Below are 72,089 nucleotides of genomic sequence, written 5' to 3'. Positions count from 1 at the left end.
TGACAGGGCATTGTGTGATTACGCTCAGGCATTTCTCAATTTCCCAGAGCAAACCTGTCTATTTTCACCACTGACCTGGTCCATGGTCCATTCAGCAGGGTGCGTGAGGACAGGCAGGTCTGGGAGGAAGCCATCTCCGTTGCCCTCCATGGCTGGGGAGTCCCCACTCTCAGAGCTGTCTGTATCCAACATCCCTGTCATGGGCTCGTCTGAGAGATGCAGGTTTGGAAAGGGACACAGGTTGCACATCAATCAACAACACAACATCAAAAAGGGTTGAGGGTAATTATTAGCTTTGGCTTACAGTAAAGTGTTTTAGAATCGGGAATGGATCCAGACAATATTGACATAACTGGGTTATTGTGGGTTCTTTGGGCATATCTACTAATGCACGAAAAAAAACCTTAACAAAGGTTTGACATTCAATCAAATCTGTATGGCTGATACAAAATGTGCCCACATATCCAGATATGGCTAGATAGGTAACGTTAAACTAAATGTATTTATCATACGTGCTCCAGATATTAACCTAAACCATTCAAATCAAACTCAACTGGGATTATTCAAATAACCTTGAGCCAAAGAATCCTCACTCTGACCGCATCTGTTGACTTGTTAAGAGATACACTGAGCAGTGAGTTGTATAGCATGCTAACTAGCTGACTACAGGTGCGCATGCTGGTGATAGTAGCACGTTATGTATCTAGTTAAACAACATTTAATCCGGTCAATCAACTAGTTAGCTAGTTATTTCAGTAGCTATCTAGTTAGACAATTTTTTGTAATAGTTAGCTCGAGCTTTTGGTCATCATTCAAGAACGGCACACAGTTGTAAAATTGGTTTAGCAACCTACTGCAGTCAGCATTTAACTAGCTAGCTACATCATTGGTCAGTACACACTCAATGACGTTAGCTAGCTAGCGTAGTTAGATGTTTGAATTACCAAACTAGATACACACTCTGTAGGTATCCTCGAAAATAAAACTTTAGTAACGTTACTGCGTGTTGTGATAACGATTGTAACTAGGGAAAGGCGACAGTTTCATTCTAATCCCAAATAATGGTCTTAAAGTTGAGGCTTCAACCTTGCCTCGGTTTGGGCCTAGTTAGCTAGCCAGCCAGACCGCGCACGTCCACCATCTTCACGTCGTTACAGCAACCGAACTTGTAAATTCGCAAAATTAAATACAACATTTGCGCAAAGAGGTTTGCGACAACTTACCAGTATCTTCCATGGAAATTAGATGAGACAAATGCGTATTTCAGATACTTCAAACTAATCTAACCAACAACATGTAGCCGCGTTTCTACTCTCATTCTCCAGCGACAACTTCGAGGAAAGGCACAGTAGACGCACATGCGTACTGTAGTGTCATGCGGGTGGGTCCACTTCAACGTAACCAAGAATGGTATAAACTTGGTTCGAGCCCTGAATGCCGATTGGCTGAAAGCTGTGGTATATTTAAGCAATAAGGCCCGCGGAAGTGTGGTATATGGACAATATACCACTGCTACGGGCTGTTTTTAAGCACAACGCAACGCGGAGTGCCTGGACACAGCCCTTAGCCTTGGTATATTGGCCACATACCACAAACCCCCCAGGTGCCTTATTGCTTAAATATACCATGGCTTACCAACGTAGTATATTGGTTACCGACATAATTCGAGCAGTAAAAATACATGTTTTGTTAAACCCATGGTATACAGTCTGATATACCACAGCTGTCAGCCAATCAGCATTAGGGCTCGAACCACCAGTTTATTGCAGACTGTATACCATAGGTATGACAAAACATGTATTTTTACTGCTCTATTTATGTTGGTAACCAGTTTATAATAGCAATAAGGCACCTTGGGGGTTTGTGGTATATGGCCAATATACCTTGGCTATAAAGGCTGTGTCCAGGCACTCCGCATTGCATTGTGTCGTGCCTAAGAACAGCCTTTAGCTGTGGTATATTGGCCATATACCACACCCCCTCTGGCCTTATTTCTTAAATATATCCAGCTACTTGTGTCTGTCTGTAATGAATCCAACATCTGTAGCCAGTAGAGGCTGCAGTCACTGATTTACACAAAAGGTGAAAGTTACCATTGCCATTCAGAATAAGAGGATAGGAGAATAACATTCCTGTAAATAGTTTGACACTATTTTACATCATCATTTAGCATTGAATTTAACAATGAAGTGTAGAATAATATAAATGTAGGCAACATATAAATCCATCAATAGCCTATGTGTGATTGGAAGCATTCTGTCTGGCTGCATCACCACCTGGTATGGCAGCTGCACCGCCCTCAAATGAATGGCTCTCCAGAGGGTGGTGCGGTAAGCCCAACGCATCACCAGGGGCATGCTGCCTGCCTTCCAGGACATTTACAGCACTCAGTGTCAAAGGAAGGAGAAGAAAAGCATCAAGGACCTCAGCCACCCGAGTCACGGTCTGTTCACTCTTCTACCACCTAGCAGACAGAGAAGGTACAAGTGCATCAAAGCCGGGACCAAAAGACTGAAAAACAGCTTCTATCTCCAGACCATCAGCCTGTTGAACAGCCATCACACAATCTCCTGTAGTAAGAGACAAAGATAGACTCCCTCACACAAAACAGATACACAAGCTCTCTCTCACACACACACACACACACACACACACACACACAGACATTATAGAGACATTAAGCACTGGACCGTTTCTTTATATTGTTCTTCACACTGTAAACCACTGTACATTTACAATATGTTTTTACAGTAAGAAAAATAGTACTAAAGCAAAATGACATCATTAAGCTGGCACCACTGGCGCCAATCTCTGGTGCCACTATAATGTGGTACATTTACAGTGAAATGTTTTACTGTGTATACTGTATTTTTCACATACCTCATTCCAATATATTACATTTTTGTTACACTGTTTATACACATTGCATATTTAAATACTGGATTCTTGACATAGCTCACTGTTATATATCTGCTGCTGTACATAGCATTCTTAGTATATATTTTTGGTGTATATATGCATGTATATATGCAAGGATATTGTTTGTGGACTTTAGCTGTAGAGAGGGTCATCGGCTGCCATCTTCTCTCCATCGAGGTCCTGCACAACTCCAGGACAAGGAAGCGTGCAGGAAAGATCACTGCCGGCCCATCCCACACCAGTCACCCCCTCCTGCAAAAATTCCCCTCTGGCAGGCGGTTCAGGTCACCCATGACCAAAACCTCCCGCCACCTGAAAAGTTTCTTCCCCCGGGCTATACTTCAATTGCACTCTGTTAATCTCTCTGCATTTAGATATATTCATACCACAGGAGGTTGGTGGCACCTTCATTGGGGGGATGGGCTCATGGTAATGGCCATCCTCCCCTCAGCAGCCTCCACTGATTCATACTGATACTGTAAATTTGTACATCCACTGTATATCAACTGTATACCCACTGTATATTTGTATATCTGCTAATTATTATAGCACTATGCTCACTGTAGCTAGTTGTTTATAATGTATATAAACTTTGTTTAACCTCCGCTGTCTGTATTCTGTCTCTTAATCTATCACTAGCAGCACCATATCACTAAGTACAATTCTGAGTATGTGTGTGTGAATGTACTTGGTGAATAAAATGGATTCTGACTCTGATCATGATTTCAAAAAAATTCCAAAGGCTTTATGAACCAAATACTAAATGTATCTCATATCCACAAGTTGTCTGTTTGTACTGTAATGTTAAGAAAATTCGAATTCACAGGAGGCTGGTGAGGGGAGGATGGCTAATAATGGCTGGAATGGAGTGAATGGAATCGTTTTAAATACATGGAACCATGTGTTTAATGTGGTTGATACCATTCCATTCCTGCCATTACTAGGAGCCCATCCTCCCCAATTAAGTTGCCACCAGCCGCCCGTGATATATATGGCATACTATTGTGCTTATTGTTGCCTTATTATTGATGCCGTTGCTGTTGTAAAAGGAAGAGCTCAAATACAGCATTTAAAAACAAGTTTACAGATGGAAAAATTACCTGCATTCTCTCAATCTGAACATTGCAAATTCTCACGTTTACAGCCAATGAACAATCACGACGTCATATAATGAGCAGACGATGAAAATGACGTAAACAATAGGGAGATCAGTTTCTCGATGTATAAAATCACAAGACAAATTTAAAACGTGTTGTTTTCTATCATTACACACGAGATATTCTTTAATAATACCAAAGAAACTACAGCATTTTTAAAATAGAGTTTCGAGACAGACAAAACGCGGAGCGACACAGAGCTGAAATGGCGTCCATTTCAACTATCATATGATCGGTTTGCTGCTGAGTCTCTCTGTGTGCGCATGCCAAATGGCGTAGTGCATCTGTGCATGAGCAATCGAGAGGAAGTGGCGGGTGATCTGGGTCCGCACCTTTTCCGGTAACACAGCACTGCCAACGCTGTAACTGAACGACTGTAGAGAGGTAGAGAGGCAAGAGCAGGGATAACTAACCTGGGGGACCGGGGGGTTGCCGCAGTTGCAGGTACCTATCACATTTTCCAACGTGGCTCTTTTTGTGAAAGCTTTTGATTTATATTACGCGCTATTTTCAGCCTTGAATAATGCGCTTTAGACAGAACGGTAGCCGATTAAAGTTGTGCTCTGTCTGTCTGACACCCCTCCCTTTTCTGAAGCGCTCCGCTCCTGTGTTATAGGGAGAGAGGAAGAGCTGAAAGTCGGAGGAATCAATGACCTTTTGAGCATTCTAGACCTGGATGTCCTGGCGAAGATACGGCCGGGGGTGATCTTATCTGTCTCTGTTACAATGAACTACTGAATAGAATCGTTCTTTTGAATCCGCCGATTGGAATACGGGCAAGTGGACAGCCGGCAGACAAGGAGGAAGTCGGATTTACCACGGGCTTTTGAGAGGGCCTAATTTCATAAACGCAACTATTGGGCTATATATATTTTTGTATTTCTCTCTCTACATTATTAAAAACACAAAGGTAGGCCTACGCACCGGGAACTGAAATTGGGATTTAAAGATGACTGTGCGCTAATCGTTTTAATCAAAGAGAAAGTGTTTGAATCGGAGTGTTGTAGATTATGAAAATATTTCCCCACCCTCTCCCGTGCACTGAGACGCCCAATTTTCGAGCACTTCAATTTCCCTTTGAATCCTCTCGAATAGGCTAGCACCCAGCTATTTTTGACAGCTGTTAGTGTAACCGGATATTTGTATCTTTCAGTGGATCATTTTCCATAGATTGACCGTCGTTCTAGACACAAGTGAAACGTTATCTGGAACTAACTTTTGTAACTGCTACCTTAATTTATATTTGTCAATCCACCACTGATAGACTGTCACGTGGATTTATGCTGTCGGGCAATTTATGCTGTCGGCCAAAATCTGTTTTATTTTTAAGAACCATTGCTGCTCTCTTGAAATCATAGGGAAGTAATTTACTTTTTTCCCCCCAAGGAAGTAATATTTATGCACAGCCTACAAGATGGGGAAAATGCTCTCGAAGATCTTTGGCAACAAGGAGATGAGGATATTGATGCTTGGACTTGATGCTGCTGGCAAGACCACCATCCTCTACAAACTGAAGCTGGGCCAGTCTGTCACCACCATCCCAACAGTCGGCTTCAACGTCGAGACAGTCACCTACAAGAACGTGAAGTTCAACGTGTGGGACGTGGGGGGCCAGGACAAGATCCGGCCGCTGTGGAGGCACTACTACACTGGCACTCAGGGCCTCATCTTTGTGGTGGACTGCGCCGACAGGGACCGGATAGACGAGGCCCGCCAGGAGCTCCACCGAATCATCAATGACCGGGAGATGCGGGATGCCATCATCCTGATCTTTGCCAATAAGCAGGACCTGCCTGACGCCATGAAGCCCCACGAGATCCAGGAGAAGCTGGGCCTGACCCGGATCAGAGATAGGAATTGGTACGTTCAGCCCTCGTGTGCTTCCACCGGTGATGGACTATACGAGGGTCTCACCTGGCTCACCTCAAATTACAAATCTTAATGTTCATCACTTCTATGCTCAGCCTGGACTGTTTAGTTACAATAACAAGCAAAAAAGCAAAAAGAGAAGAAGTGAAATTAACAACAGATGGGAAAAAAATGACAACCTGAGGCAATGAATGAATAACGTGACTTCTCAGATGAGTAGGCCTATATAAAAGAGAAGTTTGATTATAATCCTCCATTTTTTTTCTTTTGATAATGGTGAATGATGCCCCTCTATAACCCATGTTTTTTATAAACAAAATGCAATTATTTTTGGCTGGCTTTTCTTTCTTTTTTTTTCACTTTGACTCTAGTATACTGAATTCACAGTCTAATCACTCAATAATTCACAAAATATTATTTTCAGAAGCTCTGAAAGATGCAGATTAAATGTTGTTTTTTTCTCTTGTATGATTTATTTCTGCGGTGGCAGGGTTCAGGGTTAGGGTGTGCTATTTTTTTCTCCCTCAGTTATAGATACATTACAGACAGCCTTCTATTCCGTTTTCATACAGTATTCTCATGACCCAATTTCCACCCAAAGGATGGGAAAGGCCAATGCCCCTGTGTGGACGTTACCAGCTCATATCTGCGCCGGAAACCAAGGGACAGATTCAGCATATCAGTTCTCATGGTTCCAAACTGCCACCATGGTTTTTAAAGAGTTAAGAATATGTATTACAGACATGTAAGGACCTCATGAAGAAGTACTGTTTTCACTTTTGATTGATTGTACAAAATGGTGGAGATGATTGAGGGAAATGTGTTTAGTACTTAATTCCTTAAACAGTGATTCCATCCCATGTCTGCTAGGGAGGTTTTCTGAGAAGACACCATGGACACTGCGACATGGATGGATATATCATTGTATTTTTGTTCTGTTTCGGGTCAGAATCTGTTACCACTGATCTCTTTTTGCCTCTAATCTTCTAAGAGCTTCCATTTCCAGTTGAGTATTTGTAGTTCCGGCTGCCTTTTGGGAAGCCCTGAGTTACAGGTGCACCAACAGAAAGACAGACAGTGTGGTGGAAAGCACCCTCATAGCTAAGTCTTCACTAGGGGTGGGAATGACTACCCTATCCACAAGGGGGTGGGGGGGAAACACAATACTATAGGGCCCCTTGACTAAAAGTGCACACTGACTCTTTCTGACTGACTCTTGGGCCCAAGTAAGCAAGTGTTTACTTTTCAATCCAGCACCACTTCCATGGTGCTCTGCTCTCCAGTAAATGGGGCCTCCTGCTCAGTTCGTTTAATCCATTCACATCAGTTGTACAGCTCTTCATGCAGTCAGACAAGACTACATGTTCTGTTCATAAGTTATAGATATGAAAATGCTTTGTTTAATTATTTTTGTTCCATTTGCTATGCTGATGAAATAATAAAAATATGTATCCAGATCAACATGGAAGTGGAGCTTTTTCAATATGAACCCTGCAACATTTCACATTATCAATGAGCATGTACTTGCCTAAAGGATTTAAAATGTCACGAAAGAGGAAGTGAAATTTGGCTGTTTATAAGAGTTAGAAGGGGGAAAAAAGTTGATGTGTGAACTGTGAAGTCAGTTTGGTGTGTTTCCGTTGTGCTCGTGAGTCACCGGCTGTGAATAAGTGATGATAAGATCTCTGGTTTCGGGGTAGTGATTGGTAGGTAGCTTAGGTCCAACTTTCCAGGCCTACCTCAAGACTGTATTTCTTAGTCCATCATTAGAATACTGTACTAGGAGTCTCTGGTGTATTCGACCCAAAGTGCTTTTTGGACATTTAGGGACGTGTTCTTTTGTGAATTTGTAAGGGGTTCTGTTTTGGAACTCTGTTTCTTCATCCTTAGTCAAACTTGAAGCTTTAAGCAAAGTTAGTCCTAAAGTTGGTGTTGGTTTGAGAACATAGGAGACTGCTGGAAGATTGATATATTGATCCCCACCACTTAGGTGATTCCCTTCAAATGGCCACAGTTGAAAGACTTTGACTATGAAACTGACTGACACTTGTGTACATAGCGAATAGATCATCTGATTGATGTGGGTCATTCAAACTAGGCTTTGTCCTCAAGAACAAACAACTCAGTGTGTTTGAGTATGTATGTTGACCTGTATAACTATATAGATCCACAGATTTAAATAATACATAAGGCAAGGGGGGGTCAGTTACATTTGATCATTCTCATAGTTGCTCAAAGTAAGTTACTGTATTGGCAAATCTTTTGGCAAGTGTACTGTAATGCATTTCAGTTCACACCAATGAGAACTTGCTTGGCGACTGGGCTGGAGAGTGACGTCATCCTTCATGCTTGTGTGACCTGTATAGGGAATAGGGTGTCAACCACACAAAAGGCCCCAACCAGCCTGGCTGGCAGCTCGCCCTGATCTAGTATCAGTTATTCTTATTCTTATTGTGTTACTTTTTATTATTACTTTATGTTTTAGTCTACTTGGTAAATATTTTCTTCTTCTTGAACTGCACAGTTCGTTAAGGGCTTGTAAGTAAGCATTTCACAAAGTCTACACTTGTATTCGGCTCATGTGGCAAATAAAGTTTGATTTGATTTGAGTTTACCTGCTCCTTAACCTTAACCATTAGAGTGGGGGACTGCAAAACTGATCTTAGATCAGTGTCTATGGGCAAGTTAATATTTTGACAGATGGAGAGGCAGGGTGAATTATTGGTGTGACATCAGCGACTGAAATCAGAAAATGCTAGAAGAAGACAGAGGGAAGATCTCAATTGCATATTCCTCGTGTCGGCTCTCCTCGTCTCCATCTGAAAACCCATTGGACGAGAAAGCCAGAGGTCCCCCCTCTGACGACCTACTCCAATGGGTTTTGAGAAGGAGACGAGGAGTATGAAATTGCGATTCTCCCATGCACGTCAGTGTGATTGTTGTTTGGGGTGTGGCCCGGCCGTCCACGAGTGCTAAGACAGCCAGCCAGCCAAGTGTGACACTTCACTTTTGCTTTTAGATGAGGTTCAGTGTGACCTTTCTGATAAAGAAAAAAACAAGGAGCGGTTTATGGTATTGGATATATTTGTAGTATTCTACTCTACAGTTTGTGGCAGTTTGTATTACCCACTCAAATTAATCAGGCAGCAAGTGCCCACCCTTGAGTCTGTGAAGGAATGTCAGTCCTGCTCTTGTCTCTCACTCCCTTCCCTGATTAAATGGAGGCATGGCTGCAGTGTTTGCTGTGTTGTTTGTTCTGCGTCTGTTGGTTTGGAGTTTGACCTGGGTGTCGCTGTGTTGAAAGGATTGAGTGACTCAGGTTGTCTGGACCAAGGACGTGTAGTTCAAGTCCACACCAGGGAGATCAAATGCAGCCACCTGCTGTCTCGTCCAAATCAACCAGCTTTCACCGCTGATGCTTTTGCAACTGTCTGTAAGCTTAACTACATTGTAGAAAGACAAAAGTAAAACTTCCCCCTGCTGTCCCTCTCTCGCTAGCTGAATGGCGAATGTTTGAATAAGCAGCGTCTCCATTTGCCTGGTATGCACACTAGAGATCCCAGAATACATGGTGAGGGGAGTTGAACTCTGACTGTGTCACAGTCGACTGTTGTGGCTCTCTTTGTATCCTCTCCTCTATCATCTTTCATCTTCAATTATCTGACAACATATGAGATGCGAAAGCACCGTGTTGGTATTTGCTTTTACCAGTCCACTTCTCTCCAAATTAGTTCAGACGAAAGAGAGGACCTAAGGACAGGAAGGCATTTTAGACTGTTGAGGCTCAGCCCTATAGTGTTTGATTAGAGAGGCTCAGAAGCACACGTGTCAGAGGCTTTTCTACAGCTGTCACTGCACTCTGTGCCGGATGTACAATAGACAATAGCTAACATCCTCTGCTGTCTGTCTCACCTGTGGCTACATGTTAAAGAGTTTGTGTTCTGCAGTGTTCAGTAAAGCCTCTGAACTTTATCATGAAGGTCTGTCTGAAAGACTTCTTTTTAAAGTTAGTAGACACATGTAGGTCTGCAATACACACACATTGAAGTTGTATTCCCTGCTTTTCTGGTTCTAATATTTTTACATCAAGATTAGGGGAACTACTTTTGAATTGCTCACTTTCCTCTCATTTCTTGAGTGACTCAGAAGGGTTTAGAATTGAAAGTTATTAGAGGCACATATAGTTAGTATGATTCATGGAAAGGCAAATAGAACCTGCTTGGGTTTTGCTGGGTGGATTTAGCCTTCAGCCAGACCATTGTCTGCTGCAGGGTGGGGGTGGACCGATCTATTGTGTTCGTTTTGGAGGCGTGAACTAAACCAAAAATGTTTAATGAACCTTGTTGCCAGTTCCCTGTAATTTAGTTTACTCAGGCGTCCCTCCCTGCTTTTAATCTTATTAATGCTGTGTTGAACCACACACATAAACGACAATTCTTTCTTGAACAAAACATAACTATCTATAAACACCACAACCAAATGCAATGCTACTTTGGTTATTAATGGACTGTACATTTACAATCACACAATATTGGTAAAGGGGATGTTTGTTGTGTTCACTGGGGTGACTAATAAAAGTGTTAATGATGTTCATCACATGACAGCTTCATTCAAGCCTACCTATGAAACAGCTATACACACACACACACATTAACCCAACTCCAACACTAACATCAACATAGCATCAGTTGTTACAAGACACACCTTATTTTTTATTTTATTTGTGTATTTATATATTTATTTCTTACCCCTTTTTCTCCCCAATTTCATGGTATCTAACTGGTAGTTGGTCTTGTCTCATCGCTGCATCTCCCGTATGGACTCAGGAGAGGCAAAGGTCGAGAGCCGTGCGTCCTCCGAAACACAACCCAACCAAGCCACACTGCTTCTTGACACAATTCCCAATTAACCTGGAAGCCAGCCTCACCAATGTGTCGGAGGAAACACAGTCCACATGGCAACCGTGTCAGTGTGCACTGCGCCCGGCCCACCACAGGAGTCACTAGTGTGCGATAGCACAAGGACATACCTGCCGGCCAAACCCTCCCCTAACCCGGACGACACTGGGCCAATTGTGCGCCGCACCATGGGTCTCCCGGTCACGGCCGGCTGCAACAGAGCCTGGATTCAAACCCAGAATCTCTAGTGGCACAGCTAGCACTGAAATGCAGTGCATTAGACCGCTGCGCCTCTCTGGAGGCCACAAGACACACCGCTATGGAATTCTGGTTAATAAAAAATATTTTATTTTCTGAATCTCTAACCCCCCTTCAAGGTTGTATTTGTATACCTCTAGTTTGTGTCTTTGTATAGAATAAGGAACTGGCATGCTGAACTCAGTGAAAGGATAACTGTTTTCAGTGTTGGGTCCTTGAATCTAGTCTTTTATTAGATCCCCATTAGCTGTTCCAAAAGTAGCAGCTACTCTTCCTGGGGTCCAGACAACATGACATAATACCAAACATTAATAGATCAGAACAGCTCAAGGACCGAACTACATAAAGTTAAAACGTCACACATAGCTTACATATCAGTACATAAACTCACACTATCTAGGTCAAATAGGGGAGAGGTGTTGTGACATGAGGTGTTGCTTTATCAGTTTTTTTTAAACAAGGTATTCTGTTCACAAGCAATCTCAGATAGAAGGGAGTTCTATGCAATCATAGCATTTTTTTCTGGATTTGGGGACTGAAATGACCCCTGGTGGTGTGTGTGAGTGTGTGGGGGGGGGGAGGGGGAGGGGGGGGCTGAAATAAAAGATTCCAAAAATCCAAAAATGAGCTGAAATAAAAGATTCCAAAAATCTTTCATATGCAAAAAAAGCTTATTTCTCTCAAATGTTGTGCACAAATTTGTTTATTTGTTAGTGAGCATTTCTCATTTGCCAAAATAATCCATCCACCTGACAGGTGTGGCATATCAAGAAGCTGATTAAACAGCATGATCATTACACAGGTGCACCTTGTACTGGGGACAATAAAAGGCCACTAAAATGTAGTTGTCACACAACACAATGCCACAGATGTCTCAGTTTTGAGGGAGCGTGCAGTTGACCTGCTGACTGCAGGAATGTCTCCAGAACTGTTGCTAGAGAATTGAATGTTCATTTCTCTATCATAAGCCACATCCAATGTTGTTTTAGAGACCATGCCAGACCAGGACCTCAACATCCTGCTTCTTCACCTGATGGATTGTCTGAAACCAGCCACCTGGACAGCTGATGAAATTGTGGATTTGCACAACAAAATAATTTCTGCACAAACTGTCAAAGACCGTCTCAGGGAAGCTCATCTGCGTGCTCGTCATCCTCACCATGGTCTTGACCTGACTGCAGTTCGGCATCGTAACCGACTTCAGTGGGCAAATGCTCACCTATGATGGCCACTGGCACGCTGGAGATCCCGGCCCCATCTCTCAAGGATCTGTACACAATTCCTGGAAGCTGAAAATGTCCCAGTTCTTCCATGGCCTGCATACTCAACAGACATGTCACCCACTGAGCATGTTTGATTGCTCTGGATCGACATGGACATCAGCGTGTTCCAGTTTCCGCCAACACCCAGCAACTTCGCACAGCCATTGATAAGAAGTGGGACAACATTCCACAGGCCACAATCAACAGACTGATCAACTCTCTGCGAAGGAGATGTGTCACGCTGCATGATGCAAATGGTGGTCACACCAGATTCTGACTGGTTTTCTGATCCACAGCCCTACCTTATTTTTCAAGGTATCTGTGACCAACAGATGCATATCTGTATTCCCATTCATGTGAAATCCATAGATTAGGGCCTAATGAATTTAATTCAATTGACTAATTTCCTTAGATGAACTGTAACTCAGTAAAATCTTTGAAATTGTTGCATGTTGTGATTATATTTTTGTTCAGTGTAGATGGCTCTGAATCCACCATATGGAAAAGGTTGAAAAGCCGTTTTCAACAATCGGTTTTGCTCAATAATATCAAAGGCTGCACTGTAATCTAACAGTATAGCTTCCACAATCTTCTTATTATAAATGGATTTAGACCAATCATCAATCATTTGTGACAGTGTAGTACACGCTGAGTGCACTTCCATATAAGCATGCTGAAAGTCTTTTATTCATTTGTTTACAGAGAAATAGCATTGTACTGTATCTGGTCAAACACCATTTTCCCCCAAAAGTGTGCTAAGAGTCTGCAGCAAGCTGATTGGTTGGCTGTTAGAACCATTAAAGGGTGCTTTACCATTCTTGGGTAGCGGAATGACTTTGGCTTCCCTCCAGGTCTGAGAAGAAAATGTTTTCTCCAGACTCAGATAAAATATGACAAATAGGAGTGACAATTTAGTCTGCTACCATCCTCAGTAGCTTTCCATCTAAGTTTGTCAAAACCAATACCAGTTGGTTTCTCATTATTGATGGACAACAATAATTATTCCACCTCGCCCACACTAACTTTACAGAATTCCAAATGACAATGCATTGCTTTAATTGTTAGGTATTTTATGCATGAAAATGATGGCTCACAATTTGTTGTTGGCATTTCATGCCTAAGTTTGCCTACTTTGCTAATGAAATAGTCATTAAAGTAATTGGCAACATCAAAAGGCTTTGTGATAAATGAGCCATCTGATTCAATGAAGGATGTAGATGAATTAGCCTTTCTGCCCATAATTTTATTTAAAGTATACTTTGTCATTTATCTTGATTTCATAACACAATTTATTTTGTTCAGTTTAGTCACATAATGTCTCAATTTACAGTAAGTTTGCCAATCAGATGTGCAGCCAGACTTATTCACCACTCCGTTTGCCTTGTTCCACCATACAGCTTTTCAATTCCACATCAATACACAGGTCCTTAACAGTTCTAACAGTTAGTTTCTTAATAGGTTCATGCTTATTAATAACTGGAAGAAACAATTTAATAAATACATCAAGGTGAGGGCCCTCGGAGTGTGGTGTCAGGAAAATAACCTCACACTCAACGTCAACAAAACTAAGGAGATGATTGTGGACTTCATGAAACAGCAGAGGGAACACCCCCCTATCCACATCAATGGAACAGTAGTGGAGAGGGTAGTAAGTTTTAAGTTCCTCGGCGTACACATCACAGACAAACTGAATTGGTCCACCCACACAGACAGCATCGTGAAGAAGGCGCAGCAGCGCCTCTTCAACCTCAGGAGGCTGATGAAATTCGGCTTGTCACCAAAAGCACTCACAAACTTCTACAGATGCACAATCGAGAGCATCCTGTCGGGCTGTATCACCGCCTGGTACGGCAACTGCTCCGCCCACAACCGTAAGGCTTTCCAGAGGGTAGTGAGGTCTGCACAACGCATCACGGGGGCAAACTACCTGCCCTCCAGGACACCTACACCACCCGATGTCACAGGAAGGCCATAAAGATCATCAAGGACAACAACCACCCGAGCCACTGCCTGTTCACCCCGCTATCATCCAGAAGGCGAGGTCAGTACAGGTGCATCAAAGCTGGGACCGAGAGACTGAAAAACAGCTTCTATCTCAAGGCCATCAGACTGTTAAACAGCCACCACTAACATTGAGTGGCTGCTGCCAACACACTGACACTGACTCAACTCCAGCCACTTTAATAATGGGAATTGATGGGAAATGATGTAAAATATATCACTAGCCACTTTAAACAATGCTACATAATATAATGTTTACATACCCTACATTATTCATCTCATATGTATACGTATATACTGTACTCTATATCATCTACTGCATCTTTATGTAATACATGTATCACTAGCCACTTTAACTATGCTACTTTGTTTACATACTCATCTCATATGTATATACTGTACTCAATACCATCTACTGTATCTTGCCTATGCCGCTCTGTACCATCACTCATTCATATATCTTTATGGAATTGTTAGTTAGATTACTTGTTGGATTATTACTGCATTGTCGGAACTAGAAGCACAAGCATTTCGCTACACTCGCATTAACATCTGCTAACCATGTGTATGTGACAAATAAAATTTGATTTGATTTGATTTAAACCTGAGGAACTTGGTCACTATCGGCCCCAATTTTGGGGCGGTATGATTGTATGATTTTTAAGCAATTAATTTGCATGACATAAGTATTTGATCACCTACCAACCAGTAAGATTTCCGGCTCTCACAGACCTGTTAGTTTTTCTTTAAGAAGCTCTCCTGTTCTCCACTCATTACCTGTATTAACTGCACCTGTTGGAACTCATTACCCGTATAAAAGACACCTGTCCACACACTCAATCAAACAGACTCCAACCTCTCCACAATGGCCAAGACCAGAGAGCTGTGTAAGGACATCAGGGAAAATTGTAGACCTGCACAAAGCTGGGATGGGCTACAGGACAATAGGCAAGCAGCTTGGTGAGAAGGCAACAACTGTTGGTGCAATTATTAGAAAATGGAAGAAGTTCAAGATGACGGTCAATCACCCTCAGTCTGGGGCTCCATGCAAGATCTCACCTCGTGGGGTATCAATGATCATGAAGAAGGTGAGGGATCAGCCCAGAACTACACAGCAGGACCTGGTCAATGACCTGAAGAGAGCTGGGACCACAGTCTCAAAGAAAACCATTAGTAACACACTACGCCATCATGGATTAAAATCCTGCAGCGCACGCAAGGTCCCCCTGCTCAAGCCAGCACATGTCCAGGCCCGTCTGAAGATTGCCAATGACAATCTGGATGATCCAGAGGATCATGTGGTCTGATGAGACAGAAATAGGGCTTTTTGGTCTAAACTCCACTCGCCGTGTTTGGAGGAAGAAGAAGGATGAGTTAAACCCCAAGAACTCCATCCCAACCGTGAAGCATGAAGGTGGAAACATCATTCCTTTGGGATGCTTTTCTGCAAAGGGGACAGGATGACTGCACTGTATTAACAGGAGGATGGATGGGGCCATGTATTGCGAGATTTTGGCCAACAACCTCCTTCCCTCAGTAAGAGCATTGAAGATGAGTCGTGGCTGGGTCTTCCAGCATGACAACGACCCAAAACACACAGCCAGGGCAACTAAGGAGTGGCTCCGTAAGAAGCATCTCAAGGTCCTGGAGTGGCCTAGCCAGTCTCCAGACCTGAACCCAATAGAAAATCTTTGGAGGGAGCTGAAAGTCCGTATTGCCCAGCTACAGCCCCGAAACCTGAGGGTTCTGGAGAAGGTCTGTATGGAGGAGTGGGACAAAATCCCTGCTGCAGTGTGTGCAAACCTGGTGAAGAACTACAGGAAACGTATGATCTCTGTAATTGCAAACAAAGGTTTCTGTACCAAATATTAAGTTATGCTTTTCTGATATGTCAAATACTTATGTCATGCAATAAAATGCAAATTAATTACTTAAAAATCATACAATGTGATTTTCTGGATTTTTGTTTTAGATTCCGTCTCTCACAGTTGAAGTGTACCTATGATAAAAATTACAGACCTCTACAAGCTTTGTAAGTAGAAAAATCTGCAAAATCGGCAGTGTTTCAAATACTTGTTTTCCCCACTGTATAACTGACCATCTGAAATGGTCCACCCACACAGACAATGTGGTGTAGGAGGCCCAACAGCGCCTTCTCAACCTCAGGAGGCTGAATAAATTTGGCTTGGCCCCTAAGACCCTCACAAACTTTTACATGCTCCATTGAGAGCATCCTGTCGGACTGTATCACTGCATCAAAGCTGGGACCGAAAGACTGAAAAACAACTTCAATCTCAAGGCCATCAGACTGAAATAGCCATCCCAGTACCCTGCCCTGAACATAGTCACTGTCACTAGCTGGCTACCACCCGGTTACTCAATCCTGCACATTAGAGGCTGTTGCCCTATGTGCATAGACATGGAACCACTGGTCACTTTAATAATGTTTACATACCGTTTTACTCATTTCATATGTATATACTGTATTGTATTGTATTCTAGTCAATTCCACTCTGACATTGCCTGTCCTAATATTTATACATTTCTTAATTCCATTCTTTTACTTTGAGATTTGTGTGTATTGTTGTGAATTGTTAAATACGACTGCATTGTTGGAACTAGGAGCATTTCGCTACACCCACAATAACATCTGCTAAATATGTGAGTGTGACCAATAAAATTGTATTTTATTTTCGTAATATGTCCCAAACTACAATCTCAGACACAAGCAGCAATGTGATGTGTAAAACATCAAACTAAAAGTCCTTATGATCAGTAGGAAGGAAGGCCTATTGTATGGTGACAAGCACATAAACCGACACACTGGGAGATTCTACCTTCAAATTGTATTTCATTTGTCACATGCGGCGAATAGAACAGGTGTAGACTTTACCATGAAATGCTGACTTACAAGCCCTTAACCAACCATGCAGGTTTAAGAAAATAGAGTTAAGAAAATATTTACTAAATTAACTAAAGTCAAAAATAAATAAAAAAGTAACACAATAAAATGAAAATAATGAGGCTATATACAGGGGGTACCGGTACCGAGTCAATGTGCGGGGGTACACATTAGTCTAATTAATTTGTACATGTAGGTAGGGGTAAAGTGACTATGTATAGATAATAAACAGTGAGCAGCATCAGTGTAAAAACAGGGGGGCAATGCAAATAGTCTGGGTGGCCATTTGATTAATTGCTCAGCAGGGTTATGGCTTGGGGGTAGAAGCTGTTAAGGAGTGTTTTGGACCAAGACTTGGTGCTCCGGTACCACTTGCCGTGAGGCAGCAGAGAGAACGGTCTGTGAATTGAGTGACTGGAGTCTTTGACAAGTTTTTGGGCCTTCCTCTGACACCGCTTAGTGTATAGGTCCTGGATGCAGGAAGCTTGGCCCCAGTGATGTACTGGGCTGTACACACTACCCTCTGTAGCACCTTACGGTCGGATGCGGAGCAGTTGCCATACCAGGCGGTGATGCAACCAGTGAGGATGCTCTCGATTTTTTCTTTTTTTATTACATTTTTTATTTCACCTTTATTTAACCAGGTAGGCTAGTTGAGAGCAATTTCTCATTTACAACTGCGACCTGGCCAAGATAAAGCAAAGCAGTGCAACACAAACAACAAACATACAGTCAATAATACAATAGAAAAAGTATATATACAGTGTGTGCAAATGAGGTAGGATAAGGGAGGTAACAATTAGCAATTAAACACTGGAGTGATGGTTGTGCAGAAGATGAGTGTGCAAGTAGAGATAGTGGGGTGCAAAGGAGCAAAATAAATTTAAAAAAATAACAGCATGGGGATGAGGTAGTTGGATGGGCTATTTACAGATGGGCTATGTACAGGTGCAGTGATCTGTGAGCTGCTCTGACAGCTGTTGCTTAAAGTTATTGAGGAAGATATGAGTCTCCAGCTTCAGTGATTTTTTTCAGTTCGTTCCAGTCATTGGCTTCAGAGAACTGTAAGGAAAGGCGGCCAAAGTAGGTATTGGCTTTGGGGGTGACCATTGAGCTGAGATACGGCGGGGCTTTACCTAGAAAAGACTTATAGATGACCTGAAGCCAGTGGGTCTAGCGACAAATATGAAGCGAGGGCCAGCCGACTAGAGCATACAGGTCGCAGTAGTGGATAGTATATAAGGCTTTGATGACAAAACAAATGGCACTGTGATAGACTGCATCCAATTTGCTGAGTAAAGTGTTGGATGCTATTTGGTAAATGACATTGCCGAAGTCAAGGATCGGTAGGATAGTCAGTTTTACGAGGGTATGTTTGGCAGCATGAGTGAAGGATGCTTTGTTGTGAAATAGGAAGCCGGTTCTAGATTTAATTTTGGATTGGAGATGCTTAATGTGAGTCTGGAAGGAGAGTTTACAGTCTAACCAGACACCTAGGTATTTATAGTTGTCCACATATTCTAAGTCAGAACCGTCCAGCGTAGTGAAGGAGAGTTGTATGGCATTGAAGCTCATCTGGAGGTTAGTTAACACAGTTTCCAAAGAAGGGCCAGAAGTATACAGAATGGTGTCGTCTGCGTAGAGGTGGATCAGAGAATCACCAGCAGCATGAGTGACATCATTGATGTATACAGAGAAAGAGTCGGCCCGAGAATTGAACCCTGTGGCACCCCCATAGAGACTACCAGAGGTCCGGACAACAGGCCCTCCTTTCTTGACACACTGAACTCTGTCTGATAAGTAGTTGGGGAACCAGGCGAGGCAGTCATTTGAGAAACCAAGGCTGTTGAGTCTGCCAATAAGAATGTGGTGATTGACAGAGTCAAAAGCCTTGACCAGGTCGATGAATACGGATGCACGGTATTGTCTCTTATTGATGGCGGTTATGATATCGTTTAGGACCTTGAGCGTGGCTGAGGTGCACCCATGACCAGCTCAGAAACCAGATTGCATAGCGGAGAAGGTACGGTGGGATTCGAAATGGTCGGTGATCTGTTTGTTAACTTGGCTTTCGAAGACCTTAGAAAGGCAGGGTAGGATAGATATAGGTCTGTAAGCAGTTTGGGTCTAGAATTTCTCCCCTTTTGAAGAGGGGGATGACCGCGGCAGCTTTCCAATTGATGGCGCAGCTGTAGAACTTTCAGGTATTCTGATCAATTAGTAGTAATTATCTGCCCCTTCTACTCACCTGCCATCCTGTTCAGGTGTGACATCACTCAGGATGCATCTCAATACTCAAAATAGCTTCCTATCTCCTTTCATTTATCCTTACCCTTGAGAATGGAATCTTACAATATAGTCAAGATGGAGATGAAAGATTTCACATATACCCAGTGTGCCTTCATATGAATGCTGATGGGAGAGGAAACCACTTTGGTCTAATGAGACACACACACACACACATACACACAGTGTCTGGTCAGCTGTGGATGCTTTACACTGCTCTATAAAACAGCCATGCTGTGCTTCAACAGTGTCGCTCAGCCTTGAGGCTGCAACCAGCCTCTTTAGAAAATGTCACAGAGAGCTTTTCCTTCTGCTTTTTTCCACATGCTAACACTTCTATAGTGGCTTGAGGGCCTAGTGCATCTGGTGGCAGGGATTTGTGGGAGGGATGCGTGTTGATACCCTCTTTAACAGGATGTGATGCAAGCTGCTAGACCTAAATAAATAGTGGAATCGAGCCCTGTTCATTTTTTATGCATCCTTCCTTTCTAGATTACTTGGAGTCACTGATCACGATTGGTTAGGTAAAAGCAAGGCTTATCCAATCATGCTGATTGCTTAGTGACTACTTCCAGGGAAGGGAGGAAGAATGGATGTGTTTTTGAAAAGTGCTGTAACAGGTCCCAAATATAAAAGGAATTATATGTTTTAAGTTCCTCTATGCAGATTCCAATTTTGAGTCTCCTCCTTCCTGATGTCTGCAGTTGTTCCCTCCACCTATAGGATACAGTATAAAGCATTGGACCAATCCAATGCTAACGACAGAATGAGTGAAAAAGGCTGCTGTGAGGTCCAGAGACAGATGGTTATACTCAGGCAGAGGAGGCTGGTGGGGGGAGCTATAGGAGGACGGGCTCATTGTAATGGCTGGAATGGAATAAATTGAACAGTATCAAGCATATAGAAACCACACATTTGACTCCATTCTATTCCAGCCAGTTCTCCTATAACTCCTCCCACCAGCCTACTGGGATAATAACCCTTCTACTACAGCACACAGACATTCTCTAATCCACTTGAGTACATCTGAAAATAAAACAATCAAGACACATTACTTGATTCTGATCCAAGATATCAATCCTGTTGTTTGTTTGTTAATTGGCAAAGCGACTGCAATTATCTGGATTGAGTTTAAGAGGAATTCTGCAAGGTCAGCAAGACCATGTGGAACGGCGTAATCAGCTGACTCATATCCTCCACACACACACACACACACACACACCTGCCGCAGACAGACCCTCACATTAACACTGCATCCTTAAATAGCCTGACACTTCACTCTCTCAACAAGACACGTTATCCTTAAATAACCTCCCTCCCAAGAGCTCAAACACCTGCTATGTACACTTGCTGGACACACACACACACCTTCCAAGGATTCCAAGAGTGTTAAAAGCTGTCATCAATAGAAAGTGTGGCTACTTTGAAGAATCTCAAATATATTTTGGTTTGTTTAACACTTTTTTGGTTACTACAGGATTCCATATGTGTTATTTCATAGTGTTGATGTCTTCACTATTATTCTACAATTTAGAAAATAGTAAAAATAAAGAAAAACCTTGGAATGAGTAGGTGTCCAAACTGTTGACTGGTACTGTAAGTATAACCCTCCATATAACATCAACTGAACTACTGACACACATATGGGGTGGCAGATAGCCTAGTGGTTAGAGCGTTGGACTACAAACTGAAAGGTTTGTCCCTAAACAAAGCAGTTCCTAGGCCGTCATTGAAAATAAGAATTTGTTCTTAACTGACTTGCCTAGTTAAATAAAGGTAAAATAAAATAAATATAACCCTCTATATCATATCAACTGAACTACTGACACACCTATAACCTTCTATATCATATCAACTGAACTACTGACACATATAACCCTCTATATCAGCTGAACTACTGACACACATATGACCCTCTATATCATTTCAACTGAACCACTGACACATAAAACCCTCTATCATAGCAACTGAACTACTGACAAATATAACCCTCTATATCATATCAACTGATCTACTGACACATATAACCCTCTATATCAACTGAACTACTGACACACATATAACCCTCTATATCAACTGAACTACTGACACATATAACCCTCTATATCAACTGAACTACTGACACATTTAACCCTCAGTATCATATCAACTGAACTACTGACACATATAACCCTCTATATCATATCAACTGAACTACTGACAAATATAACCCTCTATCATATCAACTGAACTACTGTCACACATATAACCAGTGCTTGACCCAGGCAGGAACTCACCAGAACTGAGTACCAGCACCTCAAATGTTCTACCAGCACCTCAAATGTTCTCTGCACCTCTTACAGAATATTAGCTCAAAAGTGTTGTGGAGTTCCTGCACCTAAATATAGAGAGTACCAGCACTCAAAATGATTATCCCCACCTATTTCAGTCAGTCAAGAACTGCCTAGCATATAACCCTCATATCATGTAAAGTGTGAAGGAACACACACACCTTCACCTTTTTTACCTTAGACAATGCTGAAAGCATCCAAAGCATAACTAGACTAGTGAGCACACAGACACAGGAGGTTAGATCACTGCACTGTTAAATACCTTTGCTTTGTTGGCAGTTGTGTCAGTGGCGACCACTATAAATTGAGAGTGTTCTCCCATAGTCTGCCAAATTAAGTCCCATTCATCATTGAGCTCAGACTTAGCAGCCGATAACTTAACCACAATCAGGAAACATCTTGATGCTGCATGTGGAGCATGATCAGCAGCCAAAATACTTCACCCCTCTCTCCAGAGCCATGACATAATTACTGTGTGTGTGTGTGCGGGCCTGCGTGTGTGTGCCGTGTGCTTGTGTGTGTGTGTGTGTAAGAGAGAGGGAGAGAGAGTATGAAAGAAAGAATATTTCAGTGAGAGTGGGAATGAGGGGAACGTGTGCTTATGGAATGTATGACTGGTTGTTCAAACATTTAGTAGTAGTGAGTGTATGTTTTGTGTATGTGCATGTATGTGCCTGTATATCTGTGTATATAAATGTGTGTGTTTCCAAAAACAAACTCTGTACTGGCTGTTCTGTGCTCTTGTTCTGCACTGAAATAAATCTGCATCAACGGCTGGCTGCACAGTGATAGCAGAGAGTAATGCATTCCGCACTATCACGAAAATAATGCACACAGTCAGATCTCAAATCAGCATACCAAATATGGTTCCTAGAGAGTCTCTCTCTGTGACAGCGACTTGTAGATAAATAAAGTAAACTGGTTGTTTTTGCTTTATATAAACTATCCAGCCACAAAGTGAAACCACAAGAACCTTTTCAGTGACTCCAGCCTTTTATTAGGCTTACTATAGACATGGTGTACTACTACTTCACTAAATGAGGATGTGGTTAGGGTTACAAAGAGTCAAGTTCATTCATAAGTCAGACTGCTTGTTCTTTAAGGTATGCTAGAGGTAAGCGTTGTTGAGATTAGCTAATCTTTCCATAATAAGGACCAGTCAACCCCCAGTTGTTTAGAAGTTTAAGTGATTTGTAGATCAGATCAACTGACAAGCACCTTGACTCAGGCTGGCCCTTGTAAACCAGCAGATTTAGACGTTTCACTCTGAATAGGGTTTCCAAGTCTCCTGGAAATGACATTTACCCCTTTACCTCCCAGGGAGCAGTGGAGCTATTCTGGGAGATTTTTTCTAACGCCAGACTGAAATGAATACTGTCAAATGTACACAGTGTTAAAGCCTGAAGGACTTTTATGACATACCAGAAGGACTTTGATGACATACCAGAAGGAGTTTGATGACATACCAGAAGGACTTTGATGACATACCAGAAGGACTTTGATGACATACCAGAAGGACTTTGATGACATACCAGAAGGACTTTGATGACATACCAGAAGGACTTTGATGACATACCAGAAGGACTTTGATGACTTACCAGAAGGACTTTGATCCCAGTTGGCAACCCAACCTAACCCTAGCATAGCCACAGGTGATGCCTCAGCCTTAGAGCCAGTCTCTGACCTTGTGGAGGCCAAACATGCACCCTTACAGACATAGTGGCACACCATTTTACCTTTATTTAACTAGGCAAGTCAGTTAAGAACAAATTCTTATTTTCAATGATGGCCTAGGAACAGTGGGTTAACTGCCTTGTTCAGAGGCAGAACGACAGATTATTACCTTGTCAGCTCGGGGAACCAATCTTGCAACCTTTCGGTTACAAGTCCAACGCTCTAACCACAGTGAGGTGTATAGTGATTGTCAACACAGTCATTTATGGTGATAAATAGATACCATTTGAATTTCTTCACTTGTATTTGAAAACTTCAGGAACTTTGTGAAAAGCACTGACCTCCTGTGGCAGGAAGCAGACATTTCTCTGCCGAAGGGGAACAGTCCCTGAGTTGAAGCTATCAGTGAATTTCAATGTCTCTCTCTCTCTCCCCCTCTCTGTCTCTCTCTCACACAATGCACCTGCACTCGCACTCACACACGCACGCACGCACACACACACAGCGAGGGCAAGAGGGAGGAAGTTTGTCTAAAGTGTAGTAGTTAGCAGTAGTCAGCTAAAGTAAACACAATTGTATTGACACAATGTCAAATCAAATCAAATCAAATGTTATTTGTCACATACACATGGTTAGCAGATGTTAATGCGAGTGTAGCGAAATGCTTGTGCTTCTAGTTCCGACAATGCAGTAATAACCAACAAGTAATCGAACTAACAATTCCAAAACTACTGTCTTATACACAGTGTAAGGGGATAAAGAATATGTACATAAGGATATATGAATGAGTGATGGTACAGAGCAGCATAGGCAAGATACAGTAGATGGTATCAAGTACAGTATATACATATGAGATGAGTATGTAAACAAAGTGGCATAGTTAAAGTGGCTAGTGATACATGTATTACTTAAGGATGCAGTCGATGATATAGAGTACAGTATATACGTATGCATATGAGATGAATAATGTAGGGTAAGTAACATTATATTAGGTAGCATTGTTTAAAGTGGCTAGTGATATATTTACATCATTTCCCATCAATTCCCATTATTAAAGTGGCTGGAGTTGAGTCAGTGTCAGTGTCAGTGTGTTGGCAGCAGCCACTCAATGTTACTGGTGGCTGTTTAACAGTCTGATGGCCTTGAGATAGAAGCTGTTTTTCAGTCTCTCGGTCCCAGCTTTGATGCAGACCTCACTACCCTCTGGAGAGCCTTACGGTTGTGGGGGGAGCAGTTGCCGTACCAGGCGGTGATACAGCCCGCCAGGATGCTCTCGATTGTGCATCTGTAGAAGTTTGTGAGTGCTTTTGGTGACAAGCCGAATTTCTTCAGCCTCCTGAGGTTGAAGAGGCGCTGCTGCGCCTTCTTCACGATGCTGTCTGTGTGAGTGGACCAATTCAGTTTGTCTGTGATGTGTATGCCGAGGAACTTAAAACTTGCTACCCTCTCCACTACTGTTCCATCGATGTGGATAGGGGGTGTTCCCTCTGCTGTTTCCTGAAGTCCACAATCATCTCCTTAGTTTTGTTGACGTTGAGTGTGAGGTTATTTTCCTGACACCACACTCCGAGGGCCCTCACCTCCTCCCTGTAGGCCGTCTCGTCGTTGTTGGTAATCAAGCCTACCACTGTTGTGTTGTCCGCAAACTTGATGATTGAGTTGGAGGCGTGCGTGGCCACGCAGTCGTGGGTGAACAGGGAGTACAGGAGAGGGCTCAGAACGCACCCTTGTGGGGCCCCAGTGTTGAGGATCAGCGGGGTGGAGATGTTGTTGCCTACCCTCACCACCTGGGGGCGGCCCGTCAGGAAGTCCAGTACCCAGTTGCACAGGGCGGGGTCGAGACCCAGGGTCTCGAGCTTGATGACGAGCTTGGAGGGTACTATGGTGTTGAATGCCGAGCTGTAGTCGATGAACAGCATTCTCACATAGGTATTCCTCTTGTCCAGATGGGTTAGGGCAGTGTGCAGTGTGGTTGAGATTGCATCGTCTGTGGACCTATTTGGGCGGTAAGCAAATTGGAGTGGGTCTAGGGTTGTCAGGTAGGGTGGAGGTGATATGGTCCTTGACTAGTCTCTCAAAGCACTTCATGATGACGGAAGTGAGTGCTACGGGGCGGTAGTCGTTTAGCTCAGTTACCTTAGCTTTCTTGGGAACAGGAACAATGGTGGCCCTCTTGAAGCATGTGGGAACAGCAGACTGGTATAGGGATTGATTGAATATGTCCGTAAACACACCGGCCAGCTGGTCTGCGCATGCTCTGAGGGCGCGGCTGGGGATGCCGTCTGGGCCTGCAGCCTTGCAAGGGTTAACACGTTTAAATGTCTTAATCACCTCGGCTGCAGTGAAGGAGAGTCCGCATGTTTTCGTTGCAGGCCGTGTCAGTGGCACTGTATTGTCCTCAAAGCGGGCAAAAAAGTTATTTAGTCTCCCTGGGAGCAAGACATCCTGGTCCGTGACTGGGCTGGATTTCTTCTTGTAGTCCGTGATTGACTGTAGACCCTGCCACATGCCTCGTGTCTGAGCCGTTGAATTGAGATTCTACTTTGTCTCTGTACTGACGCTTAGCTTGTTTGATAGCCTTGCGGAGGGAATAGCTGCACTGTTTGTATTCGGTCATGTTACCAGTCACCTTGCCCTGATTAAAAGCAGTGGTTCGCGCTTTCAGTTTCACGCGAATGCTGCCATCAATCCACGGTTTCTGGTTAGGGAATGTTTTAATCGTTGCTATGGGAACGACATCTTCAACGCACGTTCTAATGAACTCGCACACCGAATCAGCGTATTCGTCAATATTGCTATCTGACGCAATACGAAACATATCCCAGTCCACGTGATGGAAGCAGTCTTGGAGTGTGGAGTCAGCTTGGTCGGACCAGCGTTGGACAGACCTCAGCGTGGGAGCCTCTTGTTTTAGTTTCTGTCTGTAGGCAGGGATCAACAAAATGGAGTCATGGTCAGCTTTTCCGAAAGGAGGGCGGGGCAGGGCCTTATATGCGTCGCGGAAGTTAGAGTAACAATGATCCAAGGTTTTTCCACCCCTGGTTGCGCAATCGATATGCTGATAAAATTTAGGGAGTCTTGTTTTCAGATTAGCCTTGTTAAAATCCCCAGCTACAATGAATGCAGCCTCCGGATAAATGGATTCCAGTTTGCAAAGAGTCAAATAAAGTTCGTTCAGAGCCATCGATGTGTCTGCTTGGGGGGATATATATACGGCTGTGATTATAATCGAAGAGAATTCTCTTGGTAGATAATGCGGTCTACATTTGATTGTGAGGAATTCTAAATCAGGTGAACAGAAGGATTTGAGTTCCTGTATGTTTCTTTCATCACACCATGTCTCGTTAGCCATAAGGCATACGCCCCCGCCCCTCTTCTTACCAGAAAGATGTTTGTTTCTGTCGGCGCGATGCGTGGAGAAACCCGCTGGCTGCACCGCCTCCGATAGCGTCTCTCCAGTGAGCCATGTTTCCGTGAAGCAAAGAACGTTACAGTCTCTGATGTCCCTCTGGAATGCTACCCTTGCTCGGATTTCATCAACCTTGTTGTCAAGAGACTGGACATTGGCGAGAAGAATGCTAGGGAGTGGTGCACGATGTGCCCGTCTCCGGAGTCTGACCAGAAGACCGCCTCGTTTCCCTCTTTTTCGGAGTCGTTTTTTTGGGTCGCTGCATGGGAACCATTCCGTTGTCCTGTTTGAAAGGCAGAACACAGGATCCGCGTCGCGAAAAACATATTCTTGGTCGTACTGATGGTGAGTTGACGCTGATCTTATATTCAGTAGTTCTTCTCGACTGTATGTAATGAAACCTAAGATGACCTGGGGTACTAATGTAAGAAATAACACGTAAAAAAACAAAACACTGCATAGTTTCCTTGGAACGCGAAGCGAGGCGGCCATCTCTGTCGGCGCCGGAAGTTGTGATATGTGACTAAGATTCAGACATTACAGAAATGAGTGAGCACTTACAAATATTTCACAAAAAGTAAAAGGTAGGCCTTCATTTTTTTGTAAAATATAGATGGTGGAACTGACCAACAAAATGTATTACTTCTTTGATTACTTGAATTTTAATCAGAAATCTATTACATGTCCAATGCATGCTGCCTGCCATCCTGAGTGAATTGGACCAATATGCTGGAATTGGCTTTAGGTTACCTGTAATTAAAGAATGGCTGACTAGACCGCATCCAAGATGACATCCTGCAACTAGTGAGGTCTGGCTGCCTGACAACCTACCTGCTCAACACCATTCCCTCATCTCTTCTCCAGACCTGGAGATCTTTTCCCACTCCTCACTTTCCTAATCAATTCATCCCTGACCACTGGCTGGGTTGCTTCTGACTTCAAAATGGCCCGAGTTGCTCCCCTCCTCAAGAAACCAACACTCGACTCATCTGACGTTAAAAACTATAGACCTGTATCCCTTCTTTCTTTTCTTTCCAAAACACTTGAGCGTGCTGTCTCTGATCAACTTTCCCGTTATCTCTCTCAGAACGATCTTCTTGACCCTAACTAGTCAGGCTTCAAGATGGGTCACTCAACCGAGACTGCTCTTGTCTGTGTCGCAGAGGCTCTCCACACTGCCAAAACTGACTCTCTCTCCTTTGTTCTCCTCCTCTTTAATCTATTCACTGCCTTTGACACTTATCAAAGCCTTTGACAATTATCAGATCCTCCTCTCCACCCTCTCAGGGCTGGACATCTCAGGCTCTGCACACTCTTGGTTGTATCCTACCTGGCAGGCCGCTCCTACCAGGAGACGTGGAGACGATCAGACTCTGCACCACGTACTCTCAGTACTGATGTCCGCCAGGGCTCGGTTCTAGACCCTCTCCTCTTCTCTCTACACACCAAGTCACTCAGCTCTACATGGTCTCTCCTATCATTGCTATGCGGAGGATACTACTTTTCTCCTTCCCCCCTTCTGACACCCATTCTCTGCAAACATCAAAGCAGTGACTCGCTCCTGCAGGTTCATGCTGTACAACATCCATAGAGTATGATCCTACATTACACAGTAAGCGGTGCAGGTCCTAATCCTCTCCTGTCTGGACTACTGCAACTCGCTGTTGGCTGGGCTCCCCGCCTGTGCCATCAAACCCATGCAACTTATCTAGAACGTTGCAGCCCGCCTGGTTTTCAACCTTCCCAAGTTCTCTCATGTCACCCCGCTCTTCCGCACACTCCACTGGCTTCCAGTTGAAGCTCGCATCCACTACAAGACCATGGTGCTTACCTACGGAACAGCAAGAGGAACTGCCCCTCCCTATCTTCAGGCTATACTCAAACCCTACATCCCAACCAGAGCACTCCATTCTGCCACATCAGGTTTCTTGGCCCTCCCGTTTAGCCCAGTCCAAGCAATTCCTTGTCCTGGTACCCCAATGGTGGAATCAGCATACCCCTGAAGCTAGGACAGCAGTTCCTGCCAATCTTGTGAAAACATACCTCTTCAAACAGTATTTTAAATAATCCATCCTCCTCCTCTCCTCGACACCCCCCTACTTTATTGAGGCAAAATGTACTTTCTTTGCCTGTGATATGTGGTTGTCCCACCTAGCTATTTTAAGATGAATACACTAACTCTAAATTGCTCTGGATTAGAGCATCTGCTAAATGACTAAAATGTAAATTAAATCCAAACGAAATCGAAATAGTAAATTAGAGAAGCAGGCAAACTGTTTCATTACGTAGTACTTTATAATGACTGGCACCAGAGACATTGAACAATTCTTCACGCTTTTCTGTAAATTTTTTAAAATTTGAAAACAAGAATGTCCCATGGTGTAAATTGGCTTAGGCTACAAAGCGAGTGTTTTTCCTCCAGAATTTGAAACCGCCTTTTTATTTTACATAACAGTCAGTAGCAAGCGTATCATCAAGACCTCATCACTCTGAATGGTTTCAAAGGGAGATTGTAACTGAATACTTTTCATAAAACACAAAATTGTATTTCAGTATTATTCCCACACAGTATTTCTTATTTATAATAATACATATGAAAAATAAAAAATATTGTGGTCGTATAGGCACTGTATTATATATATTTATAATATAGAGATGTTTATTGTCCTTCCCTGTAAAAAAAAAATGGGTCAGTCGACTCCCTGCCGCGAGATGTTTTTGTACTCTGCTACAGAACAGATTCGTGTCGCGCGGGCCTTTAATCGATAGCTTTGCAACAATCTTTCCAAAAGATGGTAGCTCACGGAATTAAAACAATAAAACGAAGAACAAGAACAATTGCCTCTATCCAAACTCGGATATACTAAAATTCAAGTAACTTCCTCATAGTTTGAAAGGTGTAGCCTATTTCTTTTTTTCACTACTATTGCTCTCGAAGGTTTACAAGAGCAAGCTCGCGCCAGTCGGATGAATTCGCCAAACCAGGACGAAGATGATGTGCCCGTTAAAGACCCGGTAAAATACGGAGAGTTGGTCATATTGGGGTGAGTAACGGTAGGCTATACGGATAAATTGTAGTTCATATCACTGTCTAGAAAATGAGCTAATATTTGTAGTAGGGCACTTAGGCTACCAGTCTACTATGTTAGCCTACTACTAAAAAATGGAAAGGATGACGTGCGAGGCAGTTGAGTTCGGTTGGTTTAGGTCTACACAGAAAAACGTTGTCATTTACTGTGTTGTACAGAAAACGTATTGTTATTTTGTAACATATTTACCCCACACATTGTGGGAGAATTATTGTGAAGTTTCAGGAGAACGAGCGCTAAGGACACGTTACAGTAACTTTGTAACACTTTAGGACAGATTTGATACACTGGTGGTTACATCAACAACATATTGTTACTTTGGAACTAATATACACTTTCGTCCAAAGGCGCTGAGCACAATAGCCTGGGTTACTTTGTAACAGCGCCTGGAGATAATTGTTATAATAAGTAGCCTACTAACGTTACATTGTATCATCATAAGCCCATACTGAAATTAGAAAGAAGAATGTAGCCTTTTTTCTTCAATGGATGTCTGAGTGGGTGTAAAATCAGCACTCGATTGCTTAGGCTGAAAATCTCTGATGTCATACTATTCTGGATCTGTGAAGATCACAGAATGTGGGACACTGGATGAAACCAAACCAACCGATTAAACTCAGCCTAACATATGCCACCACCATTGATGTGTGTGTATATATAGCTCACTTTCGTGTTTCACATAGGGGAATTAAATCAACAGACACACATTGGCCTATTGGAGCATTCAAAAATGGCTCCTGCATGTAGGCTGACAACATATTATCCCAACACATACAAGACAGGATGTGCATAAGAGAGAGACAGACATTCAGCGTTTCCATCTCTGCCCAGTCTATAGTCCAGAGGATCAGTGGGTTAACTACTCTCTCATGTGCTCTCTTATACCCACACTTCCGTCCTGCTTCCTGTATACACGCCTGTGATGTGGTGACCCCATAATGCCCCTCTCTTCCCCTCTGCAGCCCTCTTGGACTAGACCATTGCCCAATCCAAAAACAACCCCTTGCCCTGACCCTGGCACAGATCTGAAAGGATTGGATAGGTGTGAACAGTATGGTTAATACAGCTCACTCTCTGTGGGGTGGCAGAAAGCAGATGTTTCCGATTCTCAGGGATACATTATTTTCAACCTAACTTCCGTTTCCCTTGAAAAATGAGTGTGGGGACTCCGTTCAGGCGTCTTTTTACACATGCTATGTTAGATTAATATATCTAGCCTACCACTTGTCTTCTGATAGGCCAGGGTGGAACTTCTGGCATATTGCATGTACCTCTCCAATGCTTTCAGACCTACACAGATAACACAACATAAGGGTAGGGGCTAGGGGTTGATACAGTCTTGTGTTAACTAACACTCCCGACTGTAACCACATTATGCTTTCCCCCTCCAGAGACCGGGGTTCAATCCTTGCATCCTCCCTTCTCACACTGGACTGTCTTTCCCTCTCGTTTCAGTACTGTCTCAAAAAAGTGCAAAAAATATGTAAGGAGATGGCAGTTCCACTCATTTGAAAATAAAATAAACTGACTACTAGCTCTAGTAATTGTAGATTGTCTAGTAATTGTAGATAGGTGTTAGTGTTATGGTCAAATCTCCACCTAGCCCCCGTGACAATGCTATCCATACATATGCTGCTGACTATCATGGGCACTTGAATAATGATTAACTGGATGTAGCTAAATGACAGACAGTGACAGAGAGAAAACAGCCATGGCTGACACAAGGTACTCAGCATTTCTGCAGAAATGCTATCAGAATACTCCTCTCTTTTGTAGTGAGAATAGGCCTGTAATTACACTGTAATGATTTAGGGAGAGGGAAAGGGGATACCTAGTCAGTTGCAAAACTGAATGCATTCAAACCGAAATGTGTCTTATGCGTTTAACCCAACCCCTCTGAATCAGAGAGGTGCGAGGGGCTATCTTAATCGACATCGCCGTCCAGGGAGCAGTTGTTGTTGGGGTTTAACTACCTTGTTCAATGGCAGAAAGGCAGATTTTTCCACCTTGCTGGCTCGTGGATTTGATCCAGTAACCGTTTGGTTACTGACCCAACACTCTTGCAATATTCATCACACACCCCAGACCCAATGATGTTCTATGAAATGCTGAATGTTCTTCTCTGTTCTCTATATTGGATAACTAGCTGCAGTATAATCTTGAGAGAACCCTCTCCTCGTCGCTATCAGACATCATGTGTACATTTTCACTAGCCTAGGTGGGTCCGTTTCTCTCTCAAGCTGATAACAGAGAGACACATCCATGCTTTTATTACAACCAAGCTTGACTACTGTAATGCTCTCCTGTCTGGTCTACCCAAGAAATCCATTGGTAAACTGCAAAACATACAGAATGCAACAGCACAGGTACTGACCAAGACCAGACGGAGATCACACATTACACTGGTTTTAAGCTGTTAAGTAGTACCGTCTCGAGTCCGGTCTCAAGACCACATATTGAGTGTCCCGGTCTTGTCTCAGTGTCGACAAGAGGGCTATGGAGAACAAGGCTGACGTTTTACGTATTCCTAACCAATTGTGTTTTTTGTTCATTTCTTTGCATTGTTTGTAACTTATTTTTTTACTTATTGTACATAATGTTGCTGCTACTGCCTCTTATGACTGAAAATAACTTCTGGACATAAGAACTGCTATTACTCACCACGGACTGTCAGATTCCTCTTTTTTGCTCCTAGTAGCCGGGGACTTTAACGCAGGGAAACTGAAATCTTTCTTACCAAATTTCTATCAGCATGTTAAATGTGAAACCAGAGGGAAAACACTCTGAACCACCTTTACTTCACACACAGAGATGCATACAAAGCTCTCCCTCACTCTCCATTTGGCAAATCTGACCATAATTCTATCCTCCTGATTCCTGCTTACAAGCAAAAATTAAAGCAGGAAGCACCAGTGACTCGATCAATAAAAAAAGTGGTCAGATGAAGCTGATGTTAAGCTACAGGACTGTTTTGCTAGCACAGACTGGACTATGTTCCGGGATTCCTTCAATGACATTGAGGAGTACACCACATCAGTCATTGGCTTCATCAATAAGTGTTATCGACGACGTGGTCCCCACAGTGACCGTACGTACATACCCCAACCAGAAGCCATGGATTACAGGCAACATCTGCACTGAGCTAAAGGCTAGAGCTGCCGCTTTCAAGGAGCGGGGCTCTAACCCGGAAGCTTATAAGAAATTCCTCTATGCCCTCCGAAGAACCATCAAACAGGCAAAGCGTCAATACAGGGCTAAGATCGAATCATACTACCCCGGCTCCGACGCTCGTCGGATGTGGCAGGGCTTGCAAACCATTACAGACTACAAAGGGAAGCACTGCCTGGAGCTGCCCAGTGACACGAGCCTACCAGACGAGCTAATACTTAAATAAGTACTTAAACGCTCGCTTCAAGGCAAAAAACACTGAGACAAGCATGAGAGCACCAGCTGTTCCGGACGACTGTGTGATCACGCTCTCCGCAGCCGATGTGAGTTAGACCTTTAAACAGGTCAACATTCACAAGGCCGCAGGGCCAGACGGATTAACAGAACGTGTACTGCGAGCATGCGCTGACCAACTGGCAAGTGTCTTCACTGACATTTTCAACCTCTCCCTGTCTGAGTCTGTAATACCAACATGTTTTAATCAGACCACCATTAGTGTCCAAGAACACTAATCAAATCAAATAAAATGTGTTTATATAGCCTTTCTTACATCAGCTGATATATCAAAGTGCTGTACAGAAACAGGGTAGGTAACAACACAATGTTAACTAAGGCAACAATGGGTATGCAAACCAGGTATTTAAAAAGTTTAGTCCAAAGAGTTGGTTAGTAGGCTATTTGTGATGTGCAATTGTCATCATGCACTGTTTGCATCAGGGGTGTAGACATGGATGGGCCTCGGTGGACAGAGGCCCATCCACTGGGGAGCCAGGCCCTAACAGGCCCACCAAATCAAATTGATGTGATTTAAGCATTGTTGTGGACTTTAAGCATTGTTGTGGACCATCACATTTTTGCATTAAAAAAATAATCTGGAAAAACTCACACAGGGTACCTTTCCTTCGCTGGGCAGGCCAATTGGGAACTTTTTGGCAAAATCTGTGTATACCCACTTCTCCAGCCTGGCAGGTTGGCGCGTTGGGCCAGTAACCAAAAGGTTACTTAATGACAAGGTAAAAAATCTGTCATTCTGCCCCTGAGCAAGGCTGTTAACCCAATGTTCTCCGGGTGTTGACGACGTGGCTGTCGATTAAGGCAGCCCTCCGCGCCTCTCATTCAGAGGGGTTGGGTTAAAAGCGGAAGAATGCATTCAGTTGTACAACTGACTAGGTATCCCCCTTTCCCTACACCACTGCATAGGGCCAATGGAAAGACAGCAGTAACATACAACATGATGTTAAAGGATAAGCGGTCCATAACCTCGGACATAATAAGCCACTAGGTGCCAATCATAAGAATACAAAAACACAACCGTGGAGCATTTCCCAATCGAAATATATAACTATTACTTCCCATTGCAAAAAAAAAAAAGTAACCGGTAACCTAAAGTTTAAAGTGGAAGTGACAGCGTTTTAACTAATTTGCAGACAAACAGACAATCATATCAGTAAAAAATATACAATTCCCTGTTCATGCTACAAAACCAACTTTATAAGAGGTTTTAAAAACAGGTTATATTAGACTCAACGTTCCATGACATACACTAAGCATTGTTGGCAGAATAGATGGATGCAGTTCAATGCATGATTAATATAATTCACCAATACATTTCATGGTGGTCCTAAAAATATTGCTATGAGGTTGTAAATCACAGCTGGGCTGGTACATTGTTTGCTGTCTCCATTCGGGTTGCATTTACTCAATATTCTGGACAAAAACGGACGAATGTAACTAAGGCTGGGAATGTCAATATAATCAAACTAGCAAGGGCAATGATCAAAAGTCAGTCATAATGTGGCTAATAGAGGCTAGGGTATCTATTTATGTTGCAAGATAAAAACACAGAGCCTAACGCTAGCTAGCTGCTAGGAGGATGCCATGCCATTGGAGGAGTGGGTTAGTGACTGACTTTTTCCCCTCATATCGTTTTTCGGTAGCTATACACAGCTAGAGATGCAGGTGTCATTTGGTTAGCTAGCAAGAACTTAAATCATTGTTATCCAGTTAGCCAGAATGAATTTGCAAATGCAAAAGATATGCGATCTACTCCGATTCAGAGCACTCTCATCTGAGTGTGTCAGTGCGCAGAACAACTGATGAATTTACGAATGTGCAACAGCCGCTGAATGTGACCGGTGTAAACGTAGACAAAAAAGTAATAGTGAGTCAGGAATGCTCTAGAAACATGTTAACAGGCTAACCAGCTCTGCTACGGCGAGTAAAATAAGGTGTTCTCTCATTTGTGTCTGGAAGTAGTTGGCTGGCTAGCTAGCTAGAAAGCTAGCCAACTTTAGCCAGTTAGCTTGGGTGCTTGGTTGGGACAAGCATGCATTGGCAGGCAAGCTGCAGAATAAGTTTCATAAACAGATGAGTAACGGCAATAAAAAAACGCTGTTCCACTCACCAGGTGATGATTATTTGAAACGTAACTTCTTGTTGAACGTTATTCTTGAAAATTAAGAAGCTAAAAAAAATTAGCAACAACATCTTCGATAACACCTGCTACAGCCCCTGCAAACTAGCCGACAACAAAAGCAAGCTAGCTAGATCGTGGGAAAACTACTGCTCGCTTTTGCCGTCGTGATCTGTTGGCCTTCAAGAATTCAGAGGTTTCCATAGGTTTTTGTTAACGGTTCCACCCATTCAGTCAAAATGTGATTGGTTGATTCTAATGTCACGCCAAAATTTTGCCCTGATACAGTTGAATGGCAGATGGCTTTATCTAGCTTATGATGGCCTAGCCAATGGCTGACTTGGATATCTAAACTCAGCAGAAAAATAAACATCCCTTTTTCAGGACCCTGTCTTTCAAAGATAATTCATAAAAATCCAAATAACTTCACAGATCTTCATTGTAAAAGGTTTAAACACTGTTTCCCATGCTTGTTCAATTAATGAACATGCACCTGTGGAACGGCCGTTAAGACACTAACAGTTTACAGACTGTAGGCAATTAACCTTTTGCGTGTAGGGGGCAGTATTTTCATTTTTGGCTAAAAAATGTACCCATTTGAAACGGCCTATTTCTCAGCCCCAGAAACTAGAATATGCATATAATTGGCAGTTTAGGATAGAAAACACTCTACAGTTTCCAAAACTATAAAAATATTGTGTGTGAGTATAACAGAACTGATATTGCAGGCGAAAACCTGAGGAAAATCCAATCAGGAAGTGCCTCTTATTTTGAAACCCTTCTGTTCCTATGCATACCTATCCTCCACTTAAAGGGATATCAACCAGATTCCTTTTTCTATGGCTTCCCTAAGGTGTCAACAGTCTTTAGACAAAGTTTCAGGCTTTTGTTTTGAAAAATGAGCGTGAAAGATCACATTGCGTAAGTGGATCGGTGGGGGCTCTCAGAGTGAGTTTTGCGCTATAGAGTAAAGCGGCCATTGTTCCACCCGATGTTATTGAAAAACCTACACACTCGGTTGATATATTATCGAATATATATTTTAAAAACAACCTGAGGAATGATTATAAAAAACATTTGACATGTTTCTGTGGACATTATGGAGACTATTTGGATTTTCCGTCTGCGTTGTCGTGACCGCTCTTTCCTGTGGATTTCTGAACATAACGCAACAAACAAACAGAGGTATTTTGGGTATAAAAATAATTTTTATGGAACAAAAGGAACATTTGTTGTGTAACTGGGAGTCTTGTGAGTGAAAACATCCGAAGATCATCAAAGGTAAATGGTTAATTTGATTGCTTTTCTGATTTTCGTGACCAAGCTTCCTGATGCTAAGTGTACATAATGCTATGCTGGGCGGTGTATCACCGGACTGAGCTTGTTGTCATTGCTGACGATCTCAATGCTGTGCGTTACAGGGAAGACATCCTCCTCCCTCATGTGGTACCCTTCCTGCAGGCTCATCCTGACATGACCCTCCAGCATGACAATGCCACCAGCCATACTGCTCGTTCTGTACCCTTCCTGCAGGACAGGAATGTCAGTGTTGTGCCATGGCCAGCGAAGAGCCCGGATCTCAATCCTATTGAGCACATCTGTTGGATCGGAGGGAGAGGGTTAGGGTCAATTCCCCCAGAAATATCCAGGAACTTGCAGGTGCCTTGGTGGAAGAGTGGGGTAACAAAGCAAGAACTGGCAAATCTGGTGCAGTCCATGAGGAGGAGATGCACTGCAGTACTTAATGCAGCTGGAGGCCACACCAGATACTGACTGTTACTTTTGATTTTGACCCCCTCCCTCCCTTTGTTCAGGGACACATTATTCCATTTCTGTTCGTCACATCTCCTTGGAACTTGTTCAGTTTATGTCTGTTGTTGAATCTTATGTTCATACAAATATTTGCACATGTTAAGTTTGCTGAAAATAAACACAGTTGACAGTGAGATGATGTTTACTTTTTTGCTGAGTTTATCTTCCTCTTTTTCTCTTCAGTGTTAAATCAGAGCATCTTTGAAAATAACATAATTATTATCATTAATATATTATTATAATCATTATTTTTTAAATCCTTAGCCCTCTGAAGGCGTAGAAGGTCCATTGTTTACCACTGTGTTTTGGGTTATTAATAATTTGTAGAGCGGCTCTATTTTCCTTCAGCATGCCCTTTTGCACTATTTTGAATGTCTAAAGAATCTATATGTTCTGAAATACTTGACATTTTCAACTCTTATGGTGCTGATTTGACAAAATTACAATCATGGTCTTGAATTGGACTCGCATTTTTCTGGTCTGTCGTGACTCGGCTTCGAACCCTTTTCCCCGTCCCAGTCACGGTGTGGTTTTAAGTACTCTGCACTGGCTGCCAGTGAGTTTTCAAATTAATTAAAGATGATTCTATTGGTTTTTAAATCAATCCATGAATGTGCACCCCAATAAATGTTAGACATGCTATTAGGTTATGTACCCAATAGGTCCCTCCAGGTCCTCTGGCACTGGCCTTTTTAACTATCCCATAGCCTAGGACCAAGAGGCATGGAGAGGCAGCCTTTAGTTATTATGCCCCAGGCTCTGGAATTGCTTGCCCGAGAAGCGGAGGGGGGCTGAAACTGTGGACACATTTTGTTAGCTATGCTTTTCCTTAGTGTGCTTTTTAGTTGTTCAATTTGTCATAATTCATTTTTTTATATTATGTTTGCTCTGTAGTAAATATTTCAGCTTGTCTTTTCGTTGTTTTTTTGGTTTTTGTTTTCCTGTAAAGCACATTGCGTTGCATTCCATGTTTGAAATGTGCTGTATAAATAAATATTAATTTGATTATATCCTGCTGCGATGGCATGATTTGCCAGGTACACCTTAAGGATCACATGCGCTGCAGTCTCTGCCTGTCTATCTCAGTGCAGGGCATGTGAGGTGATGTGATGTCTGTTCTGCAGTGAGTCCCTGTCTGTCTGCTATCTCTCCTTCATTACCTTAGTTACACTGGGCTGAGTGGGCTCTGTGTGCTAGCCTGTGTCTTCTCTTTCTCTCTCACACTTAACAGTTTGGGTCTCACTGGCGTCCCTTCTGGATGGTTAAGCATTGTACCTGTACTACCATTACTGTACCTCAATCTCATCTCGTAAAGTTAGCATTTTCTTCTCATTTAACTTCTCAAAGTATTACCATACAAGACTTTGCTGCTATCGCTTGCCTTTCTCTCAGCAGAGGGAGTGAATATTTCATATTGTGTACAATGTGCTGCCGAGGTGCATATGCGTGACGCTGACACTGTCGGACCAGAACTGGCCAGGTCAAATGTGTCTCATCTCAACCCTCTCATCTTTTTGGCTGCGGTCCAAACACTTAAAAGCCACCCTATCCCTTCAGCCTCAAATTAAGTGGACACTTAATGATGATGACATATTATTACATTTGACGAGTTTACACTTGCAGGGCAAGGGGCGAGGGAGGAAGGAATGATTTTTAAATTGACCACCCTTAGCCTGAAATTCGTCACGGGTTCATCCTGCGATGATTGTGTTTTCAGCCACCGATAGCTTGTGGGTGCTTTATATGCACAACAGTCAATTATGAGTGCATGTCTACTTATATTAAATATATAATTATTAATATACGCCTACTGTACGATAGCTATCAAGTTAATTAGCTAACTAACGTTAGCCTGCCTAGCTGGAAAAGAAGGGAAATGTTTTATTTCCACATTTTCCAAACAAAAACATATTTACTTTTTCCGAGACATGTTTGTGCCATCATGTGCATTTAGTAGCACCATATCTATCTTATTTACATTCGTTTTTACTTACACTAGTGTCGTGTCTTTGGCTATGCCGGATTAAGTGATATGACATGCTATTCTATAAAATCCTTTCTCTATAATTAATATTACCTGATTGAGCTAATCATGTAAATGTAATTAACTAGAAAGTCAGGGCACCACGAAATAATATTTATAGAGCAGTTATCTTCCGAAGAAACTCTTAAAGATCCAGTAATATTTTACACCAATAGCAGTCAATATTAATCGTCACCTTATTTCAGTCTCATCTGAAAATAGTAAATTCTTGATTATTTTCAAGAACCCTGGCTAACAAGTTGAATCAGCAATACAAAATTGGGTTTAATTATTTATTTACTAAATACCTAACTAATCGCACAGAATGAATCATACCTTGATTACAAATTATGTCATGAAGGAAAACGTCCCTAGCGGACGGAACAGATATGACCGCTGGTTACACAAAGAAAAGGGGATTGGGTTTGAGTGAAAGAGCGGGTAGACTTGAGGAACAAAGGGAGAAGCTATGTCTCTATCTAGGTAGCTACTCTATTGTAAATACAAAATCTTATGCATTCTAAATCACCGCCCATTTGGAAAAGGAAAATGCAATAAATATTTACTCTGAGCTGCGCTTCAATAGGTTGGTGGTAGATGAAAGGTCGTGTTGCCCAACAGAGTCCTTTGAAGAGTGTCTCTGGTGGTGAACGGGATACGTTGTAGTGTCGTCGTTGTGTGGTAGATGGAATACTCTGTCCGTCCTTTCCTAGCCCACGTTTACAGCGGCCGCTGCGAACTCAACGGCTAGGAGGTATCACTTCTGTAGCGAATAAGAGTTCAAAGTTCATACCATTCGCAACCAAAGTTCACGCTGAGGTTTGCTTTGTTCTGTAGTTATTATCTGAATCCTTCTGACATCGGACCGTCGTCCTAATGTACCCGGAACAGAAGGTTACATTTTCGTCAAGGGCTTATATAGTGGAGGGAGAGAAGGGTGTGTTTCATAGTTTATAACCCATGTCTCTTCACAGGGGCAGGCCACTGACTGAGCAGAGCTCTAATCTTATGAAAACCCAATTCTCTCATTTGGAAGCTAAAATTACATTTAATCGTTTCACAAATAGTTTTATTTAAATTGCATTTAAATTGCACAACAATTCCATGTGAATCTGATAAACTGTATCTGGGAAAGTCTACACATTATAGTTATGTCATCAGTCATAATGTCTCAGGTGACAACCGAACTGACATCATATTTATTAAGTACCAACGCATATTTTCAACTGGTTCAATTACCGAAATATGGTTCCTTTCCCTCCACTTGTTTGATGTTCCCAGACTCTCTATGTTTAAAAAAGGCTATTCAAGAGTCCCTCAGTAGAGTCAGAGAGAGGGAAGGGAGAAAGGTATTTATGGGGGGGGGTCATAAACCTTACCCACAGACCAACGTCATGACACTAGTATGTTGACTTCCCCATTCATGTTGTTTTTAAGTTTACACTGACTTTTCTTAGCAGATGTACAATCGTCGCAAATTGAATTATGGGGAGTTTCAGGCCCCGGAGTGAATATTATTGTGCACTCGCAAAGCCGACTAAAAACGAGGACTGAGGGGCTTACGTTGAAAACGTCTCTTGCTTGGCTAGTCATTTGGACCGCCCTCCTAGATGGTGACGGGGATTCCCCCAAGGGCATAAGGCAAGGGTAAGTGGACGAGGGTGTGTCTTTTTAACTGTTTGGACCGCAGTCTTTCTGTATCCCTCTTCATGACCTTTGCCCTGTTCTCCTTCTGCCCCCCTCTCTCCCTCATGTCCACCCCCTTTCTCTCTGCCCTCTCTCCCTGTATTTCTCTGCCCTCTCTTCCTGCTCCGTCTCTTTCTGGTATATTTCTCCTCTTTCTGCCCTCTCCCTGCCCTCTTCCTCCTCTCCCTTCTCCCTCAGCTCTGTCCTAATGTGACACCGGGTAATTGTACAGGTAGCAGTGTGTTCCCTTCAGCTTTCCTCTCCTCAGATCTCATGACAGGGCCGCCCTATTCTAACACTGGGAAATGGAAAGATATTGGTTTGTCTGGTCTGGTCTAACACTGGGAAAGGGAACGATCTTGGCTTTTCTAGTCAGGTCTGGTTTAGAACTTAAATTATTCTAATCATCCAGGAAGAGTAGCTACAGCTTAGGGATGGAGGGAGAGAGAGCGGGAGAGTTGATTTGGAAGCAGAGTTGATGTCCCCTCACAAAGGACTTTGTGCCCACTGGGCATCATCCGAATAGTCTTTAATAGGTACAATACCGCTGATTAGCTGAAAGCTAAAACCAGCATGCGGCCCTGTCTGTGAACTCCTAGCATGTCAGCGCAGCTCCACTCTGTTGCCCAGGAAGCTAGAGACGAGACACAAAGAGTTTAGGTTTGAACAATCAGCTGAGATGTCAGCACCGTTCCACTTAGGCTAACGCTTACTCATCCACTCTTTCTCTTTCCATCTCTTGCTTGCTTACACACACACACACACACACACACACTGAATATAGTTTAATTGGTATTTCAGTGTAAAGAGGGTTCACACAGTAACCACACTATTCTAAGCGGCCTGTCAGTGAATTGGGCTCATGTTGTACTTACCAATGGATGAGCAGGTAGTTGTACAATACATTAGTTGTCTGTGAGGAATGAGTGGTGGGTGTGATAGGCTAGCATAATAAAAGGGATGTTTAATTATGTGGCAAAGTATGCCTACAGGCATCCAACTGCCAAAACAAAAGAGCCTAATGATCAGTATTGATTTGCGATATCAACTGTCTTCAATGATCACATGAGGTGAATGGGATACATGCGGTATTCCCTTTCGCTAATTATGTAGCCTCTCTGTGTACTTGTTTTTGTGTTCTCTGTAGGTACAATGGTTCTCTGCCCAGTGGGGACAGGGGGAGGAGGAAGAGCCGCTTCGCTCTGTACCGGAGGACCAAGGCCAACGGAGTCAAACCCAGCACTGTTCACATCCTCAACACACCACACGACAGCAAGGTGTGTGTGTGATGTTACCATAGTCTTCCTATGGTGGGAAATTCTGTCCTCATGCTAACCTACAGTAAGAGTGGACAGGGTAAAAGGATTATTGCTGTGTCTGTGTCCGTGTGTGATTGCAGGCAGTCCACAGCAGAGGGCAGCACAGCATCTCCTTCACTCTGTCCCGCAACCAGACAGTGGTGGTGGAGTACTGCCACGACAACGACACTGACATGTTCCAGGTAAACACCACAACAAGGGTTTTATTTAGGCTAAATACCAGAATGATGCCAGCTTATCTAGAGAACACTGAGTTCTTTGTCTTCCATAACCAGGAAGAACAGAAAGAGGTGTTGCTACCACTTTCCCTTTTTGAATAGATAATTGAAGGACTTGGTTATTATTTATTGCTTCTGCTATGTGTATACCACGTCCTCCAGAGTTTTTATTGGATCCTTAATTTTGACTCGGATGCTGGGTATACTCTGAACCATCAATGGGCTTGGCAATCCCACACCAAACCCCTTACTGTACTGAAAGAACCACATCACACATTACAACCGCAGGGGAACGTGATGAAGATTCAGTTCTGAAAAGATGTCTGTTGGTGGCCAGCTGAGAACAGGGACCCAGATACATTCAAAGCATGGAGAGGGATGTAGAACTGTAAATACATGTACTTGTATCTTAAGTGTTTTATCACAGGTGGTTAATTTAATATGAGTAACTACACACAGCTTGAAAATAAATGTTGCTGGATGTTACTGCTGTTTTTGTGTGAAAGATAAAGTATTGGTAAGTCATAAGTACAACAGGATCCTTCAAGTCCTGGCCTAATTAACAAGCTAAAGAAAAGCTCATATCATCAATAAAACGAAAATCATTACTTGACATAAAATATTACTTTTAGCTACTAGTAGAGCAAAGGGCCTTAAAATTGCTTTCCAATCGAACCCTGTTCTGAACACAATAAAGATCCCATGTAATGTTTCTCTCCGTCTCACTCGTTTTCCCTGCAGATTGGGCGCTCCACAGAAAGTCCAATAGACTTTGTTGTGACGGACACTTCAGGAGAGGGGAAGGAGGGTGAGGACCCCTCGGTGGCCCCCAGCACCATCTCCCGCTTCGCCTGCAGGGTGGTGTGTGAACGCAATCCCCCCTACACCGCACGCATCTATGCCGCTGGCTTCGACTCCTCCAAAAACATCTTCCTAGGGGTTAGTGTGTAGCACAGGCTCGGTAGAGAGACCAAATGGAGAGATGTATGGGCACAAACCCACCATCGCTGGACCAGACAGTTGGATGTCAGTTGAAAATGAGTTGGAGAAGAATCACACTTCGTTATGGCCAAATTCAATAGGCACAAACGAGTGTGTTCCTATTGGACAGGTGCTGGCAGTACCTACCTACGTTTTCTCCCTCTGGGTGCCTACTGAATGCAATAGATACAAATAACCAAGCTTCTGTTATCTCTCGATTTTCTTCCTTTTCTTCTTCATCATCTCCTCCTTCTTCAGGAGAAAGCCACTAAGTGGAAGAACCCGGATGGCCACATGGATGGTTTGACCACCAACGGGGTGCTGGTGATGCACCCTGAGGGCTTCCCTGAGGACAGCAGACAGGGTCTATGGAGGGAGATCTCTGTATGTGGGGACGTCTACGCCCTCCGAGAGACACGCTCCGGACCCAGCCGAGGAAAACTGGTCAGTACTTAAGCTACAAGAACCAGAACTCTGCCCCAAATGGCACCCTATTCCATATATGTGACCCACCGGTTCGATTCGGTCTCATGTAGCGAAATTTGAAATTGTGTTTTTTACATTGGATAAAAGTAGAGATTTAGAGCTACAAAATGGTATATCATACACTACAGTTGAGAAACAATGGGAAAGTAATTCTGCTTTGAAAGTTGATAAACTTGTAACCTCACTTTTGAGAAAATAGCCCTTGAGTGTTTTGGTATCTACTGGCGAGCTCTTCTTTGTCTACACCCATTTAGCATCGTTAACAACACTCTTAAGCTTTAGCCCCACCCATCTCTGACCATTTTACTTGCACTAGCAGAGCTGGTTAGGCTGTTTTTATCTTATCCAGAGTGTTGGTGACTGCAACTGTGCTGCTGGCAACAATTTACTTACGCTTTTTTTTTGCCAACGTTTACTGACACCGGCATATTCAACGGGTGTTGGGCATTTGTAAACATTTACAAACATTATTGGGCACAGACAATAGCACAAAGGGCAGAAGGTAGAGACAACAATAGAACTGTCAGTAAGAGTGTCCATGATTGATTCTTTGAATGAAGAGATTGAGACAATTACTGTCCAGTTTGAGTGTTTGTTGCAGCTCGTTCCAGTTGCTAGCTGCAGCGAACTGAAAAGAGGAGAGACCCAGGGATGTGTGCTTTGGAGACCTTTAACAGAATGTGACTGGCAGAACGGGTGTTGTATGTGGAGGATGAGGGCTGCAGTAGAAATTTCAGATGTGGGTAGTGAGGTCTAAGAGGGTTTTATAAATAAGCATCAAACAGTAGGTCTTGCGATGGGTATACAGAGATGACCAGTTTACAGAGGAGTATAGAGTGCAGTGATGTGTCCTATAAGGAGCATTGGTGGCAAATCTGATGGCCGAATGGTTTAGAACATCTAGCCGCTCGAGAGCACCCTTACCTGCCGATCTATAAATTATGTATCCATAATCTAGCATAGGTAGAATGGTCATCTGAATCAGGGTTAGTTTGGCATCTGGGGTGAAAGAGGAGCGATTACGATAGAGGAAACCAAGTCTAGAATTAACTTAAACCTACACCTTTGATATGTGCTGAGAGAAGGACAGTATACTGTCTAGTCATACTCCCGAGTACTTGTATGAGGTGACTACAGCAAGCTCTAAACTAGAGGTCGTCCGATTAAGATTTTTCAACGCCGATACCGATTATTTGAGGACCAAAAGAAACGATACCGATTAATCGGCCGATTTCAACAAAAAAATATATATATATTTGTAATAATGACAATTACAACAATACTGAATTAACACTTATCTTAACTTAATATTAAACATCAATAAAATCAATTTAGCCTTAAATAAATAATGAAACATTTTCAATTTGGTTTAAATAATGCAAAAGCAAAGTGTTGGAGAAGAAAGTAATATGTGCCATGTAAAAATGCTAACGTTTGAGTTCCTTGCTCAGAACATGAGAACATATGGAAGTTGGTTTCTTTTAACATGAGACTTCAATATTCCAAGGTAAGAGGTTTTAGGTTGTAGTTAATATAGTATTTATAGGACTATTTCTCTCTATACTATTTGTATTTATTTTACCTTTGACTATTTGATGTTATTATAGGCACTATAGTATTGCCAGTGTAACAGTATAGCTTCCGTCCCCCCTCGCCCCTACCTGGGCTCGAACCAGGAACACATAGACAACAGCCACACTCGAAGCATCGTTACCCATCGCTCCACGAAAGCCGCGGCCCTTGCAGCGCAAGGGAATAACTACTCCAAATCTAAAAACGAGTGACGTTTGAAACAGTATTAGCGCACACCCAGCTAACTAGCTAGCCATTTCACATTGGTTACACCAGCCATTAGGCTGATAGGCTTGAAGTCATAAACAGCGCTGTGCTTGCGAAAAGCTGCTGGCAAAACGCACAAAAGTGCTGTTTGAATGAATGATTACGGGCCTGCTGCTGCTCAGTCAGACAGCTCTATCAAATCAGACTTAATTATAACATAATAACACACTGAAATACGAGCCTTTGGTCATTAATATGATCGAATCCGGAAACTATAATTTCGAAAACAAAACGTTTATTATTTCAGTGAAATACGGAACCGTTCTGTATTTTATCTAACGGGTGGCATCCCTAAGTCTAAATATTGTTGTTACATTGCACAACCTTCAATGTATGTCATAATTACGTAAAATTCTGGCAAATTAGTTCACAATGAGCCAGGCAGCCCAAACTGTTGCATATACCCTGACTCTGCGTGCAATGTACGCAAGAGAAATGACACAAATTCACCTGGTTAATATTGCCTGCTAAACTGGATCAGTAATTATAACTAGTGATTATGATGGCTTGTTTTTTATAAGATAAGTTTAATGCTAGCTAGCAATTTACCTTGGCTTCTACTACATTTGCGTAACAGGCAGGCTACCTGTGGAGTGCAACGGTTAGAGCGTTAAACTAGTTAACTGTGCGGTTGCAAGATTGGATCCCCTGGGCTGACAAGGTGAAAATCTGTCGTTCTGCCCCTGAACAAGGCAGTTAACCCACAGTTCCTAGGCAGTCATTGAAAATAAGAATGTGTTCTTAACTGACTTGCCTAGCTAAATAAAAGGTATTTCCCTCAGGCGGAGGGAGAAAGCAGTGCCCTTCGTGATGGTTCTCTGGTGGACCTGTGTGGAGCCACTCTGCTGTGGCGTACTGGAGAGGGCCTGCTCCGCGCTCCCACCCTCCGCCACCTGGAGGCACTGCGACAGGAGCTCAACGCTGCCCGGCCACAGTGTCCTGTAGGCCTCAGTACCCTGGCCTTCCCCAGCTTGCCACGCAGCCATAGGTTAGTAATATGCACAGTGATGTAGTGGAGGGTAAATGGAGTTCACACACCTTTTTTTGGCACGGGGGTTTACCCACCATTTGTGGAAAAATACATTGAAAGTATAGGGAGTGTTTATTTATTTCAATTTAGTGGGTAGATTATCTTTAATATTGCAGATAGATTGTGGCTTCTATTAATGTAATTGCCTGCATCATTTCCAATTCCCCCAAATATTTTCTTTTGTATATAGAGTACCAGTAAAAAGTTTGGTCACACCTACTCGTTCAAGGGTTTTTCTTTTTACTATTTTCTATATTGTAGAATAATAGTGAAGACATCAAACTATGAAATAACACATATGGAATCATGTAGTAACCAAGAATGTGTTAAACAAATTAAAATATATTTTAGATTATTCAAAGTAGCCACCCTTTGCCTAGATGACAGCTTTGCACACTCTTGGCATTTTCTCGGCCAGCTTCATGAGGTAAGTCACCTGGAATGCATTTAAATTAATACGTGTGCCTATTTAAAAGTTAATTTGTGGAATTTTTTTCCTTAATGCGTTTGAGCCAATCAGTTGTGTTGTGACAAGGTGGTATACAGAAGACAGCCCTATTTGGTTAAATACCAAGTCCATAATATGGCAAGAACAGCTCAAACAAGCAAAGAGAAACAACAGTCCATCATTACTTTAAAACATGAACGTCAGTCAAATAAAAGCTTCACATAGTTCAAGTAACAGACACATCAACATCAACTGTTCAGAGGAGAATGCGTGAATCAGGCCATCATGGTCCAATTGCTTCAAAGAAACCACTACTAAAGAACACCAATAAGAAGAAGAGACTTGCTTGGACCAAAAAACATGAGCAATGGACATTAGACCAGTGGAAATCTGTCCTTTGGTCTGATGAGTCCAAATTTGACATTTTTGGTTCCAACCGCCGTGTCTTTGTGAGACGCAGAGTAGGTGAACGGATGATCTCTGCATGTGTGGTTCCCACCGTGGAGCATGGAGGAGGAGGTGTGATGGTGACACTGTCAGTGATATATTTAGAATTCACTTAACCAGCATGGATACCGCAGCATTTTGCAGCGATACGCCATCCCATCTTAGTGGGGCTGTCATTTTTTTTTAAACAGGACAATAACCCAAAACACACCTCCAGGCTGTGTAAGGCCTATTTGACTAAGAAGGAGAGTAATTGAGTGGTGCATCAGATGACCTGGCCTCCACAATCACCTGACCTCAACCCAATTGAGATGGTCTGTGATGAGTTGGATCGCAGAATGAAGGAAAAGCAGCCAACAAGTGCTCAGCATATGTGGGAACTCCTACAAGACAAATAAAATCTCAAATATAAAATCTATTTAGATTTGTTTAACACTTTTGGTTACTACATGTGTTATTTCATAGTTTTGATGTCTTCGCTATTATTCTACAGTGTAGAAAATAGTAAAAAAATAAAGAAAAACCCTTGAATGAGTAAGTGTGTCAACTTTTGACTGGTAGTGTAGGTCAGGATATTAAAGCCTCCATATATCCACTAGTTCCTATATATCCATGTTATTTTGTGATTTCCTTAAGTACATGAGGGTAATCATTTGTAGTGTGATTTCCTTTACAGCCCATTAAAGTATTTAAAACGGTATTATAGTCTCCCACCACAATAACAGACGCTTGTATTGCATGTAGGCTTGATAAATTAATTTTTAAGAAGCTTCGATCATCATTATTTGGACTGTATAGATTAATGAGCCAAATCTGTTTATGGTCCAATAACGTATTTAAAAGAATCCTTCTACCTTTAGGATCTGTTTTGTACAGTTTGCTCAAATGGATCAAAATGATTGTTAATAAATATAATCACCAAGTATAGGGAGTGTTAGTTGATTCACTCTGTACGGTGATCAGAGTTAACCCACCTACTTTTTTTTTACCACTACATTACAACACCCACACACAAACACACAGCGGTTATAGCCTATCGGTCAAAGTGTTGGGCCTGTAACCGAAAGGTTTGAATCCCTGAGCCGACAAGGTGAACAATCTGTGTATGTGCCCTTGAGCAAGGCACTTAACCCTAATGGTCTCCGTTGATAATGGCAGATACCCCACTCCAAGGGGATATGCAAAAATGTATATCTAAGTCACAAATGTGTATTAATAAACACTTGTACTTGTGTGAAATAGGACAAATATAAGCACCCACAATTACTATTATTATTACTACACACTGCTACACTAGTAGCTCAACACTTCCTGGCCCGTAGGCCTCAGTAAGCAGCCACAGATGGGTAGCTACTAAACAGTGGTACACTAGGAGCTATACCTATTCATAAGTTGCCCCTGTCTACTGTTACAGTGATCAGGTGCAAATTCAACCTTGAGCACGACACAACATGACCCAATTCCAAATCTGATTTTATCCCATGTAATCTATTTATAGCTATTTTGCAATATAATATAACTACTACCAAAAACAAATAAAAATGATGTTTTGAGTTTGATAAAAGCTAAAACCAAGTCGTTGTCATTTCCCCCCAGTCTGGAGGCGCGCCAGCCCTGGGTCTACCTCACCTGTGGACATGTGCATGGCCACCATGACTGGGGCCAGCGTCCGGAGCGCCGGGAGGAGGGAGGAGAAGAGGGGGAGGAAGGGATCACAACAGTCCGCCGGGAGTGCCCTCTATGCAGGAGCGTGGGGCCCTACGTGCCCCTGTGGCTGGGGTGTGAGCCCGCCGTGTACGTGGATGCTGGAGCTCCCACATATGCGTTTGTACCCTGCGGCCACGTTTGTTCGGAGAGGACAGCCAAGTATTGGGCGGATACCCCACTGCCTCATGGGACACACGCCTTCCGGCCCACCTGTCCCTTCTGCTCTGCTCCTCTCAGCAGCACCCCACAGGGCTGGACACGCCTCATCTTCCAGGGCCCTATCGACTAGCTCGGGCCCCCGGGAATGGAGACCACAACTACTACGCAAGCGTGGAACCAACCATGTCACTAAGCCAAGGGCCCAATCCTAACTTGAGATAATAGTGCGGAACTAACGTGAATATTTCTTCCATTTACACTGCATCCTTGATGTATGATTTTAGACAAGTGCGTGTCACTTAAACATCTTTGAAAATCATGCGTTGATGTCAGTTTTGGATCTGTGTGGAAGTTTAAGTTAGACTCATGTTTCTCTCAAGGTAAGATTTTGTCCATAACAGAACCTCACTTCAAAAGCAATAAGAACTCCACTATAGCAAAGCATTACACTCATAGATAAGCTAGTTGTTCTGTTAGTCATCCATGTTTCCAGTTGTCTCTTCAGACATGGCTGAATGTTGTCTGCAGCTCAAGGGCTAAACCTGGGGTATGTTGAAGTCACTGGATGTTCATATTTAATGGTTTCCTGAAAATAATGGTTAATGGTTTCCCTCTCAGCCTAATTTTGAACCAACAATGTAATGATGCTTCCAAAGTTTTTCATTGAATATTCCATTTGACAAAATTTGAATTTTTCTGAAAACAAAACATTGTAATATTGCGAAGCGGTTCGCAATTACCAATAACTTACTCTATAGTAGCAAAGATAAGTGATGTTTGTGAACATTCTGCAGTTTGACCACACCTCAGGTTGGGAACCAGTCAGACAGACAAGGTCTTTGCCATGTGACAATATAGCAGAAAGATCAAAGGCTGTGACCGAAGGTAACCTCATAAGACAACAGTTTTTCAATTCAAATGTAACTATTTTATTAAAATTGGGGATGTTTGGGATGTTTGGGATGGGTTAGGATTTTATTTAGATGTTAAGATACAACTATTTTTTTATCTTGAGTATTGTTTTTAGTTAAATGTGATTTGTAAATGTAAGCGTTTTCTATATGTGTATGATTATTATTATAATTATGTGTGTTCGATGAAACTGGGAGAGCTTGTGAGTGTGAGAAAATTGCCAACACTGTGTCACACAACCATAAAAAATTGCCCAGACAATGAATGTAGCCAAATACTCAGGCTATACTAGCTTAGCCTTCCAATGTGCTCGTATTGAATTGTTCTATATTATGCTACTATTTTTTTATCTAAACATCGTGATATAGCTGGAACATTTCAAATTGCTTCAAGAAGATGAACCCGTTAAATAACATACCTACACTACTTCTCGTTTATCTTGCATGAACACACACACACACACACACACACACACATCTTGCACTGTGGATTGCCAAACCTTGCATTTATGCTAAATTGTACACAGTGTTACATGTTAATTATACACGGTACTAAATGCCTCAACTGAATAGAAATGCTGGCGAAGTGAGCAGTCCAACAGAAATCTATAATTTAAACATGTTCTTTCCCATATAAGAAATGTACACGCCTACTCAGCTGCTATTCAGGGACAGAGAACATGCAGCAGAACCGACATGATGTAGTTATCTAGAATAGAGATAATCGTGTCAGCTCTATATTACCTTTCTATGATGTATTAAATTTTTCAGGTTTACAGCCGTCAGTCCTCCGCACACTACCATGCTGTATTTGACATGCACTATATATACAAAAGTATGTGGAAACACCTTGAAATTAGTGGATTTGGGGGCCGCTGAAGTGCGTAAAAATCAACTGTCCTCGGTTGCAACACTCACTACCGATTGCCAAACTGCCTCTGGAAGCAATGTCAGCACAAGAACTGTCTTCGTCGGGAGCTTCATGAAATGGGTTTCCATGGCCAAGCAGCCGCACACAAGCCTAAGATCACCATGCGCAATGCCAAGCGTTGGCTGGAGTGGTGTAAAGCTTGCCACCATTGGACTCTGGAGCAGTGGAAACGCATTCTCTGGAGCATCTGGCAGTCTGATGGACGAATCTGCGTTTGGCGGATGCCAGGAAAATGCTACCTGCCCGAATGCATCATGCCAACTGTAAAGTTTGGTGGAGGAGTAATAATAGTCTGGGGCTGTTTTTCATGGTTTGGGCTATGCCCCTTAGTTCCAGTGAAGGGGAATTTGAATGCTACCGCATACAATGACATTCTAGAAGAATATGAGCTTCCAACCTTGCTGCAATAGTTTGGGAAGGCCCTTTCCTGTTTCAGCATGAAAAAGAGAGGTCCATACAGAAATGGTTTGTTAAGATAGGTGTGGAAGAACTTGACTGGCCTGCACAGAGCCCTGACCCCAACCCCATCGAACACCTTTGTGATGAATTGGAACACCGACAGCGAGCCTGGCCTAATCACCTAACATTAGTGCCTGACCTCACTAATGCTCTTGTGGCTGAATGGAAGTCCCTGCAGCAATGTTCCAACATCCTGTGGAAAGCCTTCCCAGAAGAGTGGAGGCTGCTATAGCCACAAAGGAGGGACCAACTCCATATTAATGCCCATGTTTTTGGAATGAGTTGTTCGATGAGCAGGTGTCCACATACGTTTGGTAGTGTAGTGTGTAATGGGTAATATTACCAATGGGTAAAGATAGAAGCACTTCAGGATGTTACAACCAATCAGGACGTCTTCCGAGTTCAGTTGTTAAAAGAACAACCTTCTCTTCCTCAGTGCCAGTGTTGTCACCAAACCGATTGTCTATTAGCTCAGGTTTAGAATATCCAGAGTTTGCCCACGGGGCAGCACAGGACACTCGGCTACAGTAAGCTAGTAGTAGACAAGATTTTGGATGGTCATTTATTTCATGGCCACGTTGAAAGAGTTGCAACGTTAGAGAACATTCCGATAAGAATACATTGTTTAGAAATACATGAATAGTGAGTCATGTCATTCGGTAAAGTCCATTTCTGTTTGCAACATTCGGTAAAACATTATTACCTTTTTTAATAGGCCCCAGATACTGCACCTTTCAATATTTCTCAAGACCTTAGTACAGAGGTGGGTGATCTCAGACCTGGTCTGAGATCAGTCTGATGACTTCCATATCCGGGTAATAATACAGTTACCCAGTCCCTCAGGTTGTGGTGGAACTAGTCAGGATTTTTTTTTAAAGTCAGTTACATTTCTGTTACCTACCCCATTAAAATAGCCGAAATCTCCATTTGCCCCAGTCCACGGGATATTCTGCTATTGAACGTGCCAATTCTTAAATGTAGGCCTATAATTATGATATAACAGGTGAATGAAATAATGTTTGCCCAGACGTTTGTCATATTTTATTGTTTTATATCCTTTTTGTTCTGGGTTATTTTATCCATTGGTTTTTTTACCTTTGATTTGTAAGGTCCTGTTAACCTCACAACTATTACTCTGGAGCGATCAAAACTCTAAATGCTTATGAAGTGCTTTGCCTCTTACTTCACTGTAATCCTGGGGTGCACAGACAATCACTGTACACACGCCAATAAACCTGTTTTAAAACTAGACTGTCTGTCTGTTTACTGACTGGAAGGGGATGAGATTAAGGTTTGGGGGTCATGAATGTCAAAAGGAATAGCTGTTCTCCCCTTAACATCAGAAGCCTCCTCCCTAAGTTTGTTTTACTCACTGCTTTAGCACACTCCGCCAACCCTGATGTCCTTGCCGTGTCTGAATCCTCGCTTAGGAAGGCCACCAAAAATTCTGAGATTTCCATACCCAACTACAACATTTTCTTTCAAGATAGAACTGCCAAAGGGGGAGGAGTTGCAATCTACCGCAGAGTTAGCCTGCAAAGTTCTGTCATTCTTTTCAGGTCTATGCCCAAAGAGTTCGAACTTCTAATTTAAAAAATGTATCTCTCCAGAAATAAGTCTCTCACTGTTGCTGCCTGTTATCGACCCCCCTCTGTTCCCAGCTGTGCCCTGGACACCATATGTGAATTGATCGCCCCCAATCTAGCTTCAGAGTTCTGTTCTGTTAGGTGACCTAAACTGGGATATGCTTAACACCCCAGCAGTCCTACAATCTAAGCTAGATGCCCTCAATCTCACACAAATTATCAAGGAACACACCAGGTACAACCCTAAATCCGTAAACATGGGCACCCTCATGACATTATCCTGACCACCTTGCCATCCATATACACATCTGCTGTTTTCAATCAGGATCTCAGCGATCACTGCCTCACTGCCTGTATCCTCTATGGTCCGCGGTCAAACGACCACCCCTCATCACTGTCAAACGCTCCCTAGAACACTTCTGCGAACAGGCCTTTCTTATCGACCTGGCCCGGGTATCCTGGAAGGATATTGGCCTCATCCCGTCAGTCGAGGATGCCTGGTCGTTGTTTAAAAGTAATTTCCTCACCATCTTAGATAAGCATGCCCCTTTCAAAAAAATGCAGAACTAAGAACAGATATAGCCCTTGGTTCACTCCAGACCTGACTGTCCTTGACCAGCACAAAAACATCCTGTGGCGGACTGCAATAGCATCGAATAGTCCCCGCGATATGCAACTGTTCAGGGAAGTCAGGGACTAATACACGCAGTCAGTCAGGAAAGCAAAGGCTAGCTTTTTCAAGCAGAAATTTGCATCCTGTAGCTCTACCTCCAAAAACTTCTGGGACACTGTAAAGTCCATGGAGAACAAGAGCACCTCCTCCCAGCTGCCCACTGCACTGAGGTTAGGTAACAAGGTCACCACCGATAAATCCATGAAAATCTAACATTTCAATAAGCAGTTCTCTACGGCTGGCCATGCCTTCCTCCTGGCTACGCCAACCGCGAGTAACAGCTCCACCCCCCTCCCGCAGCTACTCGCCCGAGTCTCCCCAGCTTCCCCTTCACTCAAATCCAGATAGCAGATGTTCTGAAAGAGCTGTAAAATCTGAACCTGTACAAATTAGCTGGGCTAGACAATCTGGACCCTCTCTTTCTAAAACTATCCACCTCCATTGTTGCATCCCCTATTACCAGCCTGTTCAACCTCTCTTTTGTATCGTCCAAGATCTCTTAAGATTGGAAAGCTGCTGCTGTTATCCCCCTCTTCAAAGAGGGTGACACTCTAGACCCAAACTGCTATATACGTATATCTATCCTACCCTGTCTCTCTAAAGTCTTCGAAAGCCAAGTTAATAAACAGATCACAGACCATTTCGAATCCCACCGTAACTTCTCCGCTGTGCAATCCAGTTTCCGAGCCGGTCACGGGTGCACCTCAGCCACGCTCAAGGTCCTAAACAATATCATAACCTCCATCGATTAGAGACAGTACTGTGCAGCCATCTTCATCGACCTGGTCAAGGCTTTCGACTCTGTCAATCACGGTATTCTTATCGGCAGACTCAATAGCCTTGGTTTGTCTAATGACTGCCTCGCCTGGTTCACCAACTACTTTGCAGGCAGAGTTCAGTGTGTCAAATCGGAGGGCAGTTGTCCAGACCTCTGGTAGTCTCTATGGGGGTACCACAGGGTTCAATTCTCAGGCCGACTCTTTTCTCTGTATATATCAATGATGTCGCTCTTGCTGCGGGTGATTCCCTGATCCACCTCTAGGCAGACAACACCATTCTGTCTACTTCTGGCCCTTCCTTAGACACAGTGCTAACTAACCTCCAAACGAGCTTCAATGCCATACAACACTCCTTTCGTGGCCTCTAACTGCTCTTAAACGCTAGTAAAACCAAATGCATGCTTTTCAACCATTCACTGCCCGCACCCGCCCGCCCGACTAGCATCACCACCCTGGGCGGTTTGACCTAGAATATGTGGTCAGCTATAAATACCTAGGTTGTCTGGCTAGACTGTAAGCTCTCCTTCCAGACTCATATTAAACATCTCCGATCCAAAATCAAAGCCTCCTTCACTCATGCTGCCAAACTTACCCTAGTAAAACTGACTATCCTACCGATTCTCGACTTCGGCGATGTCATCTTCAAAATAGCTTCCAATACTCTACTCAGCAAACAGGATGCAGTCTATCACAGTGCCATCCGTTTTGTTACCAAATCACCTTATACCACCCACCACTGCGACCTGTATGCTCTAGTCGGCTGGCCCTCGCGACATATTCATCGCCAGACCCACTGGCTTGGGTCATCTATAGGTCTATGCTAGGTAAAGCTCCGCCTTATCTCAGCTCACTGGTCACGATAAGAACACCCACCCGTAGCACATGTTCCAGCAGGTATGTCTCATTGATCATCCCCAAAGCCAACACCCCATTTGGCCGCCTTTCCTTCCAGTTCTCTGCTGCCAGTGACTGGAACGAATTGCAAAAATCGCTGAAGCTGGAGAATTATATTTCCCTCACCAACTTTGAACATCAGCTATCTGAGCAGCTAACCGATCGCTGCAGCTGTACACAGTCCATCTGTAAATAGCCCAGCCAATCTACCTACCCCATCCCTATACTGTTTTTATTTACTTTTCTGCTCTTTTGCACACCAGCATCTCTACTTGCACATCATCATCTGCTCATTTATCACTCCAGTGTTCATCTGCTAAATTGTAATTCTTCGCTACCATGACCTATTTATTGCCTACCTCCTCATGCCTTTTGCACACACTGTATATAGACTTTCTTTTTTTCTACTGTGTCATTGACTTGTTTATTGGCTTGTTTATTGCTTATTCCATGTTATTCCATGTGTAACTCTGTTGTCTGTGTCACACTGCTTTCCTTTATCTTGGCCAGGTCGCAGTTGTAAATGAGAACTTGTTCTCAACTAGCATACCTGGTTAAATAAACGTGAAATAAAAAATGTTTTTAAATAAACATTTTCATTTGATTATCATTATTTTACCCTTCTATCACATGGGCTGGAGCTCCCAGATTCTGGTGAGCGTGACTGTCTTTGTCTGCACTAATTATATTGATAGTGGAAATGGGATATCTAGAGAATATACCTGTATGAGTTGACTATTAAGAAAATATTTGAGGATGACTTGACTGAAGTTTGTGCCTGAGACATCAAATGGTGACCCTAGATGTGTTTTCCACCCAGACCACCAGGGGGCAGCCTCTGCTAACTCTGACTGAGGCCATCAGCTCATCGGTTGGGTTCATCTGCTTAGCGGTTGTATGCATCAACCAATGGCTGCATGCCGTGTCATTGACTGACAAATTGCCATAACATATGATGTGGTTAGCTGATATGTAAAATACCTATCCAGGCATTGTAAGATCTGACAGGCGTCAGCAACGCTTGGGTAGAGGAATGCATCCACAATCTCCATCATATAAGGGTTGCTCTTGTGTTGCATCACCTCTTCAACTCATCTCACTGATTAGAATGAGTCATTCTGACTGCCTTAAGTATACAACCCTAACCCAGATAAGACGCTATGCTACTTTACTCGTAATAATAGAACTACCTCGATATGAAGATAAAGGTTTAGGAAGAGTTGAGACAGATTGTTCTTTGGATGCCCAAAAACTCAGAACCTGCTGACTGTTACGTAAAAGTTTGTTCAGAAATTATTTCACTCTTCAACTGAAGAGGAGACTGTTTTTTTCCCCCTTAAAGAGATTATGAAGCCTATTTCATGGGTATCTTAGTGACACAGAGTATTTCACCTCATCCTCAATAGAGAGAGAGAGAGAAAGAGAGAGGAGGGAGAGGAGAGAGAAAGAGAGTTTCTGTGAGATCCAAAGAGCTAGCTGTTCAGAGTTTGTTGGTGGGTCATTTCCTGGGAAGCAGCTTGAGTACACATTCATATTGACTATGAGTACACATTCATATTGACTATGAGTACACATTCATATTGACTATGAGTACACATTCATATTGACTATGAGTACACATTCATATTGACTATGAGTACACATTCATATTGACTATGAGTACACATTCATATTGACTATGAGTACACATTCATATTGACTATGAGTACACATTCATATTGACTATGAGTACACATTCATATTGACTATGAGTACACATTCATATTGACTATGAGTACACATTCATATTCATTATTAGGAAGGTGTTCTAAATGTTTTATACACTCAGTGTATATTCCAAATATGAACTGGTTTGCCAAAATTCTTCAGGAGGGGACCCTCTTTTCTTGTCACTGTGTCAGCAAACTTTTTTCATTAGAACTGATCTGAGAGAGCAGAAACCTTAATACTGTTCTATAATACAGTGCAGATAGAAGCTGAACTCAATTATTTTATTGTATAACAGTAACATATATAATTGAACAGTAATTACCTTTATTTTCATGTGCAATACTGATGGCCAGACTGTGTGTGTGTGTGACTGGGTATGTGTGTTCTTGTCAGTAACTCGTGTGGGTGTGTGTGTGTGTCAGAAAATCAGGCGTGATGGAGATGGAGGCAGGGTTTAGTCAAACCGTTTAAATTCTATGAGGAGGGATTTCCAGGTTTTGATCTTGCTAATTAACTTGGAGCCCTCAATGGCACAACTGGGTATTTGTGACAGGGAAGTTTGAAGGGGACATGTGTTTGTGTGTGTTTGTTCGTCTTGTGTGTGTCTCAGTGGTAATCACTGGGTTCTATAATCATCTCTTCCTCTGTGTGTCCCTATGGAGCGATGATCAGAGCAGCAGAGGCCATCTTCTCTATTGTTCAATCAATTCACTCATTAACGCACTACAACTTGAATTAAGCTTGGGGCCTGCCGCAATTAATTCACTTTAAGACTTGACTTCCTCTTTTCTTTCCTGTACACTTCGTTTGCTAAGTCAGGGATGCTACAGAATGCACTAATTTAGCCACACAATTTACAAATCCAATTAAAGTCAATAGTAAGGCTTCACAAGCTGTCCCGTGCATAGTCTTAGCTATAATAATATCCTCTTATGTGGGTAGAACAACCAGTGTGTGTATGTGTAAGCCGGAGAATAATGTATTAAATAGGGTTAGCAGTTATAATAAGTTTGGTTATTGAAAGGAGTTTATTATGCTGTGTTATCCTATTAGGGAGGTGGTGTTGTGGTAATCCTGAGTGTCTCCCATCGCTCTGAGTGGTCTCTTTAAAAACCCAGCCTGTTGCCGGTGTCTGTGTGCTTTTCCTTTTACAGGTCCAATGCAGCCGTTTTTATCTCAATATCATTATCAAATACCTTATTGTGATATTTTTCCATTAAAATTGTCAAAAATAAACACAAATACCTTCTTAAAAAAGATCAATTTCTCAAGCAAGAATTTTGCCAGGACGGTATGGGAGTGGTCTGAGTGGGGAAGGAAAAACTGAAAACTAGCAGCTATTGGCAAAGAGGTTTGGAACTCTCTTTCTTATTGGCCTGTTAACTAATTTGCCACCTGGTGATGTCACTCCATCCCACCTAAACAGGCTGAAATTTAAGGTGGTATTTTCAAACAGTTCTTACACTAAAAGGACATTTTTCACAATTTCACAGTATTATTCCAACCTTAGAGTGTGGAAATATATGTATAAAACATAGGGAAATCATGATTTTGACTGCACTTGGCCTTAAAGAAAATATCTGTGTCCTGTCCTCTGTAGACCTAACTGACTGTTCAGACCAGACTGTTCATGTCTAACTGGGCACAGGTCTGTTTTATTTTATTTTCATACCATGACTACACTAGGACTAAACAGTTGTCCACATATTACTTTCAATAATACAGAATTGAGTATCGACAACCACTTGAACACTGCTCTCTCAAGCTTGGTAACAATTATAAGACTATGTGAGATTATACTCAAAATAGAGGACAAATGAAGATGGTGGATACAAGCATAAGAACAGCCATCTTTTCTTCCCCAACGTCTCAACTGTCAGCGTGGTACAGTGGGAACGATACAGCCCTCAGGGACCACACCATAATACACTGTAAATGATGCCTAATGAACATGTTTTATTTCCTCATTACAGTGTGTGTGTGTGTGTGTGTGTGTACGCCTCATCCACCACAATTTAGGCTACTTTACTTGCCCACAGGCCAAGATTTTCTCCACTTGTGTTGAATATTTCAACTCTTCTCTTTAACTCTCCTTCCTTGTTGATCCTGGCTCCAGAATAGGGTGTAATATAGTGGAGTCCCCAGAGTAGACATTGGCACTCTTGATATGAAGTAGCCAGCAGTGAGGTTGGGCATCAGTTACAGGCTCAATTAACCTATTAGACAGGTCGGCATCCTATGCCTATGAGTAATTTGAAAACATTTCTCATTACTCCTTATCGTGGCAGCACTGGAGGGCTACAAGATGGAAATGAGAGTGTGTTCAAGAGACAGAAGGGAGGAGAGACATCAAAGTGGTGGTCTATTTAAATTGAGTGATCTTGTGTGAAAGAGCTCTCTACATAAAAGATGACCCCACCCCCATACCTAATATCGCATACCGCATACCCTTGGATTACGTGTCAAGGGTTAATAACTATAAGGATGAGTATATTGGGGAGGAGGGGGGGTTCAAGTGGTGTGTGTGAAAGAGAGAGAGAGACTCCCAACCTCTTGACTAACACATTACAAATCCCCTGACAAGAGGGTTGTAAGAAATAAGAGACAAATGGAGTGTGTGTGTAAAAGAGAGAAAGAGTTGATATTTTCCTCAGTTTCATCACTATTTCCTTCATATGGCATTTGTTCTCAACATTTTCTCTCCCTTAATGTCTCAGTCTCAACACGGCTCCTTTTGTCGCAACAAGAGCGGGAAACGTGAGGTTGTTCGATTTCGTTGTGTGCGTTCTTCCATCCCACCCGCCAGATTAATGAGGTCGTCGGTTACAACTCCAGCGCTCTCTTTCCCTCTCTGATAACCGGCCTCTTGCGCTGCCGCCTGCCTGCTCCTCACACTCAATTTCAGATAGCGCTAATGGAATCTGTCCCGCGCGATTGTAATGCGAGCGAGACTCATTTGCCACGGAGCTTGGAGCTGTCAGCTTGGTGGGCTGTGGGGGGCGAGGAGAGGAAAGGGAGAAGGAAAGAAAGCTAGGAGATGGGGGGAGGAGATGAGGACTGAGGAGGAGAGGGAGAGGGGTTGAAGTAAGAAGAAGATGACAGGAGGGAGAGGAAGAATAGGAGACTGAAAGAAAGGGAAGGTGAAGAGCAGGAGGAGTGAAATTCAGGAGATGGGGGAGGAGATGGTGGCTGAGGAGGAGCTGGAGAGGGGTTGAAGAGAGGAGTATATTGTGGGGTCATGAGGGAGCTGGCACAAGTGTTGTTTTGGCCCAGTGTGAGAATAGAATAGAGCAGGCCCTCTCCTCCATGTCTGTCAGTGAACTGATAGTCTGCAGAGAGCTCTCTAAGCTTCATCACACAATAGAGAGAGAGAGTTCTCTGGCACACACAGCATAGACAGTCACAACGTTCAAACACACTGCACGCAGCCACGCAAAACAAACAACAAAGGCTTTGGGAAACTCACCCTGTGTGTGACATGAAAAGACTAAATAAGGAAACAGGATCATACTTTAGTGTTGTTAGGATGATATACTCTTGAGGTCAAGAGGACCAACCCTGTAGGCCATATACCAGTGTCCTGCAGAGGGCAGTATCTGCTTGGAGAACTCTCCACTGCAACCAGAGGACCCCACTGAACCAAGACAACCACACTACCACACAGGGATTACAGTTTGGGGTGCATGCATGTGGGGGTGAATATGTCCTGGAGGGGTTGAGGGGTTAGTTGAGAATGAACATGGGAATTAAATGAAAAGTAACAGAGGCAGTTGAGTTGAGAACACATCTCGTCTCTCTCTCTCTCTCTTTCTGACTAATCCCCCTCTACCCCTCTTTATTTTTGTCTATATATCTGCATGTCTGTTTCTTTGATTTTCCTCTCTCTTTCTGTCTTTCTCTCCGAGGGGTAAAGGAAAGCTTATATTTTGGCTGAGGGACAGGCCAGGGATTACAGTGGTGCTAGTATTTAATCTGTCACAGACTGTCCTTGTCTGTGTGTATCTGCACTTAAAAACAGTCCCACTGTCTACCCCTGTGTGTGTGTGTGTGTGTGTGTGTGTGTGTGTGTGTGTGTGTGTGTGTGTCTGTTGTGTGTGTGCCTTGCCCCAGCCTAGTCCTGTTAGTGCACTAAACACTGCTAGGGATGATCAGGCTTTTTTTTAAACTGGGGGCTTTATGGTCAGCCAGACACCCCATTAACACCACTCTACCCCCTGGTGAGTGTTCGGAGCGCACAGTACCCTCTTAGGGTATAGCCAAAACCCTAGGCCAGCCACATGATGTGGCACACTGCATCATATCTACCTTTCTGTTTCTGGATGGTGATAGCCAAATACAGTTGGCCACATTGGAATGCTTGGACAGAAAATCATGCAGACAGACAGTTGAACAAATACTGGCCTGGCAGAGCAGCTTGACTTCACTGTCACATACACAGTAGTAAAAGTACAGTCGAAACAAAGGGCTCATATTTACACACTTACAAGTACACACACACAAAAAGAGAGAGAGCGAGAGAGAGAGGGGGAGAGAGAGAGGGAGAGAGAGATACATCTAGTGCATGTGCTTAATCACCACTGGAGTCTCCCAGGAACTCAAAAAGCCTCTGTGGATTAAAACCCTCAGAGCAGAACATTAGAGAAGTGCACAGTTCAGCTCCCACTGAAAAGGCAAATGATTATATTTCCTCAGAGAGAGAGAGAGAAAGAGCTAGAGAGAGCGTTAGAGAGCAAGTAAAGGAGGGAGAGAGCGACAGATGTTGAGGGAGACAGAAGAATACGGAGGGGGAGAACAACGACAAATAGAACAGCTGAGGGGGAGACAGAGAGAGAAACACAGAAATGGAAAGAAAGAGAGTGATACACATATTTAAACTCTCCCCCTTTCACTTTAAGAGAGAAAGAAGAAGGGGGCTACAAATTGGCGAAGGAAAAGTCAGCCTCACTCTGCTTTGCATTTCATTTACATGCCTGGCTGTATCGACCAATTGGATTGCAGAGCAGAACCTGCAGCTTAGAACCGAGAATAAAGACTCCAAATGCCTTCACTGCTCTCATCCCTCTCTCTCATAATACCCTGTCTGCCTTTCTTTTCTCTTTCTCTGTCTCTCCCTCTCTTTCTCTACCCACTGTCATAATACCCATTCTCTACCTATTCTCTGTGGTGGCGCACTGCTCTAAGTAGACCCTGGCCGATGTGATAGAGGCTGGAGTGGAGGGAGCGGGGGAAGGAGGGAGAAGGGGAGAGGGGCAGGAAGAGAGGGAGCTGCAAATATGACTTTTACTTGCCACCCGCTGAGTCTGAAAAGGAAGAGTGTGTGTGTGTATGTGTGTGTGTGTGTGTGTGTGTGTGTGTGTGTGTGTGTGTGTGTGTGTGTGTGTGTGTGTGTGTGTGTGTGTGTGTGTGTGTGTGTGTGTGTGTGTGTGTGTGTGTGTGTGTGCGCGCTTCACTCTGTAAGTGTATGTGTGTGAATGAACAAGTGAATGAAATCCTCTAAAATCCTCTTACCTGTCTTGGGTCCCAGTGGTGCTCACCTTCAAGCATGGCGTATTTGTAACACCATAGGTCCATCTGTTTAGATGAGAAAACCCTCACATGTAGCAGGAAGACTGGTACCTATGCTAGTCTTTGGCTTACTGTGAGGCTGTGCCACAACTCAAGGGCAGGACTTTGAAACCTTCAAACGAAGATGAAGCTAAATGACCTTTTACCTCTCCTTCCATCTCTTTTTTCCCTGTTCCTCTCTTCCTCCCGCCTACTCGTCCTTCTCCTCCTCCCTCTTCTCTCATCTTTATCATCCTGCCTTACTTCAGTAGTCTGCTCAGTGTTCACCCGCCAACAACACTATAGTCTCTGATGCACCCGAACATTCAACTAGCTCTCACAGTCTTGCATCAGAATTAGATGTTTGTCCATGTTCATCCAATTCTGAAGTTGTTGCAAAACAACAAATTTGGTTCACTGACAGACAAGGTTTTTATGGTTAAGTTTAGGCATTAACTCGGAAATCTTAAGGTTAGGCATTAACTCCAAATGGATAAGGTAAGGGTTAAGGTTTGTTAAAATCTCCAAAAAACAGTCTCACTGGATTCAAACTAGCAACCTTTGGAATCAGAGGCAGATCCCATCTGACATCCCCATCCACAATGCCCTAGCAAAACTAAAATCTACTTGAAGGTAACAGTGCTCACTGTTGCCCCTAGTGGCCGTTTTTCATGTAATCTCCCTTCATCTTCAGACAGTGATGGACGTGGAATACTGACTTGTATCATGTGTGACCTGGCTGGAACATTTGCAGTCTTGCATCATATGCATTATTATCATATTTGACATGTTATGTGGAGCACCTACACTGTATATTGAATATGTGTGAAAAGGCTACTCAATTATAATGTGTGCACACGCACACACATACACAGACACAGACACAGACACAGCTACACACACAAACTTTCTGATAGGCGATAACCACTGCGGGACTTTCTGAAGTCATGGGTGGCACATTTCCTTGCAGACACACAGACACACACACACACTAGCTCTCTCTCTTTTTCTATCCCCCCGTGTCTTTCTCTCTCTCTCCCATCTCTCGTACACACACACCCTAGACCCATTTGAGTAATGGAGTGTAAACAGACACATGGCCATGGACGGCCACGGGCGTTTCTAACAATGATATTTCTGCCTGCTTTCAGAGGAAGATGGGCTACATGGGGAATGTTCCTGGTTGCCAGATTATAAAAATTATACAGGTTGCCAGAGTGGACATTTCTCCTGGTCAAGGTAGAGCTCCTCTCAACACCTCAGGAGGGTAATTTTGTGCCACATTAGCTGACATATAGTGCTGTGAAAAAGTACTTGCCTTTTTCACACAGGGGCATTGGGTGTTACATAACTTTCTTTAGGAAATAAATTAAATAAGTATGTAATTGTTGTGTTATTAGTTTTCTCAGGTTCCCTTTATCTAATATTAGATTTTGGTTGATAACGTTCGCTATAAAAAATATACAGAGAAAATGAATTGCTCCCTTACACTCTAACTGGTTGTGCCACCTTTAGTTGCAATGACTCCAACCAAATGCTTCCTTTGGTTGTTGATCAGTCTCTCAGGTCGCTGTGGGGAAATTTTAGAAAAAAAAATTCTCCCTCCTGGAGGACAACATCGTGTCAATGTGCCACCAATTAACAGAGGTAATACCATGTCATCAACAAAATAAACCCCGGAGGAGGTGGCTATGGGTGGCAGGGGCAGTAGAGTTACCCCCAATTGCGCAAATCTCCCCTCTCTCACACACTCCCCCAAACTTTGCTCTTGCCAACCCCAACCCCACACAACAAGCCCCAAAGAGGGGAGAAATAATCACTACTGAGTGAGATTCCTCATCTAATTAGTAGGATAGAAATGTGTGACATCACTATAAAGAATGCCCTTCTCCATTTCTAAGAAAATCACTAAACTACTGTACTGTACTTGTCACCTTTTATGTAAATTCCTTTCCATGCACTACATCCTCAAACCTATTGGTGGCACTGTGATGGACCACAATGGTGGGTTCAGTATGAGGACAAAAGATTGACGTCCATGTAATAAGTGCTGCTCTAGGATCAGTTTCTCTACCTTAAACGCAACATTATTTAACCATTAACTGACCCTGGACCAGAGCTAAATGAATAGTTATCTTCCACCTCCACCACTAACATATTAACAAATGATGTCTGTCTACCAAGTGAAGAACCACCTGGTTCACTGCCTTCCTGTCATCTCTTTTCTCAAGACCTCTCATATCCACAAAGAGACCCTTGGAGGAGACCCTGGATGGGCTTCGGGACTTGGGATGACCCTTGTCATTACATGATAGTGGAGCATGAGGGACACTATGGGAGATTTACATTTGGGCAAAATACCGTCCTGTCCTCGACTTGTTCGTACTCCGTTATCTCTCCTCCGTGACCCGGAAACCGATAAGTGATCGAGTGGTCAAAGAGAGTGTCAATTAAATCAAATCAAAATCAAATCAAATAAAATTTTATTTGTCACATACACATGGTTAGCAGATGTTAATGCGAGTGTAGCGAAATGCTTGTGCTTCTAGTTCCGACAATGCAGTAATAACGAGCAAGTAATCTAACTAACAATTCCAAAAAAAACTACTGTCATACACAGTGTAAGGGGATAAAGAATATGTACATAAGGATATATGAATGAGTGATGGTACAGAGCAGCATAGGCAAGATACAGTAGATGATATCGAGTACAGTATATACATATGAGATAAGTATGTAAACCAAGTGGCATAGTTAAAGTGGCTAGTGATACATGTATTACATAAGGATGCAGTCGATGATATAGAGTACAGTATCAACGTATGCATATGAGATGAACAATGTAGGGTAAGTAACATTATATAAGGTAGCATTGTTTAAAGTGGCTAGTGATATATTTACATCATTTCCCATGATTAAAGTGGCTGGAGTAGAGTCAGTGTCATTGACAGTGTGTTGGCAGTAGCCACTCAATGTTAGTGGTGGCTGTTTAACAGTCTGATGGCCTTGAGATAGAAGCTGTTTTCAGTCTCTCGGTCCCAGCTTTGATGCACCTGTACTGACCTCGCCTTCTGGATGGCAGCGGGGTGAACAGGCAGTGGCTCGGGTGGTTGATGTCCTTGATGATCTTTATGGCCTTCCTGTAGCATCGGGTGGTGTAGGTGTCCTGGAGGGCAGGTAGTTTGCCCCGGTGATGCGTTGTGCAGACCTCACTACCCTCTGGAGAGCCTTACGGTTGAGGGCGGTGCAGTTGCCATACCAGGCGGTGATACAGCCCGCCAGGATGCTCTCGATTGTGCATCTGTAGAAGTTTGTGAGTGCTTTTGGTGACAAGCCGAATTTCTTCAGCCTCCTGAGGTTGAAGAGGCGCTGCTGCGCCTTCCTCACGATGCTGTCTGTGTGAGTGGACCAATTCAGTTTGTCTGTGATGTGTATGCCGAGGAACTTAAAACTTGCTACCCTCTCCACTACTGTTCCATCGATGTGGATGGGGGTGTTCCCTCTGCTGTTTCCTGAAGTCCACAATCATCTCCTTAGTTTTGTTGACGTTGAGTGTGAGGTTATTTTCCTGACACCACACTCCGAGGGCCCTCACCTCCTCCCTGTAGGCCGTCTCGTCGTTGTTGGTAATCAAGCCTACCACTGTTGTGTCGTCCGCAAACTTGATGATTGAGTTGGAGGCGTGCATGGCCACGCAGTCGTGGGTGAACAGGGAGTACAGGAGAGGGCTCAGAACGCACCCTTGTGGGGCCCCAGTGTTGAGGATCAGCGGGGAGGAGATGTTGTTGCCTACCCTCACCACCTGGGGGCGGCCCGTCAGGAAGTCCAGTACCCAGTTGCACAGGGCGGGGTCGAGACCCAGGGTCTCGAGCTTGATGACGAGCTTGGAGGGTACTATGGTGTTGAATGCCGAGCTGTAGTCGATGAACAGCATTCTCACATAGGTATTCCTCTTGTCCAGATGGGTTAGGGCAGTGTGCAGTGTGGTTGAGATTGCATCGTCTGTGGACCTATTTGGGCGGTAAGCAAATTGGAGTGGGTCAAGGGTGTCAGGTAGGGTGGAGGTGATATGGTCCTTGACTAGTCTCTCAAAGCACTTCATGATGACGGATGTGAGTGCTACGGGCGGTAGTCGTTTAGCTCAGTTACCTTAGCTTTCTTGGGAACAGGAACAATGGTGGCCCTCTTGAAGCATGTGGGAACAGCAGACTGGTATAGGGATTGATTGAATATGTCCGTAAACACACCGGCCAGCTGGTCTGCGCATGCTCTGAGGGCGCGGCTGGGGATGCCGTCTGGGCCTGCAGCCTTGCGAGGGTTAACACGTTTAAATGTCTTACTCACTTCGGCTGTAGTGAAGGAGAGACCGCATGTTTCCGTTGCAGGCCGTGTCAGTGGCACTGTATTGTCCTCAAAGCGGGCAAAAAAGTTATTTAGTCTGCCTGGGAGCAAGACATCCTGGTCCGTGACTGGGCTGGGTTTCTTCCTGTAGTCCGTGATTGACTGTAGACCCTGCCACATACCTCTTGTGTCTGAGCCGTTGAATTGAGATTCTACTTTGTCTCTGTACTGGCGCTTAGCTTGTTTGATAGCCTTGTGGAGGGAATAGCTGCACTGTTTGTATTCAGCCATGTTGCCAGACACCTTGCCCTGATTAAAAGCAGTGGTTCGTGCCTTCAGTTTCACACGAATGCTGCCATCAATCCACGGTTTCTGGTTAGGGAATGTTTTAATCGTTGCTATGGGAACGACATCTTCAACGCACGTTCTAATGAACTCGCACACCGTATCAGCGTATTCGTCAATGTTGTTGTCTGACGCAATACGAAACATCTCCCAGTCCACGTGATGGAAGCAGTCTTGGAGTGTGGAGTCAGCTTGGTCGGACCAGCGTTGGACAGACCTCAGCGTGGGAGCTTCTTGTTTTAGTTTCTGTCTGTAGGCAGGGATCAACAAAATGGAGTCGTGGTCAGCTTTTCCGAAAGGGGGCGGGGCAGGGCCTTATATGCGTCGCGGAAGTTAGAGTAACAATGATCCAGGGTCTTTCCACCCCTGGTTGCGCAATCGATATGCTGATAAAATTTAGGGAGTCTTGTTTTCAGATTAGCCTTGTTAAAATCCCCAGCTACAATGAATGCAGCCTCCGGATAAATCGTTTCCAGTTTGCAGAGAGTTAAATAAAGTTCGTTCAGAGCCATCGATGTGTCTGCTTGGGGGGATATATACGGCTGTGATTATAATCGAAGAGAATTCTCTTGGTAGATAATGCGGTCTACATTTGATTGTGAGGAATTCTAAATCAGGTGAACAGAAGGATTTGAGTTCCTGTATGTTTCTTTCATCACACCATGTCACGTTGGCCATAAGACATACGCCCCCGCCCCTCTTCTTACCAGAAAGATGTTTGTTTCTGTCGGCGCGATGCGTGGAGAAACCCGCTGGCTGCACTGCTTCGGATTGCGTCTCTCCAGTTAGCCATGTTTCCATGAAGCAGAGAACGTTACAGTCTCTGATGTCCCTCTGGAATGCTACCCTTGCTCGGATTTCATCAACCTTGTTGTCAAGAGACTGGACATTGGCAAGAAGAATGCTAGGGAGTGGTGCACGATGTGCCCGTCTCCGGAGTCTGACCAGAAGACCGCTTCGTTTCCCTCTTTTTCTGAGTCGTTTTTTTTTTTTTTTTGGTCGCTGCATGTGATCCACTCGGTTACACTGGTTGTAAGGCAGAACACAGGATCCGCGTCGCGAAAAACATATTCTTGGTCGTACTGATGGTGAGTTGACGCTGATCTTATATTCAGTAGTTCTTGTCGGCTGTATGTAAAGAAACCTAAGATGACCTGGGGTACTAGTGTAAGAAATAACACGTAAAAAAACAAAAAACTGCATAGTTTCCTAGGAACGCGAAGCGAGGCGGCCATCTCTGTCGGCGCCGGAAGTAATTCGCCGGAAGCAATTAGTTAGCAGGAGGAGTGTCCTCGATAGCCTCTACCCGCCAAATAGTTTTGATATCTGCCACACCTCCTTTGAAGCAGCTGTTGTTTACTCAGAGGAGAAAAGCATGCATTAAACAATATGCTACTTATCCTTTTATCTATCAAATGTCTAGCACAACTATCGAAATGTATTTTTACTCATTTGGGATTGCAACCCTGTAAACACAATTTGCTTGATGACACGTGAGTGAAGAGTCTCATTTCATACAAGTGCATTTGTTTCCACATTTCCTCTCCTCCCTCCTCCCCGTATGAAAAAATACTATAGGATACTATGTAAGGGCACAAGACGAGACCCATATGCAGACACAGGAGGCAGATGGTTGAGCTCCGTTATTTATTATAACACAAAGGGTAGGCAAAAAGCAGGTCGGGTACAGGCGAGAGTTCATGAACCAGGTCAGAGTCCAAACAGTACAGGGCATTCTCGAGGTCAGGACAGGCAGGGGTTCAGTAACCAGGTCAGAGTCCAAACAGTACAAGGCATTAGGCAGGCTCGAGGTAAGGGCAGGAAGAAAGGTCAGGCAGGCGGGTGGGTTTGGTGTCAGGACAGGCAAGGGTCAAAACCAGGAAGACTATGAAAAACAGAGACTGGGAAAAATAGGAGCTAGGAGGTAAACGCTGGTTGACGTGGCAAACAAGACGAACTGGCACAGAGAGACAGAAAACACAGGTATAAATCCCCCGGGGATGATGAGCGACACCTGGAGGGGGTGGAGATAAGCACAAGGACAGATGAAACCGAGCAGGGCGTGACATACTATGGTTAAATACTATTGCAGACTTTACTGTAGTATTCACTGTAGTGCCTTTGAGAGACTAAAGTTCACCAAAACATTAGTGAATACTGTAGTATTTACTGTAGTATTGCAGACATGACTGTAGTATACTCTAGTATTTACAGTTTACTATAGTATATAAAAAACAGTAGTAAATACTATAGAAATTACTGTAGTGTTTTTGCAGATGTCATATACTGTAGTATTTACTGGTGTTTTTGTGGACATTACTGTAGTATTCAAATAGGTAGGTCAATGCTTCACTTGTCTCCCCCTTCTGGCGATTGGGATAAAATCCATAGTGCAGTTTCAAAATGTATATGGCAAGGTATTCGGAATGCATTCAGACCCCTTGACTTTGTCCACATTTTGTTACGTTACAGCGTTATTTTAAAACGGATTAATAATTGTTTCCCCTCATCAATCTATACACAATACACCATAATGACAAAGCAACAACAGGTTTTTTTAATTTTTAAAAAATGTATTAAAAATATAAAATAAAAATATCACATTTACATAAGTATTCAGAATGTTTACTCAGTATTTTGTTGAAGCAACTTTGGCAGCAATTACAACCTCAAGTCTTCTTGGGTATGACGCTACAAGCTTGGCACCTGTATTTGGAGAGTTTCTCCCATTCTTCTCTGCACATCCTCTCAAGCTCTGTCAGGTTGGATGAGGGGGCGTCACTGCACAGCTATTTTCAGGTCCCTCCAGAGATGTTCGATCTGGTTCAAGTCCGGGCTCTGGCTGGGCCACTCAAAGACATTCAGAGACTTGTCCCGAAGCCACTCCTGCATTGTCTTGACTGTGTGTTTAGGGTCGTTGTCCTGTTGGAAGGTGAACCTTCACCCCAGTGCTCTGGAGCAGGTTTTCATCAAGGATCTCTCTGTACTTTGGTCCGTTCATCTTTCCCCCGATTCTAACTGATCTTCAATGTCCTGCAACTGAAAAACATTCCCACTGCATGATGCTGCCACGCCATGCTTCAATGTAGGGATGGTGCCAGGTTTCCTCCAGATGTGACGCATGGCATTCAGCCCAAAGAGTTCAATCTTGGTTTCATCAGACCAGACAATCTTGTTTCTCATTGTCTGAGACTCCTATAGGTGCCTTTCAGCAAACTCCAAACGGGCTGTCATGTGCCTTTTACTGACGAGTGGCTTCAGTCTGGCCACTCTACCATAAAGTCCTGCAGAGATGGTTGTCTTTCTGGAAGGTTCTCCCATCTCCACAGAGGAACTCTGGAGCTCTGTCAGTGACCATCAGGTTCTTGGTCACCTCCTTGACCAATGCCCTTCTCCCCCGATTACTCAGTTTGGCCGGGCGGCCAACTCTAGGAAGAGTCTTGGTGGTTCCAAACTTCTTCCATTTAAGAGTGATGGAAGCCACTGTGTTCTTGGGGACCTTCAATGCTGCAAAATGTTTTTGGTACCCTTCCCCAGATCTGTGCCTCAACACAATCCTGTCTCGAAGCTCTACGGAAAATTCCTTTGAACTCATGGCTTGATTTTTGCTCTGACATGCACTGTCAACTGTGAGACCTTATATAGACATGTGTGTGCCTTTCCAAATCTTGTCCAATCAATTGAATTGACCACAGGTGGACTCCAATCAAGTTGTAGAAACAGCTCAAGGATGATCAATGGAAACAGGATGCATCTGAGCTCAATTTCGAGTCTCATAGCAAACGGTCTAAATACTTATGTGAATAAGGTATGTCTGTTTTTATTTTTAATACATTCACAAACATTTCTAAAAACCTGTTTCCGCTTTGTCATTATGGTGTATTGTGCGTAGATTTATGAGGAAAAACATACATTTAATACATTTTTGTAACTTTAAAAAATATGGAAAAGGTGAAGGGTTCTGGGTACTTTCCAGATTTCACTGTATATGGCCTTGCCTAGTTAAATAAAGATGAAATAAAACATTGAAATAAATTGCTCCCGCAATTTCTGTTTGACACAAATTTGAAAAACAATGTAATTGGGAATCAAAATGGCATGTCCAATATTTCACAATAATGCCTTG

At 43.2% G+C, this 72,089-nt stretch overlaps 3 protein-coding genes across 6 annotated transcripts in view; 2 read left to right on the top strand and 1 right to left on the bottom strand.

The window, feature by feature from the left end:
- The window catches only part of LOC112217842 (pre-mRNA-processing factor 39), a 9,560-nt gene extending 8,180 nt beyond the window's left edge, over positions 1–1,380 (bottom strand). Inside the window, exons 1-2 of the mRNA XM_024378426.2 lie at positions 1,224–1,380; positions 76–209 (exon numbers count right to left, since the gene is read on the bottom strand). Of these exons, the coding sequence (XP_024234194.1) occupies positions 76–209; positions 1,224–1,236 (147 nt within the window). The 5' untranslated portion in view covers positions 1,237–1,380. The remainder of the gene's footprint in view (positions 1–75; positions 210–1,223) is intronic.
- Positions 1,381–4,371: 2,991 nt separating this feature from the next.
- On the top strand, positions 4,372–7,406 carry LOC112217840 (ADP-ribosylation factor 6). Of its 4 annotated transcripts, XM_024378423.2 has the most exons (3): positions 4,372–4,520; positions 4,693–4,986; positions 5,463–7,406. In XM_024378423.2, exon 3 carries the CDS (start codon positions 5,491–5,493, stop codon positions 6,016–6,018), a length of 528 nt encoding a protein of 175 aa, XP_024234191.1. In that variant the 5' UTR covers positions 4,372–4,520; positions 4,693–4,986; positions 5,463–5,490; the 3' UTR covers positions 6,019–7,406. The 4 variants fall into 4 exon arrangements, with proteins under 4 accessions (XP_024234191.1, XP_024234189.1, XP_024234192.1 ...); XM_024378421.2 differs by having other exon boundaries at positions 4,693–7,406; XM_024378424.2 differs by lacking the exon at positions 4,693–4,986 and having other exon boundaries at positions 4,416–4,520.
- Positions 7,407–29,684: 22,278 nt separating this feature from the next.
- On the top strand, positions 29,685–51,642 carry LOC112217838 (E3 ubiquitin-protein ligase pellino homolog 2). Its single transcript, XM_024378420.2, has 7 exons — positions 29,685–30,009; positions 42,304–42,433; positions 42,556–42,657; positions 43,435–43,632; positions 43,933–44,118; positions 46,782–46,987; positions 49,521–51,642. The coding sequence occupies exons 1-7, from the start codon at positions 29,933–29,935 to the stop codon at positions 49,918–49,920; spliced, it is 1,299 nt and encodes a 432-aa protein (XP_024234188.1). The 5' UTR covers positions 29,685–29,932; the 3' UTR covers positions 49,921–51,642.
- Positions 51,643–72,089: the final 20,447 nt, after the last annotated feature.

Source organism: Oncorhynchus tshawytscha, linkage group LG18, assembly GCF_018296145.1.
Source record: "Oncorhynchus tshawytscha isolate Ot180627B linkage group LG18, Otsh_v2.0, whole genome shotgun sequence".
Lineage (NCBI taxonomy): Eukaryota > Metazoa > Chordata > Actinopteri > Salmoniformes > Salmonidae > Oncorhynchus > Oncorhynchus tshawytscha.
This window is presented reverse-complemented; position numbering and strand designations above follow the sequence as displayed.

What these genes read in the sequence shown, in the direction of transcription:
- LOC112217840 (XM_024378423.2), top strand. Translation starts at nt 5,491, where the DNA reads ATGGGGAAAATGCTCTCGAAGATCTTTGGCAACAAGGAGATGAGGATA.
- LOC112217838 (XM_024378420.2), top strand. Translation starts at nt 29,933, where the DNA reads ATGAATTCGCCAAACCAGGACGAAGATGATGTGCCCGTTAAAGACCCG. An exon ending in ACGACACTGACATGTTCCAG is followed by an intron (nt 42,658 to 43,434) that starts GTAAACACCACA and finishes TTTTCCCTGCAG; the next exon opens with ATTGGGCGCTCCACAGAAAG. An exon ending in CCAAAAACATCTTCCTAGGG is followed by an intron (nt 43,633 to 43,932) that starts GTTAGTGTGTAG and finishes CTCCTTCTTCAG; the next exon opens with GAGAAAGCCACTAAGTGGAA.